The sequence below is a fragment of the Glycine soja genome, chromosome 18 (genome assembly GCF_004193775.1).
Source record: "Glycine soja cultivar W05 chromosome 18, ASM419377v2, whole genome shotgun sequence".
In the NCBI taxonomy this organism is placed as follows: domain Eukaryota; kingdom Viridiplantae; phylum Streptophyta; class Magnoliopsida; order Fabales; family Fabaceae; genus Glycine; species Glycine soja.
Genome location: NC_041019.1, coordinates 8,652,323 through 8,724,411, shown reverse-complemented (window position 1 = coordinate 8,724,411; position 72,089 = coordinate 8,652,323). Strand labels below are relative to the sequence as shown.

Below are 72,089 nucleotides of genomic sequence, written 5' to 3'. Positions count from 1 at the left end.
GTCATGCCTCCAATATCCTTCAATCGAATTAAACCCATATAATAAGACAGAAGATGATGTAGCTTAGTAAGCTTACGAATCTCCTCTGGCATCTTATACTCACTTGTGTCTCTTATATCCAAGGTCTCCTTTTTTGTCTTCTTTTTCATTAGACATTTGCAATTTTATCCGGAGTTGATAGTGTGGTTTTCTGCATATTGGGAAGACTTCGAGGAAAGGATGATGGTATAAAATATTTAATTTCAATGATGTGTTTGACAAAACTTAACATATAAGTTAATTGGAAGCTAAAAAGTTAGTTGGAAACTAATAATGAAAAGAAAGAAGGAATTATGATAAGGTAGTGTTCAGATGCTACATGAAAAGTGTTACAAAAACACTCATAAAAATATGTTCCTTTGGCAAAGAGGTCTAATTTGGGAAAACAAACTTCTAATTCAGCCAAATATGTTAGAAACCAATTTAAAAAAGCCTCGCCAATATAATGTTCTCTCACTGATAATGTGATTCCTTTCACATCTGCAGCCATTAATGCTGGGGTAGCTGGATGCTGCGCTGGTCTTGCTACAAGTTTTCCTGGTATATCCCTTCTTTTAATAATTGATGAACTATCATCCTTTACTTGAAATTTTTATTAACTTGTTGGTCTCTGCACCAATTGAAATTAAGGATAAAGCTCACAGTAATCTTACCTATTTTGACCAAACCTTTTCTCAAACCTATGAATTTTAATTTGTCTTTCATTGTTGAAATCTCTGAATAAACATGATCCTTCATGCCAAACACTTGAGACAATTTTGTCTCCAATTGCTGGCTGGGGAAAGGTTGAGGTTTATTACTATGTTGAATGGTCTAACAAAACAAAACAAAAAGCTGCTTTAGTGACTCAGGCATTTCAATCAATTCTTTTGTATAAGTCTATCTCTATATGTATGTAATTTATTCACTAAAAAGAAAAATATGTATTTAATTTTCTTCTCTTGTACGTTTTTATTGTTATTATGACTCATCCTTTAGGATTCTCCAGGTACACCCCAATCACTTCTACAGAGCTGCATTGCTTATGGGGCACTTTCTTTTATCATTGAAGGGTTAACCAAGCAACGATCTGCACTTGCATGTCCCATGTCCAAGAAAACAAGTGTACGCAACCAGGGTATAATTCCTACATCTCATTGAGAAGGGTATATTGCCTTTTATGCATCATTAATATAAGGTTAAGGTGTATAGCATATGCACCTTTCTTTTGCCTTCTTTGTAGCTTTCTTGTAGTCTTTATGGAAACTTTTAGAAATAATATAAGGGTGAGACACATTGTAACATGGAATGTGCTAAATCATAGCATGTTGATTACACAATGTTCTTTATGTGATTTTTTGTATCGGCAAATGTTAGTTTTGTTAAAAATGTCAGTGTGGAGATTCAAACTTAGGACCTCTCTTCCCTCCTTTCTCCCTTCACCCTTAAGTCCTTCTTTCCTATCCACTAGGTCAATCTTATACTTATATGTTCTTTATCCGTGGTTTCTATTTCAAATATGGCATCTTCAACTTGCCTCATTTGCATGTCAACCAAAAGGCAGCAGTATATGGTGCTAAATTCGAGTTAGAAAGCAATACCCGTTAATTTTAAAAAAAATATATGGTTTTACGTTACCCAAGATTTGCAGCAGATCTTCATAGCAACATATTCTTAATATTATTATTAATGATTTGAGCCTGTTTATTGCACCTCAAAACACATTATCTGTTTTATTCAACTAAAATATACCATTTCTAGTACACAACCAATAAACTTCAATGACTATCTTTTACAGTGTCAGCAAGAAATCGAAAAAACATTTTTTTAATCAGCAAAAGTTATATATATGTAATAAAGAAGGGTACCAGAGGTAAATACAAAAAGTTCATAGAACTTCCCCATCAGCTCATGACAGCGGTTACAATATATTTAGGCGATGATTGCATAAATAAAAAATAACCGTTCAAAGCTCCACAACATACTAGAGTATTGTAATTCACTCATTTCCTCTCCTAGTATAGTATCCCACCACTAACCAGCTATAACATGTCTTTGCTGGATAAAATTATGCAAAACAAAGTCATGTGGAAGTTACCCCACTACCAAAAGCCATATACCATGCAGAGAAGTTTTCTTGATAATAACACAGCGCAAGTTCTCCGCATGTATGTGGCAAAATAGATTAATGAACTCACCTCCATAATTAGCATTTCCACCTGACAGATTCCACAATGCTACACATACCCTTTCCTGCACATTTTTGATCGAATTTCCTGCACTCAGCTACTTGCCACATACATAATGTCCTGCCAAACCATCCATGTACGCAAACTGCTGGATTAGATGACCATTGAACAAATGAAAAATTAAAACCAGAATCCAGATTATGTAACCATGACCAGATAAGGAATTTAACTTCCTCTATCAATTTCTTTCTGTCCACTAACTGTTGTCTAAAAACAACTGTGTTCCTCAATTTCCACACACAAAAGACCACTGCTCCCCATGTTGCTTGCCAAAATTCTGACTCAATTCTAGAACCTCCTAAACCTGCAAATTACATGAAATGAACTTCCAAACTACTTGGCTGTGCAAGAGAAAGAGATTTCCATGAGATGCATTCCAACTAAACATCTTGAATGACATTAGAAGAGATGAAAAGATGTTGAGCAGATTCTTGATGACCCAAACAGAGAGGACACATTTGATCACAATTCCTATCAATGACATTTCTCTTTACCAAGTTATCAAGAGTTGGCATTCTATCTCTGAAAATTCTCCAGATAAGAATTTTAGCTTTAGGCGGAATTTTAATTTTCCATATCTACTCAAAAAGTTGTCAAGTTTCTCCCGCCCCTCCAAGTTGTTGAATAAAGTGATAGGCCGATGAAGTTGAAAACTGCCCTGAGGGGCATTGCTTCCAAAACTATCTGTCTTCTCCTGAAATTTGTAGTTGGACCCCTTCCAGTAATTGATGAAGCTGTTGTATAAGTTCAGTCTCCCATACAAAAGGGTTCCTCCTCCACTTTACCTTCCACCGCCAAGAACCATCCCTCCATGAACCCATCTTACCAATCACTTCCTCCTATTGGTCAGAGATAGTAAAAAGTTGATAGCAATACTCAGAACAACAACAATCAAGGGGGAAACATAGCAGCAAATAGTATTGTTGATAACAGGTCAAAAAGGATCACACAAAAGCCCAAATACCTTCAAGAGTTCGTTTAGAGTGGTTTGACAGCAATATACTGATTTTGGCAGCCTCTATAAGTTGTTCGTGTAGCTGATAGCATTTTTCACGTTTCCTTTAGCTTTATCTTTTCAAATGCAAATATTTCAAAAGCTTGTTATAATCAATTCCAGCTCAGCATGTATGCGAAATCTATATAAGAAGTAACAAATGAAATAAAGAGGCATCAGAAAACTTATCTCAAATTTATTTGTGTTTCCCTCCCTTTTCTTCTTCTTCATCCAGTTGCTTAACAACTGGTCCGACCTGCCCTTTCACCATGCCGGACCACCATACCCGACAAGTGACTACTGATAGACTGGAAGAAGCAGTCCACCGCCTCACCCAAGGTCACGCCTCTTTGACAGACAGCCATCAAACACTTAATATGAAAATTGATTCCGTCCATGCCTCCCTCACTTCCCAGATCGAGTCCCTTTTCGATTGTTTGGCCACCATCACTGTCTCCCCAACCTCCCCCATCTCTCCTACACAACAGCCACCATCCCCAGCATCTCGTCATCATCATATGAAATTGGATGTGCCGAGATTTGACGGTCACGATGCCCTTGGCTGGATATTCAAAATTTCACAATATTTTGATTACCAAGGAATACCTGAGCAGGAGCATCTAACGGTGGCTTCCTTTTATATGGATGACCCTGCATTGTCCTAGTACCAGTGGATGTACCGGAACGGCAAGCTCTCGAGTCGCGATTCACACCTTCTTTCTATGATGATCCTCAAGGAGCATTATTCAAGTTGCAACAGACTGGTACTGTGAGTGTGTACCTCACTGACTTTGAGAGGCTTGCCAATCGTACAATGGGAATCACACCATCTAGTTTGTTGAGTTGCTTCGTCTCCGGTCTGATTTCGGAATTTCGTAGGGAGGTTTAGGCGCTGCGGCGATATCTCTTCCCTAGGCAGTAGAGCTCGCATGTCTTTAGGAGGACAAATTGTTGGACTGCCGTCGCGGTTTCCGCGCACCACCAGTCCCACAATCCACTCCTTATCCCAAGCCAGGGCCAACACTCTCCACTCAAGCCTTTAAAATACCAGTGAAGCGCCTTACCTCAGAAGAACTCGCAGTTCGCCGTGACCAGGGGTTGTGCTACCACTGTGACGACAAGTGGTCCCCGGGCCACAGATGCAAACCTCGCCTCCACCTCTTCATCGCGGATGATGAACCCGATGAGCTTGACTCCCCTTCCTCTCCGACTACGGCACCTTCAACTATCTCCCAAATCAGCCTCAACGCCATGGAAGGTACATTTTCCCCTCAGACTTTTTGCCTCCTCGGCTCAATTCACCATCAACAACTCGTTATTCTCGTGGATGGCGGCAGCACGCACAACTTCATCCAAACGAGGATGGCACGATTCCTTGCTCTTCCTTCCTCACCCACCACATCCCTCCGCGTGATGGTTGGTAATGGCAGCACACTGGATTGTGACACCGTCTCGCACCAGGTTCCATTCTCGATTCAGGGCAACTCCTTTACCCTAGATTTGTTTCACCTTCCCCTTTGCGGTGTAGATATCGTGTTAGGCATGCAATGGTTGAAGCTCCTCGGCCCAATTACAACAGATTATGCAGCGTTGACCATGACTTTTCATTATATGGGCCACAACATTACCCTTCACGCTGATGCCCCTCTCACCCCAGCTTCAGTCATGGCCCACCAACTCAAACGCTTTGCCCAGACCCAAAGCATATCAGCCCTGTTCCACATAGCCCCTGTTATAGCCCAACCAGAGTCGTCTTCTTCATCCACACCACCCCCTTCGTCCATCCCACCTCTAATTACCACTATCCTTGCCTGCTAGCCAGATATATTTTCTGAACCTACTCACCTTCCTCCCCACCGCACCATCCAACACCATATCCACCTCCTACCAAACACCGACCCCGTTAACGTCAAGCCCTATAGATATCCACACTTCCAAAAGACTGAAATCGAAAAATAGATTTCCTCCATGCTCGATTCTGGTTTAATACAACCCAGCCATAGTCCCTTTTCCTCCCGATACTCTTAGTCAAAAAGAAGGATGGTACATGGCGCTGTTGCGTTGATTATAAAGCTCTGAATGCTCTCATGGTTAAAAATCGTTTTCCAATGCCAACCATTGATGAATTGCTCGACGACTTGGGCCATGCTTCTTGGTTCTCGAAACTCGACTTGCAGCAGGGCTTCCATCAAATTCGAATGGCAGAATCCGATATCCACAAAACCGCCTTTCGCACACATCAGGGCCATTATGAGTTTCGGGTCATGCCCTTTGGCCTCTGTAATGCCCCCTCCACGTTTCAGGCAGCTATGAACGACACTCTCCGGCCGTTCTTGTGGAAGTTTGTTGTAGTTTTCTTTGATGGCATTCTTGTTTATAGCCCGGACTTAGCCACGCATGTCACCCATTTGGATACCGTTTTGGCCAGCCTTTCAGCCTGGTAGTTCCTTCTCCGACATTCCAAATGTGAATTTGCCAAGACTCAGCTCAATTATTTGGGCCATGTTATTTCTGCGCAAGGGGTAGCTCTAGACCCTGAGAAGATTCAGGCCATGCTGGATTGGCCCATCCCCACCTCACCAACTATTCTTCGTGGCTTCCTGGGCTTGACCGAATTCTATATGAAGTTCATTAAGGGATATGCCACCATGGCCTCTCCCCTTACATCCCTTCTTCAAAAAGATAACTTCCTCTGGTCACAAGCAGCAGAGCTCGCCTTCTGGACGCTAAAAACCATGATGACACAAGCCCCTGTTCTATCTACGCCGAACTTCTCTATTCCTTTTACAATAGAGACGGGCGCGTCAACATCAGCCATAGGAGCTGTGCTCTTACAACAGGGACATCCCATTGCTTACTATAGTAAGGTCCTCTATCCTCGATTGCAACACTCCTCGGCGTATGTTCGTGAGCTCTATGCCATCACGTCCGCAGTGTGAAAATGGTGCCATTACCTATTGGGCAATTCTTTCATTATACTCACAGATCATAAGAGTCTCAAGGACCTCATGTCGCAAGTCATTCAGACTCTTGAGCAGCAAAATTACCTGGCCAAACTCCTGGGCTACGATTATGAGATTAAATACAAGCCAGGGTCCACGAACGTTGTCGCTGATGTGTTGTCTTGACTTCTAGATGGTGCTTGCTTGTCATTCTCGATACCTCATTTTGACTTTCTGGACAAGCTTCGTAGTACTCTTTTTGTCTTGACTTCCAGATGGTGCTTGCTTGTCATTCTCGATACCTCATTTTGTCATTCTGGACAAGCTTCGTAGTACTCTTTTTGTCTTGACTTCCAGATGGTGCTTGCTTGTCATTCTCGATACCTCATTTTGTCATTCTCGATTTCATCACCGGTTTACCTTCATCTCAGGGCTTCACGGTAATCTTGGTGGTGGTTGACAGGTTCTCGAAGGGGGCTCACTTCGGCGCACTTCCAACTCATTATTCAACATTTAAAGTTGCTTCTCTCTTTCTGGACATGGTCTGCAAACACCATGGTTTTCCCCGGAGTCTGGTCTCCGACAGAGACACCATTTTTCTTAGCACCTTTTGGCGCGAGCTTTTTCGATTAAGTGGGACGAAACTTTGTATGAGTACAGCTTACCATCCTCAATCTGATGGCCAGACGGAGGTCCTTAATCGGACTTTGAAGCAGTACTTCCATTCTTTTGTTCACCATAAACCTTCTCTTTGGTTTCATTTCTTACCTCTTGCTGAATGGTCTTATAATACCACAGTGCATTCAAGCACTGGATTTTCTCCTTTCGAGGTGATTTATGGCAAGCCGCCACCGTCCATATCTCGTTATATTCAGGGTACCTCATCTATTGATGCTGTCGCTACTTTGTTAGTTGATCGCATAGAACTTCATGCCGCTTTGCATCACCTCCTTTGCAAAGACCAAGAAACAATGAAAGCCAGCGCTGACACCCACCGACGAGATGTCCAACTCTCTGTAGGTGACTGGGCTTACGTCCGACTTCGGCCTTATCGATAGAAGTCCGTAGTTTTCACTTTTCATAAGCTCTCCAAACGCTTCTATGGCCCATTCCAAGTGATTCAGTGCATCGGCTCTGTTGCCTACAAGCCCCTGTTGCCTGCCTCCTCTCGGATTCACCCCGTTTTTCATGTCTCACTCCTGAAGCTTCATTAAGGTCCTTTGCCATCCGAACATGCTCGTCTTCTGCCCGACGCCATTGACAACAACCCACTCATCTCTCCACTATCCATTCTGGACTGGAAGTGGGATGAGACTGTTACACCGGCCATTAAAAAGGTGCTCGTTCAATGGGATGGGTTGGCACCTGAAGATACCTCTTGGGAATCCTGGGAGGACCTGTGCAATTCTTACAGCCTTGAGGACAAGGTTGTTTTCGGGGTCGAGGGTGTTGATAGAAATACTCAGAACAACAACAATTAAGGGGGAAACATAGCAACAAATAGTATTGTTGATAACAGGCCAAAAAGGATCACACAAAAGCCCAAATACCTTAAAGAGTTCGTTTAAAGTGATTTGGCAGCAATATACTGATTTTGGCAGCCTCTATAAGTTGTTCGTGTAGCTGATAGCATTTTTCACGTTTCCTTTAGCTTTATCTGTTCAAATGCAAATATTTCAAAAGTTTGTTATAACCAATTCCAGCTCAGCATGTATGCGAAATCTATATAAGAAGTAACAAATGAAATAAAGAGGCATCAAAAACCTTATCTCAAATTTATTTGTGTTTCCCTCCCTTTTCTTCTTCTTCATTCAATTGCTTAACAAAAGTCCAGGGGAAATATTAGCTAAACTTTGTCTATCCACCCAATCATTCAACCAAAACCTTGTTTTAAACCCATCAACAAACCCATTCAACCATTTCACCTCATGTTTTCCTCCACAAACCCTCTTTAAATCCCTCCACCACCATGACTCATGAGTTTGTTCTCCCTCATTTAGAATGGCCCTCCAACCACCATATTTCAAAATTAACACTTCTTTCCAAAACTCCCTCCCCTCACCACGGAATAAATTTCATCTCCATTTCTCAACAAAGCCTCGTTAAATTACCTTATATCATTTACTCCTAGCTCACTCTCACTCTACTCCTTGCAAATATCCCCCCACTTAACCCATGCTATTTTTTTATTCTCATTTCCCCCTCCCCATAAAAGCCTCCTTTGAATCCCCACTAGAATCTTCCTCACTACATTTTGAATCCTAAAGAAAGAAAAGAGGTAAGAGGATAACACAGAATTTACCAAACATGATCTACCCCCAAGAAACATAAACTTGTTCTTCCAAAGTGTCAACTTCTTGGAAAACTTGTCAAAAATGGGTTGCCATAAGTTCAACTTCCTTGGATTAGCCTCAATTGGTATCCCAAGATATACAAATGGCCAAGATAAAATTCTACAATTCAAGAAATCTGCATATCTTTCCACCACCCTATTTTCCACTCCGACAGCCAGAAGCAACTCTTGTAGAAATTCACCTTCAAACAGGAGACCAAACAATAATGTTTGATTCCTCTTTTTAGGCTTCTCAAAATAGATTTTTTTCTTAATTAGTTTATATGAAAGTTCTATTTTTGGGTCTTTATTCTTTGAAATCATTTTTTTTCTAATTTATCTGCTGTTTGATCATTTATAAGGAAACTAGTCAGTTACTTGTGTATTCGAACGGGTAAGCTGAAAAATACAAATAATAATACATGTGTGGACTATACAAATATATTATTATACAATATTGTTATTTATTAAATTTGAAAGCAAGTAAATGTGAAAAAAATTAATATAAGCTAAAAAATTAATTACTAGCACATATAACTGATTTGAAGATCAAGCAAAAAAAAAATAGATATTATATAACAAAATGGAAGTAACAAAGTTATAATGTTAGAAACATTGTTTGTAGCAAAACAAAAGTATTTAATCTTATATGTTATAAAAAAATGTATAAATGATGGTTAAGATAAGCATGATAACATAACATCATGAGATTGTATAATATGGATGAAAATACAATAGTATACTAATTTATTAACTTCATAGTTACAATATTATACAATATTGTAATTTCTTAAATTTAAAAGCAACTGAATGAGCTGGATATAAATCATATTTCGTCTAAGAAATCCTCATCAACAACCATTGACGGATCAACAATTTTTGTCACCAGCTCAAATAAAACTTTTCTAAAGCCATAAACATCATAGGCACAAATTTGATGAACCTGTTCGATAGTAAATAAAATTCATGTCATAATAATAGATTGAAAGAAATATTTCTAAATATTTCAACATCTATTTCTCTGCATTCATATGTTCCTCAAGACAGAAAAAAGGAAAACACAATTAACATAGCACATAAATATAAACCACAACATCAATCACCTAGTATAAATGATTCATGAAAGTACTCAAATTTACACACTTGCACTTTTGAAAGACAGGCACAAACCAACCAAAGTTCTATGAGCTTTTTGTGTGAATGAAACAGTAGAACTTCTCAAGCCAATGGAAATCAGTACATGTTCAACACCCCACATATATCTTGACCAATTAACTACTTCAGGATGAAGAGCATCTCATGATTCTAGATAATTAGAATGACTTTCAACAGACTTTCTGAAAATTTATTTTGCTAGCACAAAACAATCAGGACAAAGTGATAACAACTAAAGAATGTTCCCATTCAACTCTAGATGCCAAAAAGTTGAGGCTGACACTAAAATCTTAAAACATGATGTCGTTTACTGAAAGACACTCAACCAAAAAATTATAAATAAAAAAATTGAAATTTATACGTCTTATTTTGTCTCAAAAAAATATGTTTCATTATCAAAAGAAATACAAATACATACTCTTATTACTTTATTCTTCATTACTAAGCTTACATATCTCTTTTTTTCATAATTAATTATACATTTATATTTATTTTAAATTGTTGTAAAGACAATAGTTTAATTTTATAAGTATTTTGTATTAGCTTGATCATCATTGAATAAAACTGTGTCATAAGATCTAATCATTAAATATGAATTTAGCATTGGCGAAAATGGAGTATACGAGAATGGTGCCTCATGCTATAAAATACAAAAAGACATAAGGTGTCACTTAGGTAACATTTTCTATAATCCTATGTGACAAAAACCATCTATTTTGATAAATACTTTCTTCATGAATCCATTATGATAAATTTTAATTTTTAATCCATTTTAATAATAAAAAAACCATTATAGTCATCATTGGGCGGTTTAACCACTCAAAGAAGGAATAACTGAAGCCTTTAAATAATATTCTGGCGTGCAACCAAGATCATGTTCTAAATCTTACAGATTCCAAGCAAGTCTTCAAAAGACAAATTACCACTTCTAAAGACATTTTATTTCTGAAGTTCTACAGGCAGCAGATTATAGCTACCCAAATTAATTGCCACGCTTCTGTGCCTCTCGATCTTGTCTTTGACTAATCTAGAAGGAAACTTGGCCAGCTGTAAGAGTAGTTCAATTATTTATTACTAACTAGTTGTTATTGCTGCAAGGGGGAACACACTTTAATTATAAATCTCCTAATGGATGATATTTTCCTTAGATTAATTGTTATTGCTGCAAGGGGGGACACACTTTTCCTTTATCTATTTTTTTTCTTCCAATTTTGTAAGAAAGAACAATGCATTAATCCAAGATAGAGATGGTATTTTTTTAAAACCACGTATGTGTATCTTTCATTTGAAACACTATGTGCAATTAAGTTTCTTTTTTTTCAAATATTTAAATAAAGATTTTTTTGCCTTCAAACCTAAACTCATACACCCATATATTTTTTTATACACCCACGTAAATCCAATAAAAACATAAAATACTTTAATTTTTTTAGACTTGCACATTTTCAGATGTTAGCTGTTGAGTCACACTAATCATTTTTCAACATATTCAACATATATGCCATATTCACAATTAAATAATTCTTTAAAAAAAAAAGCCAAATGTTTTACCCTTTAAGGTAAATATTACAATTATAAGTCTCTCTCATCCTTTAACGTTTACTCTCAAGAGTTAAACATTCTCAATGGTATATCTTAGACTTAACAAAATCCACCAAAATTACATACTCTTCAGTGGACTTCTTATCCATTTCATTCCTCAACAATTGAGGAAAAAACAGCCAATTCGCCGAGATAGCCAAGAATGCCACCACGAGTGGCCCTGACACGGCATGGTGCAGCCGCCATCCACGACGGAGAACCACCTTCTTAACAGCCACCTCCGCCACCGTGAAGCACAAAAAAACACGTAACTTCCCACGTGGAAGGTACACGTGTAACATGATAATAGATTAACTCATGCACAAGCCTAGACACAAGGAACGTGGTCAACATGGCAGCTGACGTGGCACATGAGGGACCCACTAAACCCATAATTGTACAGCTTACGTGGTTGTATACTGTAGAACGTAGAAGACAAGAAATCATAAGTAGACATGGCAATGGGACGGGGCGGGTACGGATATTGTCTCCCCAATCCCTTATCCCGACTCCTCAACATATCCCCATACCCGTACCTGATACCCGACGGGTTAAAGTTTATTATCCCATTCCCATACCCATCGGGTACCCGTTGGGTATCGGGTATCCCCAACTCCGTCCCTTATCCAATTCAAATTAGAAAAATATTTTTTTTTGTAAAAAAATTATTAAAAATTTGATTTTACAAAAAATAAATTGATTGTTATACATTTATTTTTAACCACTTATATATCTATAAATTTATCATAGTGCATGTGTCTACAAAAATCATTAAGAAAATAATATTAAATTATGTAAAAATTCTAAAATAAAATTAACTAGTAATAAAAATTTTATGTCTTTTGATTAAATTATGCAAAAATTTTAAAGATTTTAATTGGCGAGGCGGGTTCGGGTTTGGGGTCGGGACAGATCTAATAATCCCATACCCGTACCCGTATCCGACTTTTGATTATCGGGGAAAACCCAAATCTGAACCCATACCCGGTCAACTCGGGTATTACCTGTCAAAGTTGGGACAGATTCGGACGGGTACCCACCAGTATGGATTTTCTTGCCATGTCTAACCATAAGGTTCCATCTATGACCCCAAAAATCATGAAGTGAGGATGAAAGGTAGGGTTCGTTGAAGTGTGGTTCTATCTCCAAGCCAAAAAGGGTTTGAACAGGGGTTGCAATAAGAGCAAAAACAAGCTCTAAGCCAAGGTACAAGTGAAGACAATAGAGGACTAATATGAAATGAGGGTGGAAGTATTCATTGTACTCATAAACACGTGCGATCATTGCAAAAATAAGCAATTTTAAGGGCAATAGCCATTTTGGCTTTTGGGTGTTGGTGGTGTTATTTTTATTGGTTGGTGGATGTTGTTTTGGGGTGATGAGGAGGGAAGCTATGGAGATGAAATGGACAATGTTTGGGGGTGATAGGGCAAGAGGGCCTTTGTTGAAGGAAAAAAGTAGGAGCTTGAAAATGCCAAGTTGAACAAGGAAGTGTATCCAACTAAATTAGGTGAAGAGATGTTCAAGGGAAGGATGATGAAGAGGTAGAGAATAGGGAGAAGGGAGAGAAGTCTCAAGAAGCCCTTTGGTATTCTTGCAACTATGTAAAAACAATAACATAAACCTAAGATGGCTGAAATCCATACTTTGATTAACCTTTCAATTTCACCATACATCTCCTCTCCTTGAAGCTATGAGTTGAGTATGTGAAATGTCAACGGAAATTATGAGTATTGTTATAGGGTGAGTCTCGGACATTTTTTTAATCATCATGTGCTATAGAAGACTTTAGACAGGAATGATATTATATGTAAATAATTCAAGATGTGTTATAAAATATGCAACACAATACACACAATATATATTATATTCGAAAGTAAGCGTTGACTGGTTCAATGATTCTTGTTGTTACTGAATAATACTAATGGCTTATATTTTCCTTTTAATTGTTATATATTGCAGCCAGAGAGAGAGAGAGAGGTGGCTCGACTTTCTTCTATGATTGTCTCCTGCAGGGGACGCCGAAGGGGATGCACTTTTTTTTTTCAATTTTTTTAAGGGAGAAGTGAAGAACAATGCCTTAATTCAACAAAGAAAAGATATTTTCCATTAAAAATAATCTCTTTGAACCCAATATAATTATTATGTACAATAAAAAGAGTTTTCCAAATATTTAACATAACTACTTAATCAAATCTCATTCAAAATCACTAATTAAGGTAGAATTACAATTTCCTATTAGTTTATTCATGTTTTCTATTATAGGAAGATCGAGAAGATATCTAAATTATATATATATATATATATATATATATATATATATATATATATATATATATATATATATTGCTTAAAAAATCAATTTGGTGAATCTTTCCCTTTGATGGCTCAAATCCACTCATCCACCATTTCACGGGTCGCAAAAGAAAGAACTTGAGGGAATCTTGAGTTTTGCAGTTGTCAAAAATTGTCCACCTTTGTAGATGATGGCTGGTTGGCCTTAGGGAGACAAGCGTAACCATAAATTGTTAGTCAATGATTTCCTAAAGTATTCCTTGGCACAAAATGACAAATTCTGTTAGCAAGAAATTAGTATAAATAAAGCAATTGTAAGGCACACATGATATGAAAAAAGCTAAGTTTCCTTTCTTTCTTACCTTGTTTGGAGGTGCTGGCCTCGAATCCAATTTTCTTTCAAGTTTTTCTATCAATTTTGGTGCTATCGTTCCATCCGGTCCACACCATAGGTACCTTCGATAAGCTTGATGAAGTTTTACTCAGACTCACCAATCATCAACTATCCCTCGGCGAATCCATGCACTCACTCACTCAGAAAATTGATGAACTCCTTAATCGTGTCACTCCCATCCTCTCGTCATCTTCTTCTCCAACACCTCCACCATCACCATCGGTACCTGGAAACAATCACCGATTGAAATTAGATGTGCCTAATTTTGATGGCACCGAACCACTTGGTTGGATTTTCAAAATCAACCAATTCTTCGAATACCATGGCACACCAAAGAATGAAAGACTTACCATAACTTCGTTCTACATGGAAGGCAGGGCGCTCGCATGGTTCCAATTCATTCTACATGAGTCTTTCTGTCCCTTGCCCTCTTTTCTTTGAAGAATTGTGCCACCAATTGGAGGAACATCCTGAGTATCAACATCTCTGACAAGCAATCACGGTGGACCCCGACAAGCACTCTGGATTCACTCTTGTTCATAACTTGATCCTCAGGAAGGAACGAATTTGGCTACCAAAGGACCTGCCCCTGATTCCCACATTACTGGTGGAGTATCATACAACACCCACGGGAGGCCACATGGGGATTGTGAAAATGATAGCTTGCTTGACGGAAAACTTTGAATGGTCAGGACTTTGAGAAGATGTCACGAAGTTTGTCTCGCAATGTATTGATTGTTAGCATGCTAAGTACGAGACACAAAGAGCAGCAAGATTACTATGCCCTCTATCAGTTCCCCATCGACCTTGGGAAGACTTATCCTTGGACTTCATCACCGGGCTCCCACCATATCACAACAACAAAGTTAATACTGGTAGTGGCTGATCGATTTTCAAAAGGCGTTCATCTTGGCATGCTTTTAGTGACACACACAGCCCATGCGGTAGCCTCATTGTTCATGGAAATCATGGGCAAGATTCACGGCCTCCCTCGCAGTCTGGTCTCCGACTGCGACCCCCTGTTCGTTAGCAAATTCTGGCCGGAGTTGTTTCGTCGGAGTGGCACACATCTAAGGATGAGCTCCGCTTATCACCTACAAAGTGATGGTCAAATGGAGGTGCTAAACAAGGTCATAAAGCAATGTATGCACACATTTGTTCATCGTCGGCCAAGGGAATGGGGCAAGTTTCTTCTCTGGGTGGAGTGGTCTCATAAGACTTCATGGAATGCGGCAACAGGCACCACTCCATATGAGATCACATTCGGGCGCAAATCCTTTAATTTTCCTGAATATATCGCTGGTTCTTCAGCTTTGGATGAAGTTGACGAAATGTTGACCAACAGAGAAGAAACATTTCAGGTCATTCGCAAGAAGCTTCTCAAAGCACAAGACCGTATGAAGATAACTGTAGATGCTAAATGAAGAGAGGTGATCCACCAACCAGGAGATTGGGTTATGCTTAAATTAAGGCCCCACCGAAAAGTGTCCGCTAAGGGACCACAAGCAATCATGGGCAAGTTGGCTAAGAGATTCTACGGACCATTTCAAGTTCTGGAACGCATAGGACCCGTGGCATACCGCTTGAAATTTCCGGAAGAAGTCCGCATACATCCTATTTTTCACCGCTCCCAGTTGAAAGCATTCAAAGGCTCCCTAGAACATATTTAGGAAGTTCACTTTCCAAATCAATTTGTTCAACACCAACCATTCATTACTCCCTTAGCTAGCCATATTAGATTATCAGCGAGCTTTAGAACAAGGGCCTAGGGAAGTGTTGGTGCAATGGGAAGGGCTATCCTCGGATGACACCTCATGGGAGAATTTGGATCAATTATGTGAGGATTATCACCTTGAGGACAAGGTAATTTTACAAGGGCCGACGAATGATACAAAAGCTGGGGCAGTTAATAGAGAACACAAAACAGAGGTACAAACATAGAAACCAAGGGTACTGATAGCGAGAAAGTAAAGAGGGCCATCACAAAGCCCTCTTACCTCAGAGTATGAGAAGGAAACGTGAGAAAGGAAGCTGACCTGGAATGAAGAATTGCTAGATGATGTGTGACACCCTCTACCCCTCACATATATATTAATAAAGGAATAAAAATTCAAATATTAATTAAAAGTATTTTTAAAACATTTTTAAATACAAGCTTTTCAAATGGGTAAAAGGCTCACATTCACTTTCTTCTACATCATATTCAAACTTGTCCAAATAAATAATAAAGTCATCTCGACTCAAAGAAAGTCATATAAGTCTCATACAATTAATATAGAACTTATATCCTAATGTCACATCCTATCAGAGCGTGGTGTTCCCGTGTCCTCTAGCATGAGGTTCTTCATAGTCATCCACCTATTCATCTGCTCCCCCGAACACAAAGTTCAAGATCATCACAGGATCCAAACACAAACAGCAAATCGGGAGTGAGTTATCACATTGCTAACTACTAGAGAGAAACAACACAACATATAGTAGCCAAATACAATTTACTTAGCATATCTCACATTATTTCATCACTTTGTCATTCATCAATCACACTTTTCATCCATCAATCACACCTTTCAATCATCAATCATTATACACAGGAATCACACACTCCGATCAAGACATAATAACACATCAATTTCATAATAAACAATTAGCAAGCGTATGCGACAGTTATGCTAAGACTCAAGCCTATATGCAATGTGGTACCATGTCAGTGAAAAACCACCCTGGGGCGCTTAGGAGTACATAACAAGACACACCACACAATGGGTTTGTCAGGTCACTCTCACTAAGTAAGATCATAGGGAGACCAGTCAGGGTCACGATGTTTTGCGAGAATGCTCCAACCATATGGGATCAACATAGGCTTAAAGGAGCACTCAAACCCGGTGACCCCCAAGGCCTACACTCCGAAGAGTCCGTCAGGGCCTCTCCCTCCTGATTCAGGTCCAACCCCTAAAATTATTTTAGCACACAGACTCTATCTATGAACTGTACAAAACACACGACTTCTCAATTGTTCTCAAAATAATTTTAACTCGTCGCCCTTTAAGGTTCTTATCATTAACTCGTCGCCCTTAAAGGGACTTAACATTAACTCGTCGCCCAAAAAGGGACTTAGCATCAACTCGTCGCCCTAAAAGGGACTTAACATCAACTCGTCGCCCTAAAAGAGACTTAGGATCGTGTGATTGTAAAATTCATAGTTCACAACTCGATGCACATATATATCTCAATCTTATACATACTCAATTTATCACATACACTTAATCCCAATCACAATGGTATAATCTCAATTTAACATGTTATCCCACCTCATGAATCATATACACTTTACCTATGAACTATGCAATACACACATCTACTCAATTGTTTTCAAAATCATTTTAACTCGTCGGGTTCCCACAGTGGATCCCATCACAATACTCGTCGCCCTTAAAGGGTCTTACAATTGTGTGATTGCACAGTTCATAGTTCACAACTCAATACACACATCTCATCTCAATACACATGCATTTCATCATCCGTCACATGTTTAATTTATCACATACTCACAGTTTGAATCATCATTTCATAACCTCGACATAACAATTTATACAAAAGATTTCATCACAACATGGGGTGTAAAATCCCTGAAATAGTTTCTCACAATTATATCAAAATCAATTAATCAAATTCATGGGTTAAACACAAAGACATCAAGAGCACTCAAGTTTATCAACCAATTCTCATCAGGACATCAATTGGTACATAGAACACAATAATATTATATTTATAATCATAAAGAGAAAATTATAATTCAATAAACATCCCAAAATAAATCCAAATTTAGTTCTCTAAAGATCCCTACACATGTTCATTCTAATCCCCAATTGCGATAAACTCATCCCTTACCTCTAAGCGGATTCACGTGTCTTCCCATAACGATAGCGTCATCTCTAGCGGTTCCCTAAAATTTCTTCAGTTTTTCCTCCGACTGCTCCAGTAGAATACCAAACGTCAGAGAAACGGAGAAGGGATTAAAGCCTCCATTTGGACTATCTTCATGCGATTCAGTTTTCTCCCTCCAAGAACATTATCTCGCAAATCCCAACGGTCAACGCGTGCGCAATTGAATTTCGAACAACATATCCAAAATTCACGACAATCCAACGGTTAACGAAACCGGGATAGTAGTTTTACCAAGATAGCTCTGGGTTTCTGCGGGACAGGAAAGGCTACAATGCGAGGGGTATTTCTCTTAGCTCAGACATGATATCAAAATTCCCAACGGTGAGAATGCTCGGAATTGGGTTTCGAACGTGGTAATAAAATTTCACGACGATCCAACGGTAAACGAGTCCGAGATCGTCGTTTTTATGAGACAGGTTTGGTGGGCTGCGGGAAAAAGAAAGTGTTTTGAGAGGAGAAGGAGAAAAAAACGAAAATGAGGAAAAGAAGAGGCACCGTCATTGTGAAAACTGACCTAGCGTTATTTATAGTTAGGTTTACTCTATTTATTTATTTATTATTTTATACCAGCAACTTTATTTTATTCTCTATCAAACAAATAAATAAAATATCCTTTTTATTTTATCTCAAATCATTATTTTAATTAATAATTATATCTCCTTATTTATTTATTTACAAAATCTCATCATTTTTTTTAAAACTCTATTTATTTATAAATAACAATCATTTTTAATCTAGTTTACGAAAATTGGGATGTTACATGATGGCTGGTTGGCCTTAGAGAGACAAGCATAATCATAAATTGTTAGCCAATGATTTCCTAAAATATTCTTTGACACAAAATGACAAATTCTGTTAGCAAGGAATTAGTATAAATAAAGCAATTGTAAGGCACACATGATATGAAAAAGGCTAAGTTTTCTTTCTTTCTTGCCTTGTCTGGAGGCTGGCCTTGAATCCAGTTTTCTTTCATGTTTTCTCTATCAATATATCTTTAATATAGAATTTTAACTGAGGAGAGTAATTTATCAAAAAATTTAAATTTCTTTAATATAAAATTCATTGTTTGGATGTTTTTTTTTTGAAGAATTTAAATTTTTGGAATTTTAAAACATATTTTTAAACCACTAAAAATGTGGAGTTTTAACTTCTTTCTAAAAGGTGAAAAATTGAAATTCTCTTCTTATATTAGAACTTTCCAAAAAGTTCGTGTATTTCCTTTATAACCTTGATCCTCTTTTCCCCCTAAAAGTCTGAAATCGCATTCTCGAACTTGTGACTCATTTTCTTTCACCCTCAATTTTAATTTTTTTTTTACAAACACAAAATTTTGAAAATAAAAAAATTTTAATTGAGGTATTTGAAATTCTTAGAATTTAAAATTCCTCAGAATTTTAAATTTCCTCATCTAAACACACTCATAGTGTTTTCATTTCAGATTTCTTCTTTTATTCCCAAAACCATAAATGCATATGCTACATGTTGCCATCGTTGTATGTCCAATATGTTTGTTATACCTCAAGTGTACCTTATGCAATCATAATAGTGGTTTCGAAAGTATGGATATCAAACCTAAATGACGAGTTGTATTCCCAATTAGTCAAGTTTATTAAATTAACAATTGAAGTAATTAAAAAGATAATTTAAATATTTTTAGAGTTTTGGATTTATAAGTAAACAAATATACGAATATAAAGAAAGGGTTCATTGATGATAAGAGTGATTAGGGATTATGACTTACTAGTACTAATTTTCCTTCAACCCTAGTTGTAATAAAATGCTTTCTCCAGTTAATTACTCATTCACAAAATCAACTAAAGTCTATGATCAAGGTTAGAAGATGCTTCTTGCCTTAAATCAATACCCCAATGATCATTGGTTCTATCAATTTAAGTCAAAAGAAAATCAATTATAGGAAATATTAATTAAAGATTAACTAATGTATTGGAGATTACTCAAAGAGTTTGATCATGCAATTTGACATAAAACATTCTCTACCTAAATCTACCAATTACATGTTTAGTATTATGCAATTGATTAAGTATTAAAATGATTGGTTTCAAGTAAACAGTAAAAACAAGTGAATTAATTAACATAAAATCAATGAGAAATTTCATTAAAAATGAGGAGAATGGTACAAATGAAAAGTTATCTAATAATCTTCGGACTAGCTCCTCATGATCAAAACAAAACTAGCAATCCTAGATAAAATAAACATAAACATACCAATAAGTAGGAACAATGATCATAATCCATTCTAGCGATGTTGTTTAAGTTCTTCGGCTCTTAAAAGCTTTCAAGGTTGTCTCAAATTCGTAAAAGATAAGAATAAAACTCAAAATAATTGAAAAGTGATTTTTACATAGTCTAGAAACGTATATATAGCTTCCTAAAGATATTTGCTCGAAAACGAGCACTACAATCGTGGTTAGAAGTGATGCTAAAGCCTTGAACCATTATAAATTGACTATGAGCCTCTTGATTTACCATGATCGTGATCAATTTACCATGGCTATTGTTGGATCTTGACGCTGTTTGGGAGGACTCTTATCACTTTATTGTGATCATGCTGATTACCAAGACCATGATCAATGTACCACGATTGTAATCAAGTTATGTAAAGTTCTTAAATCTTCATAAATTTGTATAATTTCCTACTATTTCACTCAATTGAGTGGTTATACTTTTGGAATATAAAACTAGTGTCCAATTGTAAATTCTACCAAGAAAATGCATACAAAATAACACAAAAGTTTGTACAAAATATCACTCACAAAGTGATTTATCAATAACTTATAAAAGTTCGATTTTAGAAACATTGTTGTGTTGTTTTATGAGAGTTAAAATATGTTTGTGAGCAAAAAGAGTTTTGAAGTTTTCAAACATCAAGGATTAAAAGGAAAAAAAAGTGAATAAACAAAAAATTAGGCAAGTTAATTGAATATTTTAGAATTCAATAAAATTTTCAAAAATTTTAAAAGTAAAAAAAAAACCTTACTTTTTTGTCGTGCTATTTCTTTATTTATCATTGGTCCTCTATTAATAAACAATTTAATTTAGTACTTTAATTTTTAAAACGGTGCAATTTGACCTCTTAATAATCTTCTTGTTCTCACTATTTGTTTTTTAAATTTTAATAAACAATTTACTTTGTTCCTTTGTTTGATTCAATCTCATCCCACTATTAATAAACAATGTCAAGTGAATTTGGACCGAAAAGATCAAATTGAATCGATTTGGAATTAAGCGATCAAATTAAAGATTTTATTATTAGGAGGACCAAATTAAATAAAATAAATAATGAATGAGACAAAAAGATAAAATTAAGCCTTGAAAAATTTATCTAACTCCAAATAAGTGATATATAACTTGATTTTAATAATATATATAACTTGATCAATTTGTTTTTGAAAAATATAGAATCAAACCTGAACATAAAAGTTTGGGTACCAAAATTGCTGAAGCACTATGCTAAGAGGATTAAAGTGCTAAGCCAAAATCAAACATGTCTTGTTACAATACGAGTTCACCCCAAGCTTAACATGTACAACCCAAATTTTCACTCCAATTCAAGTACTAGAAGCATAATTGGAAATTGAATTTATTTTTTACTATTGTAATTGAAGGTGAATATATCTTAACTCAAAAACTCTTCCGCAATTGAAAATTCTAAATCTTTAGAATTTTTCAATTAGGGTAATCATTAGGTTCAAGAATATCTAATTAGCGTAATTGTTGATATTTAGGGTAACCAAATGCCAATTTATAAAGACATTAAATTAAAACAAAGACAAACAATCAATTTAAAAGAAATGAACTTGAATTATAGATAAGAATTGAAATTGCGTCAAGTTAACAAAAATTTGAGTACACATTTTAGGAAAAAGGGAAACAAGAGAAAGAGAAGAAGGAAGCTTAAAAAATCAATTTGATGCCTCAAATCCACTCATGCATCCACCATTTCACGAGCCGGAAAAGAAAGAACTTGAGGAAATCTTGAGTTTTCCAGTTGTCAAAAATTGTCTGCCTTTGTAGGAACACTATTTTCAGCTTCTTCGTATTGTGTTGGTGTTAATAACGCTAAAATGGGCGTAATAATTAACACTCAAAAAACCACATGATTGGAATGTCGGAAACATTGGATTTGGAACACCTCTTACAATCTTCCCTCAGTGCTTTCCTAAAATTCATGGTTGTACAAAGTGGGTCAAACTTCAAAGCATCAAAATTAGGAACATTTAAGACAATCTAATTTATGAAAAAAATCCACATTATTGGACTTCAATCGTAATGAAACTTTAAAAATCCACAACATTTACACGAAATATATGCTTACGACCCTATAAAAACACCAAGTTTATTTCTTCTTAAAATGATACAATGAAATTGTTCAAGTATTTATCAACATGGAAATAAAAAACTCAATCCAGTTGAGGTCAACATCTACCAATTCTGAGCACAATAATAGAAAAGATTATAATGGTGAGAATCCTATAATGAAGAATCGTTAACTTTGGTTGGTGTAGGCATATACTTGTCAGACAATTCTATCCCTAACTTGTAAGTGAGATGTTGTAGAGAAAGGAAAATGAAGCAAATACTAGAAGAGAAAATGAGGCAAAAGTAATTATTTTAGGAATTAGATAATGGTTGCATTTTTTATTGAAGAAAAGAAAAAGGCCACGAATGTCATTCTACAAAGTTATAGATGTGAAAAAGACGCACCTTCTATTTCCAAATACGCACATGGGGCACATCTTGGATGATCCAGTGGTCTTCTCCTCCATCAGGAGCAATGCGCTGCACCAATTCAGTTGGCATGAAGTTGATATAGAGATCTTTAAGCTTCTCCAAGTGTTGAATTCCCGAGGGAACTGTTTTGAGTTGGGGGAGGTCTTGTAAAACAATTTCTTCCACAGAACACAGTGCTCCTCTGTCGATAAGGATGCACTTCAATTGATCCAAATGTCCGAGGTGCAGTAGCTTTAGTTTCTGAAACCCTCCACTTTGAAAATTCAAAGTCTCACCTTCATAAGCATTGTCACTTTCTAAAAAGAGGAACAACAACCTTGGCATATTTTTTAGTGATTTCAATGCATCATTAGTTAACCTGGAGCCGCGCAAACGCAGTTGCACAAGATTTGGGAACTGTGAAATCCAATTTGGCAACCTTGTTAACGTCCCAAATAGGTTAAGCTTCCTATGTGTAGACATAGGTGACGTAATGTACAAGTCAATTACTTCACTCTCATCAGATGTATCAATAAGTAGTTTCTCCAAGAGTGGCATCTCATTTATCAAGGAACTCAGAGTCTCTTTGTGTTTTCCCTTAAAATCTATCACTGACAGTACCCATAACTGCTTTAGCTTTCCTACCTCTCTAATGACCACTCCATCATCATCTATAGTCACTGGAGGTATCTCTTGTAGGGATGTCATGCCTCCAATATCCTTCCATTGAATTAAACCCGCATTATAAGACAGAAGCTGACGTAGCTTAGTAAGCTTACGAATCTCCTCTGGCATCTTAGACACACTTGTGTCTCTTATATCCAAGGTCTCCAAATTCTGGAGCTTGCCAATGGATTTTGGTAGACTTGTTATCCATGTATACCGGAAGCTTAAATACTTCAAGTAGCATAAATTCCCCAAATTTTCAGGAACATAACGTAAACCAGAACCTTCAAAATCAAGTACCTTCAGTAGCATGTAATTTGTAGGGAATTTGTTTACCAAGTCTTGAGATAATTTTTCAAACTTTCCTATCATGATAAGAATTGACCGAATGGGTGAGCTTCCTATACTTCCACTAAAATCATCGGTTGCAATTGTCAGGCGTCGAACAATCTTACTTGATATAGATTGATCAGGCCCGTCAATATACTGACAAAATCCTGTATCCTTGACTTTTCTAAGGATCATGTCGTGTATTAAGTCATGAACACGACAACTTTTAACTTTGCCATTAATTCTAAGTGAGGATACTTGCACCAAACTTCTACGTACCAACCCTGATAAATATTGTTGCCCAACTTCTTCCAAAGATTTTCCGGTTTCATGTTTGACAAACCCTTCAGCTATCCACTGTCTAATCAATCTATCAGATTCAACTTTATAGTCCTCCGGATACATTCCGAAATACAATAAACATGATCTGAGATTGATCGGCAAATCATCATAACTTAAACCTAAAATTTTTGTTATACTATTTAACTCAGAATTCCTCTCCAAGTCTAAACTTAGATCTCGACTAAACTGTCCCCATTCAGGTGCACTTTCATCTTTTTGAGACAAAAGACCACCAATGGCCACTATTGCTAGAGGTAAACCTTTACACTTTCTAACAATTTCTAGAGATATATCTTTAAGTTCTTCTGGACAATCTCCATCGGAACTATACTGAAATGCCTTCTTACAGAACAATTTCAAAGATTCTTCTTCAGTTAAAGGTTTTTCTAGCTTATGCACCTCAACAAATGATGATTTCCTACAATATTCTGCAACTTTCTCATCCCTGGTTGTGATTAATATCCTACTTCCATTTTTATTATCAATTACAGCAGATTCAATGTGATCCCAAAATGTTTCATTCCATACGTCATCAAACAAGACAACATACCTCTTGTTGCGCAAGCGGTTTCTGACTTCTTCTGTCAACGACTCGATGGTAGAAACATCCTTGGGAGGGTCCTCCTTTTTTTCTTTGCAAAGTTCATTCAGCATATGCCTCAGCAATCCTTCAGCAGAGAAGGATTGAGAAACTGTGATCAACACATGGCACTCGAAATTGTTACGCACCTGGTCAAAAACTTGCTTGGCAAGAGTGGTTTTTCCCACCCCTGCAATTCCCACCACAGAGATGACAGTGGGTTTTTCTCTTCCCTTTGTCAACCAATTTTTCAATATACCTCTAGGGCCATCAAGCCCCACAACCTCATCTTCCTCGATAAAGAGAGGATCCCTTCTAAGTTTCTGCCATGTGATATCTTGATTTCCTCTAGAACTGGTTTGTCTTTGCTCTAAAGGAAAATGGCTTTGGAAACCATATCTTTCAGCACGAACAAGGGATTTAACATCCTGAATCTTATACGCACTTTGAAGGCGAAGGATTTGAGTTTTGATGAAGGCAACAGCCTCACATAGTAAAGCTGCACATCGAGGATCATCAGGTTGCTTATCCTCACAGGAGATGTTATATTCATCGATGACATCTTCCATGCGAAAAGCTGCTTCTCTCAGCCGCATCACCCTTTCTTTTATTCTATGACGCCTTCCATCATCTTCTTCGGCTTCAGCCACTTTATCAGCATCATTGATGAAATCTTGAAAGCTTTCAAGTTCATCTGTAATGTCTCTAACTTCTTTGGGGAGATCTCTCAGCATTTTGACAGCTTCCAATATTTTTGGAAGCGCATGCTGACCAGCCAAGGACACTGCAGTTTCTGCCATTTTAGTCTTGCTAGCTAGCTCTGTTTTTTTGGTTTGTTGTGAGTCCAAAACTTGATGTTCTTCAACATTATGTATAGCCATGTCCATAGTAAGAGGAGGACAATTGATTAATATTTAATATTCTTTGATTCAGCAAGTTGGATGTATTGTTAATTTATAAAGTAGTTATTTATTCCAATGTATTGAAATATTCCATTATGGTTGAACCAATTAATACGAAAACGCCAAAGTAATATTGGTTTAAGTCATAATATTTTACATTTCCAAGTTGAAGTATCATCCACTTGTCTTAAAAACAAATGCTAGATATGACCAGCACTAGTTTCAGACAAAGCTGAACGTGTATGCCAGCACTGAATTTGTCATTGTTAATGTTAATTATTTGTCACCGTATCCATACCACATTACGCTACCCAATTTTTAAATAAGTGCTAAAACTAATTATTCCATTCAAATGATGTTTGTGGTTTTTATTTTGTAAGCACATATATTTATTTTATTTATCTTATAAATATTATTTTAATTAATTAAATTATTTCAACTTATTTATTTAATCACAAATTTTATTATTTTTCTAAAATTTTATTTATTTTTAAATAAAATCATTTTTAATTCATTTTACAAAAAATTGGATGTTACTGTCTCCATTGCCCACCCATGGCGAGTGATTAATAAGTTTGTCCCATGCATTGATTAATAAGTTTGTCCCATCCTTTTTAATAGGTTTGTCTTATCTTTATATTATTTTTTAAAATTATCCTTATAATTAATACTTCCCTCTCGTCTAATGGTTTATCAATAGATTCTCTTTCTTCTTTTAATGATGGGTATTTTTAGTCTAAAAATAATTAATGAAAGAAATATTATAGATTTAGTTTTATAAAATAGAATAAATATCTTTTTAAAAGTCTTATCAATAAAAACGGGGACAAAATAATTAATTTCAACTAATAGAAAATAGTGTGTAAAAAAAGAATGTTTTAAAGTCTTAAAAGAGCATATATTTATTTTATAAAAAGAAATTCTATTTTCATCCATATCAAATTAATAAATAAAACATCCTTTTTATTTTCTAAGGACATATATTTATTTTATTTACCTTACAGACATTATTTTAATTAATAAAAATATTTCTCATTATTTATTTAATCACAAAATCCTCATTATTTTTCTAAAATTCTATTTATTTTTAAATAAAATCCCTTTAAATTTATTTTACGAAAAATGGGATGTTAGAGTCTCCATTGCATGCCACCCATGGCGAGTGACATGTATGCAAGAGCACAATGTCCAAAACCCAGGTAGAATAATTCCCTGGTCAATCCTCTAAATTAAAGCCCCTGCAAAACTTAAGGTTCGCGCTTGGTAAGTCCTACCCCTCATCCCATGACAACTCGAGCTAAAAATGGGATCTACAAACCGAATTTGAAATATTTTTCTAATTTTCATGCCATGACTACCACTACTATATCTCCCTTACCTAAAGATCCAGCTAGTGCTATTCGTGACCCGAATTGGAAAAATGCAATGTTAGATGAAATTAATGCTCTTGTTGCTAATAAAACATAGGAATTGGTACCTAGGCCACCGGATGTGAATGCAATCAGGTCTATGTGGATTTTTCGCCATAAACGAAAATCTGATGGTTCTTTTGAGCAGTATAAGCCCGTCTTGTAGGTGATGGGAAAACACAGCACCCGGGTGTTGATTGTGATGAGACCTTTAGTCTGGTTGTCAAACCGGCTACTATTCGTATTGTTCTTAGCATTGCTGTTTCTAAATCTTGGCATATTCACCAGTTAGATGCCAAGAATGCTTTCTTACATGGCTATCTCAATGAGACAGTTTATATGCATCAGCCCATGGGTTTCCGTGACAAAGGTCGCCCGGATCATGTGTTTACTAAAGAAATTTCTCTATGGCCTTAAACAGGCTCTGTGGGCCTGGTATCAGCGTTTTACAGATTTTGTTGCCACCATTGGTTTTTCTCACAGTAAATCTGATCACTCATTATTTATTTATAGTCAGGGCTTGGATATGGCATATATTTTGTTATATGTTGATGATATTATTCTTACAGCTTCATCAGATCGATTGAGAAAGCATTTTATGGCTCTCTTGGGTGTCGAGTTTGCTATGAAGGATCTAGGTCCTCTAAGCTTCTTTTTGGGGATTGTTGTGTCCCGCGATGCTAATGGTATGTTCTTATCTCAGAAACAGTACGCCACAAAGATCATTGAGAGAGCTGGTATGGCTAATTGTAGCTCTTGTCCCACTCCTGTTAACACCAAACCAAAACTTAGTGCATCGAAGGATTCACCTTATGAGGATCCTACGAAGTACCGAAGTCTGGCTGGTGCCTTACAATATCTTACCTTTACTAGACCTGACATCTCTTATGCAGTTCAACAAATCTGCCTTCACATGCATGATCCCAGGAACGAGCATAGAGTGCTCTTAAGCGTATTTTGTGTTATTTCCAGGGTACTTTGTCTTATGGTCTACACTTGTATAAATCCTCTTTCAACAAGCTCATTTCTTATACTGATGTTGACTGGGGAGGATGCCCGGATACTAGACGTTCTACTTCCGGCTATTGTGTTTTTCTAGGTGACAACTTGATATCATGGTCGTCCAAAAGACAACCAACTTTGTCACGTTTCAGTGCTAAGGCTGAATATCAAGGAGTAGCTAATGTTTCTGATTCTTGTTGGATTTGAAATTTATTACTTGAACTACATTGTCCTATTCTTAAAGCTAATCTGGTTTATTGTGACAATGTGAGTGTCATTTATTTATTAGGAAATCCGGTACAACATCAGTGTACCAAGCATATTGAGATAGACATTCATTTTGTCAGGGAAAAGGTCGCTAAAGGCGACGTACGAGTTCTACATGTTCCTTCCCGTTATCAGATCACCGATATTTTTACCAAGGGCCTACCTCGTATTTTATTTGAAGGTTTTCGAGCCAGTCTCAACGTTCATGAATCTCCCGTTTCGACTGCGGGGGTGTGTTAGAATATATGATACATATATTCTATATTTATGTATATCTCCTATTTTGATTATGTAATTAATCTTTGCATATTATGTCCAGATTCTTAGCTAATTAGTGTCCTACTTTCTAGGCTAATTATATTCTTATATATTATATATATTCTCACGTTACTAATGAGAAAAGACATGGATTCAAACTCTTTCATTAATTTTTTTGGAATCAAATAAAAAACCAAAAATAGTCTCATATTGTAAAAATTGTTCAGAACGATAAATATAGACTCTAAAATAAATATAGAAAATGATGATCGATGAACAGAACGATAGAACTTGGAATTGGAAACAGACAAAGATTTTGTTGTTTAGATGTTGTGTCAGGCGCAAGGGTGCTACGTGATACGTGTTGTATTGTTGCGTACCCAGAATCATGCCCGTGAAATGAATCGTTCCACCAATTCACCAGGATGGAGATGAAAGGCTCCGTACGTGGGATGCCGGGATGTATGCGATTTATAGGCATTCAGAATCCAGACGATGTCAAATCCAGAGAGGTTGAGCCGCATAGACAAAGTTTGATCTATAGACAATAGGTTTAATTCAAGGGAAGGAGAAGAATAGATTTTTTTTATGAACAGAAGATGAAGAGATAAAAAACGTGAAGAATGGAGTCTGGAGAGTGAGATACGTTAGTTAGGAAATTGGGATGGGTTAAAGGAAAGTTAATAGGGATTTACTTTTTTGGGATAAATAAAATACTTTAAATGACATTAATTGTGATATTGGTTAATTTTTAAAAAGATGATATTGATTGACTAATTTTTAGGGAAGAGAGAGATTCTAAATTATTTTATTTTGATCAGTTAAAATTTGTTAATAGTTAGTAATAAAAAAATTTTAGGGGTCTAAAATTTTTTTTTTTGAGCCTTAGGCTGATGCCTAATTTGCCTTGCATCTTGTACGGTCCTGTGTAAGATGATATTTTCAGTTACTGTTCATGTGAGTTTAAGAGTTTATTTGATTCATGCGAATTAAATAGTATTCAAACTCATTTTTAGCATATTGAGACAAGACTCACTACACTCAAACTAAACTCACAAGTCTATTTTCACTTACTATTCATATGAGTTTAATAGTCTATTTGGTTCATGCAGGTTAAATTAATAGTATTCAAACTCATTTTTAGCATATTGAGACAAGACTCAGTAGACACCCAGACTAAACTTGTGTTAACTTAATCTAGATTGAATCAAACGAGTTTGCTTGGAAGATATATAACAGTTTTCTTGGGTCAATTGGCGATTAGGATTGTCATTTATTCCTCAATTGCGGGACCTTGAAACGAATCCGTGGAATCCTTCTAAAAAACACATGCTAGATATGACCCGCGCTAGTTTCAGACACAACGTGCATGCCAGCACTGAATTTGCCATTGCTAATGTTAATTATTTAATTGTTACCGTATCCATACCATATCACGCTACGCAGTTTTTAAATAAGTATGAAAACTAATTATTCGATTCAAATAATGATGTTTGTCGGTATTAGTTTTACCAACAAAATTAAACAGCCCTGCATGTCAACTTAATTGCCTGTTAGGAATAAATTAATATTTGCTTGTTCTATTGGCTCTGTAGCTTTAGGCTCATACTTCCGTTACCAACTTATTTGCTTAACAATATACATCTGAACTCTGCAACTACAAAGTTTAAACGAATAAAAGAGACAAATATGTTTGTGAATATATCATAAAAAAACAGTTTAATGTTTAAAGTACAACTTGTTAAACAGATACAGTGAAATATCAATTCAAGCGGCCAATCTTTCAAGCTTTCTTTATTTTCCGAGAAAACGGAGGAACATCAAGACGGAATATATAAGACTATCATTTTTAGTATATATACGTCTTATTTTGAGTATATATAACTTTTTTTTTATTTACTACACAATTAAATACAAGATGAACAAACAATGACAATGGTGTACGTTTTTATTGTTATTTAATTTTCTTCTTTTGTACGTTTTTATTGTTATTGTGACTCATCCTTTAGGATTCTCCAGGTACACCCCAATCACTTCTACAGAGCTGCATTGCTTATGGGGCACTTTCTTTTATCATTGAAGGGTTAACCAAGCAACGATCTGCACTTGCATATCCCATGTCCAAGAAAACAAGTGTACGCAACCAGGGTATAATTCCTACATCTCATTGAGAAGGGTATATTGCCTTTTATGCATCATTAATATAAGGTTAAGGTGTATAGCATATGCACCTTTCTTTTGCCTTCTTTGTAGCTTTCTTGTAGTCTTTATGGAAACTTTTAGAAATAATATAAGGGTGAGACACATTGTAACATGGAATGTGCTAAATCATAGCATGTTGATTACACAATGTTCTTTATCTGATTTTTTGTATCGGCAAATGTTAGTTTTGTTAAAAATGTCAGTGTGGAGATTCAAACTTATGACCTCTCTCCCCTCCTTTCTCCCTTTACCCTTAAGTCCTTCTTTCCTATCCACTAGGTCAATCTTATATTTATATGTTCTTTATCCGTGGTTTCTATTTCAAATATGGCATCTTCAGCTTGCTCATTTGCATGTCAACCAAAAGGCAGCAGTATATGGTGCTAAAATGATTTGAGTTAGAAAGCAATACCCGTTAATTTAAAAAAAAAAAAATGGTTTTACGTTACCCAAGATTTGCAGCAGATCTTTATAGCAACATATTCTTAATATTATTATTAATGATTTGAGCCTGTTTATTGCACCTCAAAACACATTATCTGTTTTATTATTATTTCTGATTTATTCAACTAAAATATACCATTTCTAGTATACAACCAATAAACTTCAATGACTATCTTTTACAGTGTCAGCAAGAAATCGAAAAAACATTTTTTTTAATCAGCAAAAGTTATATATATGTAATAAAGAAGGGTACCAGAGGTAAATACAAAAAGTTCATAGAACTTCCCCATCAGCTCATGACAGCGGTTACAATATATTTAGGCGATGATTGCATAAATAAAAAATAACCGTTCAAAGCTCCACAACATACTAGAGTATTGTAATTCACTCATTTCCTCTCCTAGTATAGTATCCCACCACTAACCAGCTATAACATGTCTTTGCTGGATAAAATTATGCAAAACAAAGTCATGTGGAAGTTACCCCACTACCAAAAGCCATATACCATGCAGAGAAGTTTTCTTGATAATAACACAGCGCAAGTTCTCCGCATGTATGTGGCAAAATAGATTAATGAACTCACCTCCATAATTAGCATTTCCACCTGACAGATTCCACAATGCTACACATACCCTTTCCTGCACATTTTTGATCGAATTTCCTGCACTCAGCTACTTGCCACATACATAATGTCCTGCCAAACCATCCATGTACGCAAACTGCTGGATTAGATGACCATTGAACAAATGAAAAATTAAAACCAGAATCCAGATTATGTAACCATGACCAGATAAGGAATTTAACTTCCTCTATCAATTTCTTTCTGTCCACTAACTGTTGTCTAAAAACAACTGTGTTCCTCAATTTCCACACACAAAAGACCACTGCTCCCCATGTTGCTTGCCAAAATTCTGATTCAATTCTAGAACCTCCTAAACCTGCAAATTACCAGAAATGAACTTCCAAACTACTTGGCTGTGCAAGAGAAAGAGATTTCCATGAGATGCATTCCAACCAAACATCTTGAATGACATTAGAAGAGATGAAAAGATGTTGAGCAGATTCTTGATGACCCAAACAGAGAGGACACATTTGATCACAATTCCTATCAATGGCATTTCTCTTTACCAAGTTATCAAGAGTTGGCATTCTATCTCTGAAAATTCTCCACATAAGAATTTTAATTTTCCATATCTACTCAAAAAGTTGTCAAGTTTCTCCCGCCCCTCCAAGTTGTTGAATAAAGTGATAGGCCGATGAAGTTGAAAACTGCCCTGAGGGGCATTGCTTCCAAAACTATCTGTCTTCTCCTGAAATTTGTAGTTGGACCCCTTCCAGTAATTGATGAAGCTGTTGTATAAGTTTAGTCTCCCATACAAAAGGGTTCCTCCTCCACTTCACCTCCCACCGCCAAGAACCATCTCTCCATGAACCCATCTTAACAATCACTTCCTCCTATTGGTCGGAGATAGTAAAAAAGTCTAGGGAAAATATTAGCTAAACTTTGTCTATCCACTCAATCATTCAACCAAAACCTTGTTTTAAACCCATCAACAAAACCCATTCAACCATTTCACCTCATTTTTTCCTCCACAAACTCTCTTTAAATCCCTCCACCACCATGACTCATGAATTTGTTCTCCCTCATTTAGAATGCCCCTCCAACCACCATACTTCAAAATTAACACTTCTTTCCAAAACTCCCTCCCCTCACCATGGAATAAATTTAATCTCCATTTCTCAACAAAGCCTCGTTAAATGACCTTATATCATTTACTCCTAGCCCACTCTCACTCTACTCCTTGCAAATATCCCCCCACTTAACCCATGCTATTTTTTTATTCTCATTTCCCCCTCCCCATAAAAGCCTCCTTTGAATCCCCACTAGAATCTATGAGCTTTTTGTGTGAATGAAACAGTAGAACTTCTCAAGCCAACGAAAATCAGTACATGTTCAACACCCCGCATATATCTTGACCAATTAACTACTTCAGGATGAAGAGCATCTCATGATTCTAGATAATTAGAATGACTTTCAACAGACTTTCTGAAAATTTATTTTGCTAGCAGAAAACAATCAGGACAAAGTGATAACAACTAAAGAATGTTCCCATTCAACTCTAGATGCCAAAAAGTTGAGGCTGACACTAAAATCTTAAAACATGATGTCGTTTACTGAAAGACACTCAACCAAAAAATTATATATACAAAAATTGAAATTTATACGTCTTATTTTGTCTCAAAAAAATATTCTTCATTATCAAAAGAAATACAAATACATACTCTTATTACTTTATTCTTCGTTACTATGCTTACGTATCTTTTTTTTTTCATAATTAATTATATATTTATATTTATTTTAAATTGTTGTAAAGACAAGAGTTTAATTTTATAAGTATTTTATATTAGCTTGATCATCATTAAATTGAGTAAAACTGTGACATAAGATCTAATCGTTAAATATGAATTTAGCATTGACAAAAATGGAGTATACGAGAATTTAGCATTGACAAAAATGCTATAAAATACACAAAAAACATAAGGTGTCATTTTTATAATCCTATGTGACAAAAATCATCTATTTTCATAAATACTTTCTTGATGAATCCATTATGATAATTTTAATTTTTAATCCATTTTAATAATAAAAAAACCATTATAGTCATCATTGGGCTGTTTAACCACTCAAACAAGGAATAACTGAAGCCTTTAAATATTCTGGCGTGCAACCAAGATCATGTTCTAAATCTTACAGATTCCAAGCAAGTCATCAAACGACAAATTACCACTTCCAAAGACAATTTTATTTCTGAAGTTCTACAGGCAGCAGATTAGCTACCCAAATTAATTGCCACGCTTCTGTGCCTCTCGATCTTGCCTTTGACTAATCTAGAAGGAAACTTAGCCAGCTGTAACAGTAGTTCAATCATTTATTACTAACTAGTTGTTATTGCTACAAGGGGGGACACACTTTAATTATAAATCTCCTAATGGATGATATTTTCCTTAGATTAATTGTTATTGCTGCAAGGGGGGACACACTTTTCCTTTTTTTTTTTTTTCCAATTTTGTAAGAAAGAACAATGCATTAATCCAAGATAGAGATGGTATTTTTTTTTAAACCACGTATGTGTGTCTTTCATTTGAAACACTATGTGCAATTAAGTTTCTTTTTTTTTTTTCAAATATTTAAATAAAGATTTTTTTGCCTTCAAACCTAAACTCATACACCCATATATTTTTTTATACACCCACGTAAATCCAATAAAAACATAAAATACTTTAATGTTTTTAGACTTGCACATTTTCAGATGTTAGCTGTTGAGTCACACTCATCATTTTTCAACATATTCAACATATATGCCTTATTCACAATTAAATAATTCTTAAAAAAAAAACGAAATGTTTTACCCTTTAAGGTAAATATTACAATTATAAGTCTCTCTCATCCTTTAACGTTTACTCTCAAGAGTTAAACATTCTTAATGGTATATCTTAGACTTAACAAAATCCACCAAAATTACATACTCTTCACTAGACTTCCTATCCATTTCATTCCTCAACAATTGAGGAAAAAACAGCCAATTTACTGAGATAGCCAAGAATGCCACCACGAGTTGCCCTGACACGGCACGGTGCAGCCGCCATCCACAACGGAGAACCACCTTCTTAACAGCCACCTCGGCCACCGTGCACACACCGTGAAGCACAAAAAAACACGTAACTTCCCACGTGGGAGGTACACATGTAACATGATAATAGATTAACTCATGCACAAGCCCAAACACAAGGAACGTGGCCAACATGGCAGCTGACGTGGCACATGAGGGACCCACTAAACCCGTAATCGTACAGCTTACATGGTTGTATACTATAAAGCGTAGAAGACGAGAAACAATAAGTAGACATGGCAATGGGGTGCGGCGAGTACGGATATTGTCTCCACAATCCCTTATCCCGACTTCCTAACATATCCCCATACCCGTACCCGATACCCGACGGGTTAAAGTTTATTATCCCATCCCCGTACCCATTGGGTACCTGTCGGGTATCGGGTATCCCTGACTCCGTCCCATACCCAATTCAAAATAGAAAAATAATTTTTTTTTGTAAAAAAATATTAAAAATTTGATTTTAGAAAAAATAAATTGATTGTTAAACATTTATTTTTAACCACTTATATATCTATAAATTTATCATAGCGCATGTGTTTATAAAAATCGTTAAGAAAATAATATTAAATTATGTAAAAATTCTAAAATAAAATTAACGACTAATAAAAATTCTATGTCTTTTGATTAAATTATGCAAAAGTTTTAAAGATTTTAAGTGGCGGGAGGGGTTCGGGTTCGGGACGAATCTAGTAATCCCATACCCGTATCCGTACCCAACTTTTGATTATCGGGGAAAACCCGAACTCGAACCCGAACCCAAACCTATACCCGGTCAACTCGGGTATTATCCATCAAAGTTGGGATGGACTCGGACGGGTACCCACCGGTATGAGTTTTCTTGTCATGTCTAACCATAAGGTTCCATCTATGACCCCAAAAATCTTGAAGTGAGGATGAAAGGTAGGGTTCGTTGAAGTGTGGTTCTATCTCTAAGCCAAAAAGGGTTTGAACCGGGGTTGCAATAAGAGCAAAAACAAGCTCTAAGCGCAGGTACAAGTGAAGACAATAGAGGACTAATATGAAATGAGGGTGGAAGTATTCATTGTACTCATAAAAATGTGCGATCATTGCAAAAATAAGCAATTTTAAGGGCAATAGCCATTTTGGCTTTTGGGTGTTGGTGGTGTTATTTTTATTGGTTGGTGGATGTTGTTTTGGGGTGATGGGGAGGGAAGCTATGGAGATGAAATGGACAATGTTTGGGGGTGATAGGGCAAGAGGGCCTTTGTTGAAGGAAAAAAGTAGGAGCTTGAAAATGCCAAGTTGAACAAGGAAGAAGGAAGTGTATCCAACTAAGTTAGGTGAAGAGATGTTCAAGGGAAGGATGATGAAGAGGTAGAGAATAGGGAGAAGGGAGAGAAGTCTCAAGAAGCCCTTTGGTATTCTTGCAGCTATGTAATAACAATAACATAAACCTAAGATGGCTGAAATCCACACTTTGATGAACCTTTCAATTTCACCATACATCTCCTCTCCTTGAATCTATGAGTTGAGTATGTGAAATGTCAACGGAAATTATGAGTATTGTTATAGGGTGAGTCTCGGACATTTTTTTAATCATCATGTGCTATAGAAGACTTTAGAAAGGAATGATATTATATGTAAATAATTGAAGATGTGTTATAAAATATGCAACACAATACACACAATATATATTATATTTGAATGTAAGCGTTGACTAGTTCAATGATTCTTGTTGTTACTGAATAATACTAATGGCTTATATTTTCCTTTTAATTGTTATATATTGCCGCCAGAGAGAGAGAGAGAGAGAGAGAGAGAGAGGTGGCTCGACTTTCTTCTATGATTGTCTCCTACAGGGGACAGGGGACGCCGAAGGGGATGCACTTTTTTTTTCTTTCAATTTTTTTAAGGGAGAAGTGAATAACAATGCCTTAATTCAACAAAGAAAAGATATTTTCCATTAAAAATAATCTCTTTGAACCCAATATAATTATTATGTACAATAAAAAGAGTTTTCCAAATATGTAACATAACTACTTAATCAAATCTCATTCAAAATCACTAATTAAGGTAGAATTACAATTTCCTATTAGTTTATTCATGTTTTCCATTATAGGAAAATCGAGAAGATATCGCTTAAAAAATCAATTTGATGAATCTTGCCCTTTGATGGCTCAAATCCACTCATCCACCATTTCATGGGCCGCAAAAGAAAGAACTTGAGGGAATCTTGAGTTTTCCGTTGTCAAAAATTGTCTGCCTTTGTAGATGATGGCTGGTTGGCCTTAGGGAGACAAGCGTAACCATAAATTGTTAACCAATGATTTCCTAAAATATTCCTTGGCACAAAATGACAAATTCTGTTAGCAAGGAATTAGTATAAATAAAGCAATTGTAAGGCACACATGATATGAAAAAAGCTAAGTTTCCTTTCTTTCTTGCCTTGTCTGGAGGTACTGGCCTCGAATCCAGTTTTCTCTATCAATTTTGGTGCTATCGTTCCATCCAATCCACACCATGGGTACCTTCGATAAGCTTGATGAAGTTTTACTCAGACTCACCAATCATCAACTATCCCTCGGCGAATCCATGCACTCACTCACTCAGAAAATTGATGAACTCCTTAATCGTGTCACTCTCATCCTCTCATCATCTTCTTCTCCAACACCTCCACCATCACCATCGGTACCTGCAAACAATCACCGAATGAAATTAGATGTGCCTCGTTTTGATGGCACCGAACCACTTGGTTGGATTTTCAAAATCAACCAATTCTTCGAATACCATGGCACACCAAAGAATGAAAGACTTACCATAGTTTCATTCTACATGGAAGGCAGGGCGCTCGCGTGGTTCCAATTCATTCTACATGAGCCTTTCTGTCCCTTGCCCTCTTTTCTTTGTAGAACTGCGCCACCAATTGGAGGATCATCCTGAGTATCGACATCTCCGACAAGCAATCACGGCGGACCCCGACAAGCACTCTGGATTCACTCTTGTTCATAACTTGATCCTCAGGAAGGGACGAATTTGGCTACCAAAGGACCTGCCCCTAATTCCCACATTACTGGTGGAGTATCATACAACACCCTTGGGAGGCCACATGGGGATTGCGAAAATGATAACTCGCTTGACGAAAAACTTTGAATGGTCAGGACTTTGAGAAGATGTCACGAAGTTTGTCTCGCAATGTATTGATTGTCAGCATGCTAAGTACGAGACAAAAAGAGCAGCAGGATTACTATGCCCTCTGCCAATTCCCCATCGACCTTGGGAAGACTTATCCTTGGACTTTATCACTGGGCTCCCACCATATCACAACAACACAGTTAATACTAGTAATGGTTGATCGATTTTTAAAAGGCGTTCATCTTGGCATGTTTTTAGCGACACACACAGCCCATGCGGTAGCCTCGTTGTTCATGGAAATCATGGACAAGATTGACGGTCTCCTTTGCAGCCTGGTCTCTGACTGTGACCCCCTATTCGTTAGCAAATTCTGGCAAGAGTTGTTTTGTCGGAGTGGCACACAGCTAAGGATGAGCTCCGCTTATCACCCACAAAGTGATGGTCAAATGGAGGTGCTAAACAGGGTCATAGAGCAATGTCTGCGCACATTTGTTCATCATCAGCCAAGGGAATGGGACAAGTTTCTTCTCTGGGTGGAGTCGTCTCATAACACTTCATGGAATGCGGCAACAGGCACCACTCCATATGAGATCACATTCGGGCGCAAATCCTTTAATTTTCCTGATTATATCGTGGGTTCTTCAGCTCTAGATGCAGTTGACAAAATGTTGACCAACAGAGAAGAAACATTTCAGGCCATTCGCAAGAAGCTTCTCAAAGCACAAGACTATATGAAGATAACTGCAGATGCTAAACAAAGAGAGGTGATCCACCAACCAGGAGATTGGGTTATGCTTAAATTAAGGCCCCACCGAAAAGTCTCCGCTAAGCGACCACAAGCAATCATGGGCAAGTTGGCTAAGAGATTCTACGGACCATTTCAAGTTCTGGAACGCATAGGACCTGTGGCATACCGCTTGAAATTTCCGGAAGAAGTCCGCATACATCCTGTTTTTCATCGCTCCCAGTTGAAAGCATTCAAAGGCTCCCCAGAACATATTCAGGAAGTTCACTTTCCAAAACAATTTGTTCAACACCAACCAGTCATTACTCCCTTAGCTAGCCATATTAGATTATCAGCGAGCTTTAGAACAAGGGCCTTGGGAAGTGTTGGTGCAATGGGAAGGGCTATCCCCGGATGACACCTCGTGGGAGAATTGGGATCAATTATGTGAGGATTATCACCTTGAGGACAAGGTAGTTTTACAAGGGCCGACAAATGATACAAAAGCTGGGGCAGTTAACAGAGAACACAAAACAGAGGTACAAACACAGAAACCAAGGGTACAGATAGCAAGAAAGTAGAGATGGCCATCACAAAGCCCTCTTACCTCATAGACTACACATGAGAAAGAAAAGTGAGAAAGGAAGCTGACCTGGAATGAAGAATTGCTAGATGATGGCTGGTTGGCCTTAGGGAGACAAGCGTAATCATAAATTGTTAGCCAATGATTTCCTAAAATATTCCTTGACACAAAATGACAAATTCTGTTAGCAAGGAATTAGTATAAATAAAGCAATTGTAAGGCACACATGATATGAAAAAAGCTAAGTTTGCTTTCTTTCTTGCCTTGTCTAGAGGCTGGCCTCGAATCCAGTTTTCTTTCATGTTTTCTTTATCAATATATCTTTAATATAGAATTTTAACTAAGGAAAGTAATTTATCAGAAAATTTAAATTTATTGTTTGGATGTTTTTTTTTGAAGAATTTAAATTTTTGGAATTTTAAAACATAATTTTAAACCACTAAAAATGTGGAATTTTAACTTCCTTCTAAAAGGTGAGAAATTGAAATTCTCTTCTTACATTAGAACTTTCCAAAAAGTTCGTGTATTTCTTTTATAACCTTCATCCTCTTTTCCACCTAAAAGTCCGAAATCGTATTCTCGAACTCGTGACTCATTTTCTTTCACCCTCAATTTTAATTTTTTTTATATAAACACAAAATTTTGAAAATAAAAGAATTTCAATTGAGGTATTTGAAATTCTTAAAATTTAAAATTCCTCAGAATTTGAAATTCCCTCATCCAAACACACTCATAGTGTTTTCATTTCAGATTTCTTCTTTTATTCCCAAAACCATAAATGCATATGCTACATGTTGCCATCGTTGTATGTCCAATATGTTTGTCATACCTCAAGTGTACCTTACGCAATCATGATAGTGGTTTCGAAAGTATGGATATCAAACCCAAATGACGAGTTGTATTCTCAATTAGTCAAGTTTATTAAATTAACAGTTGAAGTAATTAAAAAGATAATTTAAATATTTTTACGGTTTTGGATTTATAAGTAAACAAATATACGAATATAAAGAAAGAGTTCATTGATGATAAGAGTGGTTAGGGGTTATGACTTACTAGTACTAATTTTCCTTCAACCCTAGTTGTAATAAAATGCTTTCTCTAGTTAATTATTCATTCACAAAATCAACTAAAGTCTATGATCAAGGTTAGAAGATGCTTCTTGCCTTAAATCAATACCGCAATGATCATTGGTTCTATCAATTTAAGTCAAAAGAAAATCAATTATAGGAAAAATTAATTAAAGATTAACTAATGTATTGGAGATTACCCAAAGAGTTTGATCATGCAATTTGACATAAAACACTCTCTACCTAAATCTACCAATTACATGATTAGTATTATGCAATTGATTAAGTATTAAAATGATTGGTTTCAAATAAACAATAAAAACAAGAGAACTAATTAACATAAAATCAATGAGAAATTTCATTAAAATGAGGAGAATGGTACAAATGAAAAGTTATCTAATAATCTTCGGACTAGGAGGACTAGCTCCTCATGATCAGAACAACACTAGCAATCCTAGATAAAATAAACATAAACATACCAATAGGTAGGAACAATGATCATAATCCATTCTAGCGATGTTGTTTAAGTTCTTTGGCTCTTAAAAGCTTTCAAGATTGTCTCAAATTTGTAAAAGATAAGAATAAAACTAAAAATAATTGAAAAATGATTTTTACATAGTCTAGAAACCTATATATAGCTTCCTAAAGATATTTGTTTGAAAAGGAGGACTACAATCGTGGTTAGAAGTGACGCTGAAGCCTTGAACCATTATAAATTGACTATGAGCCTCTTGATCTACCATGATCGTGGTCAATTTACCATGGCTATTGTTGGATCTTGACGTTGTTTGGGAGGACTCTTATCACTTTATTGTGATCATGCTGATTACCACGACCGTGATCAATGTACCACGATAGTAATCAAGTTATGTAAAGTTCTTAAATCTTCATATATTTGTATAATTTCCTACTCTTTCACTCAATTGAGTGGTTATACTTTTGGAATACAAAACTAGTGTCCAATTATAAATTCTATCAAGAAAATGCATACAAAATAACATAAAAGTTTGTACAAAATATCACTCACAAAGTGATTTATCAATAACTTATATAAGTCCGATTTTAGAAACATTGTTGTGTTGTTTTATGAGAGTTAAAATATGTTTGTGATCAAAAAGTGTTTTGAAGTTTTCAAACATCAAGGATTAAAAGGAAAAAAAAGAGTGAATAAACAAAAAATTATGCAAGTTAATTGAATATTTTAGAATTCAATAAAATTTTCAAAAATTTTAAAAGTAAAAAAAAAGCCTTACTTTTTTGTCGTGCTATTTCTTTATTTAGCATTGGTCCTCTATTAATAAACAATTTAATTTATTACTTTAATTTTCAAAACGGTGCAACTTGACCCCTCAATAAACTTCTTGTTCTCACTGTTTATTTTTTAAATTTTAATAAACAATTTAATTTGTTCCTTTGTTTGATTCAATCTCATCCCACTATTAATAAACAATGTCAAGTGAATTAAGCGATCAAATTAAAGATTTTATTATTAGGAGGAAGAAATTAAATTAAATAAATAATGAATGACACAAAAAGATAAAATTAAGCCTTGAAAAATTTATCTAACTCCAAATAAGTGATATATAACTTGATTTTAATAATATATATTCGACCATTAAATTGTTTTTGAAAAATATGGGATCAAACCTGAACATAAAAGTTTGGGTACCAAAATTGATGAAGCACTGTGCTAAGAGTATTAAAGTGCTAAGCCAAAATCAAACATGTCTTGTTACAATACGAGTTCACCCCAAGCTTAACATGTAAACCCAAATTTTCACTCCAATTCAAGTTCTAGAAGCATAATGAGAAACTGAATTTATTTTTTACTATTGTAATTGAAGGTGAATATATCTTAACTCAAAAACTCTTTTCTGCAATTGAAAATTTTAAATCTTTAGAATTTCTCAATTAGGACAATCATTAGGTTTAAGAATATCTAAATTATCGTAATTGTTGATATTTATTCTTATATATAGAATCTCCAACCTTGTTGTATTTTATCTTAAATTCAATCCTTATTTCAATTTCACACTTGTCGATAGGAATATACGATCAAAGCATTATAAGTGACCAAATGCCAATTTATAAAGGCATTAAATTAAAACAAAGACAAACAATCAATTTAAAAGAAATGAACTTGAATTATAGATAAGAATTCAAATTACATCAAGTTAACAAAAATTTGAGTACACATTTTAGAAAAAAGGGAAACAAGAGAAAGAGAAGAAGGAAGCTTAAAAAATCAATTTGATGCCTCAAATCCACTCATGCATCCACCATTTCACGGGCCGCAAAAGAAAGAACTTGAGGGAATCTTGAGTTTTCCGGTTGTCAAAAATTGTCTGCTTTTGTAGAAACACTATTTTCTTGATGTTAATAACGCTAACATGAGCGCAATAATTAACACTAAAAAAACCACATGATTGGAATGTCAAAAGCATTGAATTTGGAACACCTCTTACAATCTTCCCTCATTGCTTTCCTAAAATTCATGGTTGTACAAAGTAGGTCAAACTTCAAAGCATCAAAATTAGGAACATTTAACACAATCTAATTTATGAAAAAAATCCACATTATTGGGCTTCAATCCTAATGGAACTTAAAAAACCCATAACATTTACACAAAATATATGCTTACGACCCTATAAAAACACCAAGTTAATTTCTTCTTAAAATGATACAATGAAAATTTTCAAGTATTTATCAACATGGAAATAAAAAAACTCAATCCAGTTGAGGTCAACATCTACCAATTCTGAGCACAATAATAGAAAGAATTATAATGGTGAGAATCTTATAATGAAGAAACGTTAACTTTGGTTGGTGCAGGCATATACTTGTCAGACAATTCTATCCCTAACTTGTATGTGAGATGTTGTAGAGAAAGAAAAATGAAGCAAATACTAGAAGAGAAAATGAGGCGAAAGTAATTATTTTAGGAATTAGATAATGGTTGCATTTTTTATTGAAGAAAAGAAAAAGACCACGAATGTCATTCTACAAAGTTATAGATGTGAAAAAGACGCACCTTCTATTTTCAAATTTGGACGCATCTTAGTGATGACTTCTGCCGAATATATGCGAAGGTTCTTTAGCATCCTCACTCCAAATACGTACATGGGGCACATCTTGGATGATCCAGTGGTCTTCTCCTCCATCAGGAGCAATGCGCTGCTCAAATTCAGTTGGCATGTCGTCGATAATGAGATCTTTAAGCTTCTCCAAGTGTTGAATTCCAGAGGGAACTGTTTTGAGTTGGGAAAGGCCAACTAACGAAATTTCTTCCACAGAACACAGTGCTCCTCTGTCGATAAGGATGCACTTCAATTGATCCAAACTGATGAGGGACAGTTGCTTTAGTTTCTGAAACCCTCCACATTGAAAATGCAAAGTTTCACCTTCATAAGCATTGAGAACGAAACAGAGGTACATTAACCTTGGCATATTTTTTAGTGATTTCAATGCACAAGATTTGGGAACTGTGAAATCCAATTTGTAAACCTTGTTAACGTCCCACTTAGGTCAAGCTTCCTAAGTGTAGACATAGGTGACGTAATGTACAAGTCAATTACTTCACTCTCATCAGCTGTACTAATACGTAGTTTCTCCAAGTGTGGCATCTCATTTATTACGGAACACAAAGTCTTTTCGTGTTTTCCACTTAATTGTACCACCCACAGTTCCCTTAACTGCTTTAGCTTTCCTACCTCTCTAATGACCACCACTCCATCATCATCTATAATCACTGGAGGTATCTCTTGTAGGGATGTCATGCCTCCAATATCCTTCCATTGAATTGAAGATATATAGTCACTCAGAAGATGACGTAGGTTTTTAAGCTTACGAATCTCCTCTGGCATCTCAGACACACTTGTGTCTCTTATATCCAAGGTCTCTAAATTCTGGAGCTTGCCAATGGATTTTGGTAGACTTTTTATCCCTGTAAACCGGAAGCTTAAATACTTCAAGTGGCATAAATTCTCCAAATTTTCAGGAACATAACGTAAACCAAAAGCTTCAAAATCTAGTACTTTCAATAGCATGTAATTGGTAGGGATTTTGTTTACTAAGTGTTGAGATACTTCATCTTCTCCTGTGATAATAAAAAATGTCCGAATGGGTGAGCTTCCTATACTTCCACTAAAATCATCGGTTGCAATTGTCAGGCGTCGAACAATCTTACTTGATACAGATTGATCACGCCCGTCAATATACTGACAAAACCCTGTATCCTTGACTTTTCTAAGGATCATGTCGTGTATTAAGTCATGAACACGACACCTATTAACTTTGCCATCAATTTTAAATGAGGATACTTGCACCAAGCTTCTACGGACCAACCCTGATAAATATTGTTGCCCAACTTCTTCCAATGTTTTTCCGGTTTCATGTTTGACAAACCCTTCAGCTATCCACTGTCTAATCAATCTATCAGATTTAATTTCATAGTCCTCCGGATACATTCCGAAATACAACAAACATGATCTGAGATTGATCGGCAAATCATCATAACTTAGACCTAAAATTTTTGTTATACTATTTAACTCAGAATTCCTCTCCAACTGGTCTAAACAAAGATTTTCACTAAACTGTTTCCATTCGGGTGCACTTTCATCTTTTTGAGACAAAAGACCACCAATGGCAACAATTGCTAGAGGTAAACCTTTACACTTTCTAACAATTTCAAGAGACATATCTTTAAGTTCTTCTGGACAATCTCCATCGGAACTATACTGAAATGCCTTCTTAGAAAACAATTTCAATGATTCTTCTTCAGTTAAAGGTTCTTCTAGCTTAAGCACCTCAACAAATGATGATTTCTTACAATATCCAGCAACCTTCACATCCCTGGTTGTGATTAAAATCCTACTTCCATTTTTATTATCAATTACAGCAGATTCAATGTGATCCCAAAATGTTTCATTCCATACGTCATCAAACAAGACAACATACCTCTTGTTGCGCAACGGTTTCTGACTTCTTCGGTCAACGACTCCATGTTAGAAACACCCTTGGGAGGGTCCTCCTTTTTCACTTTGCAAAGCTCATCCAACAAACGCCTCAGTAGTCCTTCTGCAGAGTAGGATTGAGACACTGTGATCAATGCATAGTAGTCGAAATTGTTACGCACCTGGTCATAGACTTGCTTGGCAAGAGTGGTTTTTCCCACCCCAGGAATTCCCACCACAGAGATGACAGTGCGTTTTTCTCTTCCCTTCGTCAACCAATTTTTCAATGTATCTCTAGGGCCATCAAGCCCCACAACATCATTTTCCTCGATAAAGAGAGGATCCATTCGAAGTTTCTGCCAGGTGACATCTTGATTTCCTCTAGAACTTGTTAGTCTTGGTTCTAAAGGAAAATGGCTTTGGAAACCATCTCTTTCAGCACGAACAAGCGATTTAACATCCTGAATCTTGTACGCACTTTGAAGGCGAAGGATTTGAGTTTTGATGAAGGCAACAGCCTCACATAGTAAAGCTGCACATCGAGGATCATCAGGTTGCTTATCCTCACAGGAGATGTTATATTCATCGATGACATCTTCCATGCGAAAAGCTGCTTCTCTCAGCCGCATCACCCTTTCTTTTATTCTATGACGCCTTCCATCATCTTGTTCAGCTTCAGCCACTTTATCAGCATCATTAATGAAATCTTGAAAGCTTTCAAGTTCATCTGTAATGTCTCTAACTTCTTTTGGGAGATCTCTCACCATTTTGATAGCTTCCAATATTTTTGGAAGGGCATGCTTACCAGCCAAGGACACTGCAGTTTCTGCCATTTTAGTCTAGCTAGTTAGCGCTGCTTTTTGGTTTGTTGTGATTGCAAAACTTGATGTTCTTGAACATTATATATAGTCATGTCCGTAGTAAGAGGGGGACAATTGATTAATATTTAATATTATTTTATTCAGCAAGTTGGATGTATTGCTAATTTATAAAGTAGTTATTTATTCCAATTAATACGAAGTCATAATAGTTGGCATGTGGAAGTTAAAGTATCATCCACTTGTCCTATAAACACATGCTAGATATAATAGTTGGATGTCAGCACTGAATTTGCCATCGTTAATGTTAATTGTTTGTCATTGTATCCATACCATATCACGCTATCACATAATTGAAGATTTACAGGAATGAACCATAAAAAATCAAATAAAAAAATTTTACAACACAATTTAATTTAAAACTTTAAGATTCAGATTTATGAATCTTCTTTTCACTTTTATGATATGCTTCTCATTTTAATGTTTAAAGTTTAAACGAACAGAAAAGACAATCTCTGTGAATATACTTCTTATTTTAATGTTTAAAGTACAACTTGTTAACCAGTTACAGTGCAATATCAATTCAAGCGGGCTAACTTTCAAGCTTTGTTTATTTTCCTAGAAAACGGAGGGAACATGCAAGAAGGACGATATAAAACTATCCTTTTTAGTATATATACTTCTTATTTTGGGTATATATAACTTTTTTTAAAATTTTCTACATAATTAAATATAAAATAAAGATTCTTTTTTTAATTTTTTCTCTCTTAAAAAATCACTAAAGATGAACAAATCAGATTCTCTAATAGAAATTATTTGTTGGTAAAACTGATAGATTGCTTTGCATCTATAATATAATAACATAAACAACCTAAGAAATTAGGTCATTTTATACTTTTTTTTACTCTTATTTTTCATTTATTTTCTTCATTTTAGGAGCATTGATCAAATTGACTTGATCATAAACTCAACATTCTAAATAAAACCAATTATTTTGATTCAAATTAGTTCGATTAATTAGTTTTTTTTACTTCAAATTTGAATATCCAATTACAGTTTGTTTGATTCTCTACTATATTCTTTTGCTTTAAAAAATTACAATTTCTTTGATTCTCTAATTTGTCTTTTTTTGCCTTGCATTAACATAAAGTTTAAAATCATAAAAATCAACACTTAGTGAAGATAAAAACTTAAAAGAAAATAGATTGATTTATTTTTTTTAAATTTCAAATATAACCAATATATAATTGGATATGACTGGTTAGGATTTAATTTTAATTTCCTCTAAATTTTGACCAATTGCACAAAAACTTGTAAAATTCATACTCCCTCCCTTCGGTCTCAAAATAGTTTTTTGTACTAACCAAGAAAGTTAATTAATAACATTTAATTCATCAATCTTAATTAAAAATTATTTTTTTCTCAACATATCCTTCATTGAAACTTCATATTAAACATAAAAAATCATTGAAAAAAACCTCAATTAAATGAAGGATATTTTAGAGATAATAACATAATAAAGTAAATTTACTTGAAAATTTCTTATATTTGAAACTAAAAAAATAAATTTTATCTTATAAAGGAAGTATTACTTTTCTCTCATAAAGAAAACCTAATTATGGTTAGCCCTTAAAATTAGTATTACCACACAAAGTTTTGACTGTTGGCCATTTCTAGCATACTTTCTTATTGGTTGAAATTTGTTAAAACTAAAAAAAAATCATGAATAAGGCTGATTTGTAAATACATTCTTTTTCTTAATTCTTTCAATGATGAATATTTTTAGTTTAAAAATAATTAATCTAAAAAACATTGTAAATTGAGCTTTATAAAAAAAATATCATTTTAAAAGTCTTGTAATTAGGAACAAGAAGAGAATAATTAATTTCAACTAATAAAAAACAATATGTAAAAAAGAGTATGTTAAAGTCTTAAAAGAGCACACTGTCAATATTTCTCTTATTATGATTATGATTTTTTTTTCTACATTCGATCAATGGATGGATTGCATGTTAGTCACACACGATGACACACATAGTCACAAACTTTATTATAATATCTTGTATATTTTCATATTGCTATTTTTTATATCCAATAAGTATGTAAAATAATGTTCTCACATATTATTCATATTACCTTTTTTATAACCAGTGGTATGTAAGATGATATTTTCAGTTACTATTCATGTGAGTTTAAGAGTTTATTTGATTTATGCGGGTTAAATAGTATTCAAAGTCATTTTTAGCATATTGAGACAAGACTCACTAGACACTCAAACTAAACTCTGTTAACTCACAAGTCTATTTTCACGTACTATTCATATGAGTTTAATAGTCTATTTGATTCATGCGGGTTAAATTAATAGACACAACGTGCATGCCAGCACTGAATTTGCCATTGCTAATGTTAATTGTTTAATTGTTACCGTATCCATACCATATCACGCTACCCAGTTTTTAAATAAGTATGAAAACTAATTATTCGATTCAAATAATGATGTTTGTCGGTATTAGTTTTACCAACAAAATTAAACGGCCTGCTTGTCAACTTAATTGCCTGTTAGGAATAAATTAATATTTGCTTGTTCTATTGGCTCTGTAGCTTTAGGCTCATGCTTCCGTTACCAGCTTATTTGCTTAACAATATACATCTGAACTCTGCAACTACAAAGTTTAAACGAATAAAAAAGACAAATATGTTTGTGAATATATCATAAAAACGGAGGAACATCAATTCAAGCGGCCAATCCTTAGTGAATATATCTTAGTGCAATATCAATTCAAGCGGCCAATCTTTCAAGCTTTGTTTATTTTCCGAGAAAACGGAGGAACATCAAGACGGACTATATAAGACTATCATTTTTAGTATATATACGTCTTATTTTGAGTATATATAACTTTTTTTTTTATTTACTACACAATTAAATACAAGATGAACAAACAATGACTAATGGTGTACGTTTTTATTGTTATTTAATTTTCTTCTTTTGTACGTTTTTATTGTTATTGTGACTCATCCTTTAGGATTCTCCAGGTACACCCCAATCACTTCTACAGAGCTGCATTGCTTATGGGGCACTTTCTTTTATCATTGAAGGGTTAACCAAGCAACGATCTGCACTTGCATATCCCATGTCCAAGAAAACAAGTGTACGCAACCAGGGTATAATTCCTACATCTCATTGAGAAGGGTATATTGCCTTTTATGCATCATTAATATAAGGTTAAGGTGTATAGCATATGCACCTTTCTTTTGCCTTCTTTGTAGCTTTCTTGTAGTCTTTATGGAAACTTTTAGAAATAATATAAGGGTGAGACACATTGTAACATGGAATGTGCTAAATCATAGCATGTTGATTACACAATGTTCTTTATCTGATTTTTTGTATCGGCAAATGTTAGTTTTGTTAAAAATTGTCAGTGTGGAGATTCAAACTTATGACCTCTCTCCCCTCCTTTCTCCCTTTATCCTTAAGTCCTTCTTTCCTAACCACTAGGCCAATCTTATATTTATATGTTCTTTATCCGTGGTTTCTATTTCAAATATGGCATCTTCAGCTTGCCTCATTTGCATGTCAACCAAAAGGCAGCAGTATATGGTGCTAAAATGATTTGAGTTAGAAAGCAATACCCGTTAATTTAAAAAAAAAATGATTTTACGTTACCCAAGATTTGCAGCAGATCTTTATAGCAACATATTCTTAATATTATTAATGATTTGAGCCTGTTTATTGCACCTCAAAACACATTATCTGTTTTATTATTATTTCTGATTTATTCAACTAAAATATACCATTTCTAGTATACAACCAATAAACTTCAATGACTATCTTTTACAGTGTCAGCAAGAAATCGAAAAAACATTTTTTTTTAATCAGCAAAAGTTATATATATGTAATAAAGAAGGGTACCAGACGTAAATACAAAAAAGTTCATAGAACTTCCCCATCAGCTCATGACAGCGGTTACAATATATTTAGGTGATGATTGCATAAATAAAAAATAACCGTTCAAAGCTCCACAACATACCAGAGTATTGTAATTCACTCATTTCCTCTCATAGTATAGTATCCCACCGCTAACCAGCTATAACATGTCTTTGCTGGATAAAATTATGCAAAACAAAGTCATGTGGAAGTTACCCCACTACCAAAAGCCATATATCATGCAGAGAAGTTTTCTTAATAATAACACATCGCAAGTTCTTCGCATGTATGTGGCAAAATAGATTAATGAACTCACCTCCATAATTAGCATTTCCACCTGACAGATTCCACAATGCTACACATACCCTTTCCTGCACATTTCTGATCGAATTTCCTGCACTCAGCTACTTGCCACATACATAATGTCCTGCCAAACCATCCATGTACGCAAACTGCTGGATTAGATGACCATTGAACAAATGAAAAATTAAAACCAAAATCCAGATTATGTAACCATGACCAGATAAGGAATTTAACTTCCTCTATCAATTTCTTTCTGTCCACCAACTGTTGTCTAAAAACAACTGTGTTCCTCAATTTCCACACACAAAAGACCACTGCTCCCCATGTTGCTTGCCAAAATTCTGACTCAATTCTAGAACCTCCTAAACCTGCAAATTACCTGAAATGAACTTCCAAACTACGTAGTTGAACTTCCAAACTACTTGGCTGTGCAAGAGAAAGAGATTTCCATGAGATGTATTCCAACCAACCATCTTGAATGACATTAGAAGAGATGAAAAGATGTTGAGCAGATTCTTGATGACCCAAACAGAGAGGACACATTTGATCACAATTCCTATCAATGGCATTTCTCTTTACCAAGTTATCAAGAGTTGGCATTCTATCTCTGAAAATTCTCCAGATAAGAATTTTAGCTTTAGGTGGAATTTTAATTTTCCATATCTATTCAAAAAGTTGTCAAGTTTCTCCCGGCCCTCCAAGTTGTTGAATAAAGTGATAGGCCGATGAAGTTGAAAACTGCCCTGAGGGGCATTGCTTCCAAAACTATCTGTCTTCTCCTGAAATTTGTAGTTGGACCCCTTCCAGTAATTGATGAAGCTGTTGTATAAGTTCAGTCTCCCATACAAAAGGGTTCCTCCTCCACTTTACCTTCCACTGCCAAGAACCATCCCTCCATGAACCCATCTTACCAATCACTTCCTCCTATTGGTCGGAGATAGTAAAAAGTCCAGGGAAAATATTAGCTAAACTTTGTCTATCCACCCAATCATTCAACCAAAACCTTGTTTTAGACCCATCAACAAACCCATTCAACCATTTCACCTCATTTTTTCCTCCACAAACCCTCTTTAAATCCCTCCACCACCATGACTCATGAGTTTGTTCTCCCTCATTTAGAATGCCCCTCCAACCACCATACTTCAAAATTAACACTTCTTTCCAAAACTCCCTCCCCTCACTATGGAATAAATTTCATCTCCATTTCTCAACAAAGCCTCGTTAAATGACCTTATATCATTTACTCCTAGCCCACTCTCACTCTACTCCTTGCAAATATCCCACCACTTAACCCATGCTATTTTTTTATTCTCATTTACCCCTCCCCATAAAAGCCTCCTTTGAATCCCCACTAGAATCTTCCTCACTACATTTTGAATCCTAAAGAAAGAAAAGAGGTAAGAGGATAACACAGAATTTACCAAACATGATCTACCCGCAAGAAACATAAACTTGTGCTTCCAAAGTGTCTAACTTCTTGGAAAACTTGTCAAAGATGGGTTGCCATAAGTTCAACTTCCTTGGATTAGCCTCTATTGGTATCCCAAGATAAAATTCTACAATTCAATAAATCTGCATATCTTTCCACCACCCTATTTTCCACTCCGATAGCCCAAAGCAACTCTTGTAGAAATTCACCTTCAAACAGGAGACCAAACAATAATGTTTGATTCCTCTTTTTAGGCTTCTCAAAATAGATTTTTTTTCTTAATTAGTTTATATGAAAGTTCTATTTTTGGGTCTTTATTCTTTGAAATCATTTTTTTTCTAATTTGTCTATTGTTTGATCATTTATAAGGAAACTAGTCAGTAACCCGTGTATTCGCACGGGTAAGCTGAAAAATACAAATAATAATACAGGTGTGGACTATACAGATATATTATTATACAATATTGTTATTTATTAAATTTGAAAGCATGTAAATGTGAAAAAAATTAATATAAGCTAAAAAAATGAATTACCAGCACATATAACTGATTTGAAGATCAAGAAAAAATAAAAATAGATATTATATAACAAAATGGAAGTAACAGAGTTATAATGTTAGAAACATTGTTTGTAGCAAAACAAAAGTATTTAATCTTATGTGTTATAAAAAAATGTATAAATGATGGTTAAGATAAGCATGATAACATAACATCATGAGATTGTATAATATGGATGAAAATACATTTGTATACTAATTTATTAACTTTATAGTTATAATATTATACAATATTATAATTTCTTAAATTTAAAAGCAAGTGAATGAGCTAAAATGGATATAGCTCATATTTCGTCTAAGAAATCCTCATCAACAATCATTGACGGATCAACAATTTTTGTCACCAGCTCAAATAAAACTTTTCTAAAGCAATAAACATGATAGGCACAAATTTGATGAGCCTGTTCGATAGTAAATAAAATTCATGTCATAATAATTGAAAGACAGAAAAAAGGAAAACACAATTAACATAAGCACATAAAATAAACCACAACATCAATCACCTAGTATAAATGATTCATAAAAGTACTCAAATTTACACACTTGCGCTTTTGAAAGACAGGTACAAACCAACCTAAGTTCTATGAGCTTTTTGTCAACGGAATTAAATGTCACAGCACGGAATTAAATGTCACGGCAAATTGTATGGGATTGCACATTAATTTGTAACAATTACTCTCTTAATTAGGATAATTAGCTGTAATTGTATATATGGCAGTTTAGCTATTTTATTGGGCTAAAAATCAGGATAATTAGCTGTAATTGTGTATATGGCAGTTTAGCTATTTATTGGGCTGAAAATCAGCTTGACAGATTGTAATTAAAGTGTATTTATATGAGAAATCTCTATGAGGAGCAGCAGTTTTTGGCCTAACATTTTCTGAGTTTAACATGGTATCAGCCTAGGTTTCGATCCAAGACCCTAGTCTGCACTTCTTTCCTTGTTCTTTCAGCCTCGTCCAAGTTCCAATTCTCTCCAAGTCCTTGTTTTTTTTTCTATTTCTTGGTCATTTCTTTCCCAGTCCAGATTACCATCCCTTGTTCCATGTCTACCGAAAAGTATGATGTTCTCTTGGTTCGCCTTAATGGCAAAAACTACTCAGCTTGGGCATTCCAATTCCAGATCTTTGTCACTGGAAAAGACTTATGGGGTCATGTTGACAGCAGCTCTCCCGTCCCTGACAAAGACACAGCTAAGGTTGAACACGCCAAATGGACAGTCAAAGATGCTCAAGTCATGGCCTGGATCCTAGGCTCTGTCGATCCCAACATTGTTCTGAATCTTCGGCCTTACAAGACAGCAGCCACAATGTGGAATTACTTGAAGAAAGTCTACAGTCAGAACAATGAAGCTCGAAGGTTTCAACTTGAACACGACATCGCTACCTTTAAACAGGATAGTCTCTCCATCTCTGATTTTTACTCTCAATTCATGAATCTTTGGGCTGAATACACTGATATAGTTTATGCGGACTTGCCTTCTGAAGGCCTCAATTCAGTCCAAACAGTTCATGAAACTACTAAACGTGATCAATTTCTTATGAAATTGAGATCTGATTTTGAAGGTATTCGGTCCAACCTCATGCATAGAAATCCTGTACCATCACTGGATGCATGTTTTAATGCTCTGTTGCGTGAAGAACAGCGCCTCCTTACACAGTCCATCATTGAAGATCACAAATCCGCTATTGTTCCAGTGGCATATGTGGCCCGAGGAAAACCAAAAAGCCGTGACATGTGTACTATTCAATGTTTCTGTTGCAAGCAATTTGGACATTATGCTTCTAACTGTCCGAACAAATTCTGCAACTACTGCAAAAAGGATGGACATATTATTAAAGAATGCCCCATAAGGCCACCCAAGCGAAATGTCACAGCTTTTACAGCCTCAGTTGATTCATCTGTTCCTAATAATTCAGTAAATCCAACACCTGTTCAGCAACAAGCTCCTGATCTTGCTCCGACTATGACCCCTGAAATGGTTCAACAAATGATCATTTCAGCATTCTCTGCTTTAGGATTCTCAGGTAAATCCTCTTCCCCTTGGTATTTTGATTCGGGGGCTTCCAACCACATGACCAACAATGCTCAATTTCTTACTAATATCAAAAAATATCTTGGAGACCTCAAGATACACACCGCTGATGGAAATCCTTTGCCTATCACAGCCACTGGTGATATTTCTCCATCTCTAACCAATGTTTTTTGTTTCTCCTGGTCTCACTAGTAATCTCATTTTAGTTGGTCAATTAGTTGACAATGATTGTCAAGTACAATTCTCACAGTCTGGTTGTCTTGTGCAGGATCAACACTCAGGGAAGATAATCGCGAAGGGGCCTAAAGTTGGACGCCTTTTCCCAATCCAATTCTCATTTCCTTCCAGTCTTTGTGACACCCTCTACCCCTCACATATATACTAATAAGGAATAAAAAAAATTAAACTTAATTCAAGTTTTTAAAACATATTTAAATACAAGCCTTTCAAGAAGGTAGCAGGCTCACATTCACCTTTCTAACATTATCATAAAACTTTTCTAAATAAATAATAAATTCACTTCGGCTCAAACAAGGCCGTCTATAAAACCCTATACCCCAATGCCACATCCAATCAGAGCGTTGTGTCCCGACGTCCTTCAGCACATGGTTCCTTAAAGCAATTCACCTAGTCATCTGCTCCCCCGAACACAAAGTTCAAGATCATCACAGGATCCAAACACAAACAACACACGGGAGTGAGTTATTACATTCCTAACTAATAAAGAAACAAGACAACTAGATATACATATCATATAAACCAAATAAAACTTAGTTACACGAAATTCATGTAATTCCACCACTTTGTCATTCAAAGTTCACTTTTCAATCATCAATCACATTACACAAGAATCACACGCTCTGATCAAGACATAATAACACATCAATTTCATAATAAACAATTAGCAAGCGCATGAGACAGTTATGCTAAGACTCAAGCCTATATGCAATGTGGTACCATGTCAGTGAAAAACCACCCTGGGGCGCTTAGGAGTACATAACAAGACACACCACACAATGGGTTTGTCAGGTCACTCTCACTAAGTAAGATCATAGGGAGACCAGTCAGGGTCACGATGTTTTGCAAGAATACTCCAACCATATGGGATCAACATAGGCTTAAAGGAGTACTCAAACCCGGTGACCCCAAGGCCTACACTCCGAAGAGTCCGTCAGGGCCTCTCCCTCCTGATTCAGGTCCAACCCCTAAAACAATTTTGCATGCAGACACTGCTCATGAATTATACAATACCCACGACCTCACGCTCGGGTTTTAAACACGTTCAACACAATTGCACTACGATTTAACACTGGTTCCTAAACAGGAAACCTACACTTTCTCTTTAACACTGGTTCCTAATTAGGAACCTACACTTTCTCTTTAACACTGCGCATCAACGCTTTTCTCAAGATAACACTGGTCGGGTTATTGTACAATTCATAGCTTACAACACAAGTAATGTGACATCAAGTGTTAACTACACACTTATCCACAACCAAAACTCATTCACAATTTCACACCTCATAATGTCACAATCCACCATCACATGTTTACACGTATCTCACAAATTAACACATGTTCAACTTTACACTTATACTCAATCTCAATAACAATATTATAATCTCAAAGCAACATGTTATTTCACAATTTATCACATATTCCATTTATAAACACTGCTAGTGAATTATACAATACCACGACCTCACACTCATGTTTCAACACATTTAACACATTGCGCTACAATTTAACACTGGTTCCTAAATAGGAGACCTACACATTCTCTTTAACACTGCGCATAAACAATTTTGTCAATATCAACACTGGTCGGGTTATTGTATAATTCACAGCTCATAACTCAATACACACATCTCAATACACATGTATCTCAAATCTAAACATATATATATATATATATGAATTCATGTATACTTATATATATGAGAAAGTGTTTACATAATTATTTAATATATATATATATATATATATTATCTATGAATACAACACATAGTCTATTAGAATTCTTTTCTCAATTTCAAATATAATATCAATTTTAAACTATAAAAAAAACTAAACAGCATGAAAAGGGGAAAATACAAACTCAATATCTTCTTACTTAATTTCATCAATTCATACTACGGTTCACACACAATACAAGAGCACATTAATTTCACAAAAATTTCTCATTGGGACATCAAATGATTCATCAAACATATATAATTTATATATAACTCATAGTTATAATTATAAGGATAAAGTAAAAATTGTAGAAACACCCCAAAACTCATTCCAATTGATACTCTAAGGATCCCTGCACATGTTCTCCTTAATCCCCAATTGTGAATAACTCATCCCTTACCTCTAAGCGGGCTCACGTGTCTTCAGCCAGCGATAGCAACATCTCTAGCGGTTCCCGAAAATTCTTTCAATTATTCATCTGACTGCTCCGATAGAATTCCCAAACGTCAGAGAGACGGAGAAGAGATTGAAACCTCCACTTGTACTGTCTTCATACGATTCCTTTTTCTCCCTCCAAGAATATTATCTCTCAAATCCCAACGGTGGAAGCGTGCGGAATTGAATTTCGAACAACATATCCAAATTTCACAATAATCCAACGGTTAACGAAACCGGGATCGTAGTTTTACCAAGACAGCTCTGGGTTTCTGCGGGAAAGAAAAAGGCTACAATGCGAAGGGTGTTTCTCTCAGTTCAGACATGATATCGAAATTACCAACGGTGAGAATTCTCGGAATTGTGTTACGAACATGATACTCAAATTTCATGACGATCCAACGGTGAACGGGTTCGAGATCATCGTTTTTCTGAGACTGGTTTGGTGGGCTGCGGAAAAAAAGAAAGGGTTTTGAGAGGAGAAGGGGAAAAACGAAAATGAGGCCAAAAGGAGGCAGCTGACTTAACATAACTATTTATACCTAGGGTACTCAGCCTATTATTTACTCTATATTTATTTATTTTTTACTAAAAAGTTTTTTAAATTTATTTACGAAAAATAATGGGATGTTACAGTCTTTCTTTGCCTTTAGTTTCTTGTAATTCTGCTATTGTTGATTACCAAGTGTGGCATAAGCGTCTTGGACATCCAAATGCAAATGTACTTCATGACTTGCTCAAATCTAATTATCTTGGAAATAAACACAATTCATCTCTCAATGCTGTTCACTTTGATTGTATTCCTTGTAAACTTGGTAAAAGTAAAATTCTGCCTTTTCCAACACATCAGTCTAATGTAACACAACCTTTTGAAATCATCCACAGTGATGTTTGGGGGGTGGCACCGGTTATATCTCATGCTCATTATAAATATTTCATAACTTTTATTGATGATTATAGTCGCTTCACTTGGGTCTATTTTATGCGATCAAAAGATGAAGTCTTTTCCACTTTCATATTTTTCCATGCCTTTGTTCAGACCCAATTTTCGTCAAAAATAAAAATCTTTCGCTCTGATAATGGGGGAGAATACATGTCACACTCATTTCAGGACTTCTTGCAATCCAATGGCATTGTATCCCAAAGAGAAAATCGCCATTTGCTTGATGTTGTCCGCACCCTTTTGCTGGAGTCTCATGTGCCATCACGTTTTTGGTGTGAAGCCCTCTCCACTGCAGTTCATCTTATCAACCGATTGTCATCTCCATCAATAGGTAATGAATCCCCTTTCAATCGGTTATATGGTCATCCACCCAATTACTCAAATCTTCGTATCTTTGGTTGTGTGTGTTATGTCCATCTTCCTCCAAGAGAACGCACCAAGCTCACTACACAATCTGTTGAATGTGCCTTTCTTGGATATTCTCCTCATCAAAAGGGTTTTCTATGTTATGATCCTACCATTCGTAGGATTCGAGTATCTAGAAATGTCATTTTCCAAGAAAATGTATACTTTTTTGCATCACATCCTGACCTTACCTCTCCTCCAATTTCTGTTTTGCCATTGTTTTCAAACTCTCATGCAGGAGAACCATCTCCTAAACCTCTCTTGACCTACAGCAGACGTAGCACTGCAAACCAAAATCAACAGACAGAACCTCAAGGGCCCGTTCGAGATAATTCCTTGGCTGCTGATCCAGTAGAAGAACCAGAACCAGCTCCTCCAAGACACAGCTCACGCATTATTAAGCCCCCAGACAGGTATATCCATTCCATGACAGCCTCATTATCCTCTATTCCTATCCCTTCCTCTTATAGCCAGGCCATGAAGAATGCTTGTTGGCAGAAAGCTATTGAAACTGAACTTCTAGCATTGGAAGAAAATCAAACATGGGATATAGTCCCGTGTCCCACATCTGTTAAGCCTTTAAGTAGCAAGTTTGTATTTTCTATAAAGCTGCGTTCGAATGGATCCATAGATCGTTACAAAGCTCGTTTAGTTGTGCTTGGCAATAAGCAACAATATGGACTGGACTATGATGAGACTTTTGCACCAGTCGCCAAGATGACAACTGTGCGCACTATTCTTGCTTTTGCTGCCTCACAATCTTGGTCACTACATCAAATGGATGTCAAAAACGCATTCCTTCACGGTGACCTTAAGGAGGAAGTTTACATCAAGCTTCCTAATGGTATGCCTACCCCTTCACCTAATATTGTTTGCAAACTGAAACGCTCTTTATATGGATTAAAACAAGCACCAAGAGTATGGTTTGAAAAGTTTTGCTCGACACTACTTGTTTTTGAATTCACTCAAAGTCAGTATGATCCCTCTCTTTTCCTACAAAGGACTCCTAAAGGCATCGTGGTGCTTCTTGTTTATGTGGATGACATTGTGGTCACTGGTTCAAATCAAGATGTTGTTTCTAGAATAAAAAATCAGTTGCATTCAACCTTTCAGATGAAAGACTTAGGCCATCTCACTTATTTCTTGGGTTTAGAGGTGCATTATCATCACCAAGGCATTTCTCTATGTCAGCACAAGTATATTCAAGACTTGGTTCAACTAGCTGGACTCCCAAATGCCACCCCTGTTGACACTCCCATGGAAGTTAATGTTAAATATCGGAGAGATGAAGGTGAACTTCTTGATGATCCCACTCACTATCGCAAGCTCGTGGGAAGTCTCATCTATCTAACTATCACTCGTCCAGATATTTCTTTTGTTGTCCACACTGTGAGTAAGTTCATGCAATCTCCGAGGCATTTGCATCTTTCAGCAGTAAAACGGATCATTAGATACCTCCTTGGCACCCCAAAGCATGGTCTGTTTTTTCCTGCTGATTCCTCCATACAACTCCAAGCATACAGTGATGCTGATTGGGCTGGTTGTCCAGACACAAGAAAATCCACTACTGGCTGGTGTATGTTCCTAGGGAATGCTCCTATTTCATGGAAATGTAAGAAACAAGATTCAGTCTCAAAGTCCTCCACTGAAGCAAAATATCGCGCGATGTCTGCCGCTTGTTCCGAAATAATATGGCTGCGTGGTCTCCTCACAGAGCTTGGATTCTCTCAAGCACAACCAACTCCGCTGCATGCTGACAACACCAGTGCCATACAGATTGCAGCGAATCCAGTTTACCATGAACGGACTAAACATATTGAGGTTGACTGTCACTCTATTCGCGATGCCTATGATCGAAGAGTCATCAGTCTACCACACATCTCAACTTCCATTCAAATAGCTGACATTTTCACTAAAACATTAACACATCAGCGACACAATTTTCTACTTAGCAAATTGATGCTAGTCGATTTCCGGGCATCAATTTGAGGGGGGATGTCAACGGAATTAAATGTCACAGCACGGAATTAAATGTCATAACAAATTGTATGGGATTGCACATTTATTTATAACAATTACTCTCTTAATTAGGATAATTAGCTGTAATTGTATATATGGCAGTTTAGCTATTTTATTGGGCTGAAAATCAGGATAATTAGCTGTAATTGTGTATATCGCAGTTTAGCTATTTATTGGGCTGAAAATCAGCTTGACAGATTGTAATTAAAGTGTATTTATATGAGAAATCTATATGAGGAGCAACAGTTTTTGGCCTAACCTTTTCTGAGTTTAACACTTTTTGTGTGAATGAAACAGTAGAACTTCTCACGCCAACGAAAATCAGTACATGTTCAACACCCCACGTATATCTTGACCAATTAACTACTTCAGGATGAAGAGCATCTCATGATTCTAGATAATTAGAATGACTTTCAACAGACTTTCTGAAAATTTATTTTGCTAGCACAAAAAAATCAGGACAAAGTGATAACAACTAAAGAATGTTCCTATTCAACTCTAGATGCCAAAAAGTTGAGGTTGACACTAAAATCTTAAAACATGATGTCGTTTACTGAAAGACACTAAACCAAAAAATTATATATAAAAAATTGAAATTTATACGTCTTATTTTGTCTCAAAAAAATATTCTTCATTATCAAAAGAAATACAAATACATACTCTTATTACTTTATTCTTTGTTACTAAACTTACATATCTTTTTTTTTTCATAATTAATTATACATTTATACTTATTTTAAATTGTTGTAAAGACAAGAGTTTAATTTTATAAGTATTTTGTATTAGCTTGATCATCATTAAATTGAATAAAACTGTGTCATAAGATCTAATCATTAAATATGAATTTAGCATTGGCGAAAATGGAGTATAGGAGGATGGTGCCTCGTGCTATAAAATACACAAAAAATATAAGGTGTCACTTAGGGTAACATTTTCTAAAATCCTATGTGACAAAAATCATCTATTTTAATAAATACTTTCTTGATGAATCCATTATGATAATTTTAATTTTTAATCCATTTTAATAAAAAAAAACCATTATAGTCATCATTGGGCTGTTTAACCACTCAAAGAAGGAATAACTGAAGCCTTTAAATATTCTGGCATGCAACCAAGATCATGTTCTAAATCTTACAGATTCCAAGCAAGTCTTCAAACGACAAATTAGCACTTCTAAAGACAATTTTATTTCTGAAGTTCTACAGGCAGCAAATTATAGCTACCCAAATTAATTGCCATGCTTTTGTGCCTCTCGATCTTGCCTTTGACTAATCTAGAAGGAAACTTAGCTAGCTGTAACAGTCAGTGGCGGACCTGCATTGGTATGAGGGTGTGCACTTGCACCCCCTCATTTATTAAAATTCACTAAATTTGTAAATAAAAACTTATATTTTTATATTTTATTTTTTTTATATTTAATTTATATAATTGAACCCACTGATTTTATTTTTTATAATTTGCACTCACTGACTTAGGGTCTTGGATCCGTCACTGATAACAGTAGTTCAATCATTTATTACTAACTAGTTGTTATTGCTACAAGGGGGGACACACTTTAATCATAAATCTCCTAATGGATGATATTTTCCTTTGATTAATTGTTATTGCTGCAAGGGGGGACACACTTTTCCTTTATCTATTTTTTTCTTCCACTTTTGTAAGGAAGAACAATGCCTTAATCCAAGATAGAGATGGTATTTTTTTAAAACCACGTATGTGTATCTTTCATTTGAAACACTATGTGCAATTAAGTTTCTTTTTTTTCAAAAATTTAAATAAAGATTTTTTTGCCTTCAAACCTAAACTCATACACCCATATATTTTTTTATACACCCACGTAAATCCAATAAAAACATAAAATATTTTAATGTTTTTAGACTTACACATTTTCATATGTTAGCTGTTGAGTCACACTCATCATTTTTCAACCTATTCAACATATATGCCTTATTCACAATTAAATAATTCTTTTACAAAAAAAAAAAAGAAATGTTTTACCCTTTAAGGTAAATATTATAATTATAAGTCTCTCTCATCCTTTAACGTTTACTCTCAAGAGTTAAACATTCTTAATGGTATATCTTAGACTTAACAAACACTACTACAAAATAGTCTTTCTACATCGGTTATCATACGTCATTGTAGCCGGTGACGTTGAAACACCCGCGACTTTCTACATCGGTTGACCGACCGTTTTAGAATTTTGACCATTTTGCATCGGTTGTGGTGTCAAACCGATGTAGAATTCTACCCCTAAACCCGTCTTAGAATGTCAGATTTCTACATCGGTTGTCACCCTTAAATGTCGTAGAATGTTACTCATGATAAAGCATTCTACATCGGTTTTTCTAATAACCGATGTAGAATATCTAGCAATCCTACATCGGTTGTACTAGTAACCATGTAGAATTATTAATTTTTTTTTTTGCTTTTTGTTCATGAATGGCAATAACAATATGCAAATATAATTGAAACTAATGTCTCGTGTGGACTTACTTTATAATCCTACATCGGTTGTACTAGTAACCGATGTAGAGCTATTAATTTTTATTTATTTATTTGCTTTTTGTTCATGAATGACAATAACAATATGCAAATATAATTGAACCTAATGTCTCGTGTGAGACTTACTTCATAAACCCTGGTCAAAATTCAATAATGAAAATAGCAAATGAATAATCACATCATTAAGTTCACATATTAAGGCATTTTCCCACTGCTTTCTATTGGTCACCTTAAATATGACAAGGCAAGAGTGACTTACCTTAGCACATCCATCAAACGTGACATACTTCTCTCTCGAGATGTTGAATACTTCTTTGGTGGCCTTCTCATTACCAAGAACTTGGATAAAAACTTTTGCCAAATCCTGTCATAATTGAAGAATATTTTAGCCAAAATCACAATATTCAATAAATGTACTTACTATTCCATTCATAGGAAATCATTTATTAATCTTGAAAAGCTTCCAAGAAGGAAAGCAAATAAAACTTCCTGCTGATTAAGAAGTAACAGTAAGAAAGAAGAAAGGTAGCTTTGAATCAAAATATTTCTGCCTCTAAATACTCAAATTACAAGATGGAACATAGTAGGCATGAATATGATCCAGCTAAAGAAGGGTAACATTGCAAATTTCATACCTTAACATGACCAAGTTGGTTATCTGTAGTCCTGAGTTGGGGATAGGAATTGGGTGTCCAGCAAAATTACATATTATTCACTGGACTTCCTATCCATTTCATTCCTCAACAATCGAGGAAAAAACAGCCAATTCGCCGAGATAGCCAAGAATGCCACCACGAGTGGCCTTGACATGGCACGGTGCAGTCGCCATCCACGACGGAGAACCACCTTCTTAACAGCTACATCCGCCACCGTGCACACACCGTGAAGCACAAAAAAAAACACGTAACTTCCCACGTGGGAGGTACACGTGTAACATGATAATAGATTAACTCATGCACAAGCCCAGACACAAGGAACATGGCCAACATGGCAGCTAATGTGGCACACGTGGGACCCACTAAACCTGTGATCTTACAGCTTACGGGGTTGTATACTGTAGAGCGTAGAAGACGAGAAACCATAAGGTTCCATCTATGACCCCAAAAATCTTGAAGTGAGGATGAAAGTTAGGGTTCATTGAAGTGTGGTTCTATCTCTAAGCCAAAAAGGGTTTGAACCGGGGTTGCAATAAGAGCAAAAACAAGCTCTAAGCCCAGGTACAAGTGAAGATAATAGAGGACTAATATGAAATGAGGGTGGAAGTATTCATTGTACTCATAAACACGTTCGATCATGGCAAAAATAAGCAATTTTAAGGGCAATAGCCATTTTGGCTTTTGGGTGTTGGTGGTGTTATTTTTTTGGTTGGTTTTGGGCTGATGGGGAGGGAAGCTATGGAGATGAAATGGACAATGTTTGGGGGTGATAGTGCAAGAGGGCCTTTGTTGAAGGAAAAAAGTAGGAGCTTGAAAATGCCAAGTTGAACAAGGAAGAAGGAAGTGTATCCAACTAAGTTAGGTGAAGAGATGTTCAAGGGAAGGATGATGAAGAGGTAGAGAATAGCGAGAAGGGAGAGAAGTCTCAAGAAGCCCTTTGGTATTCTTGCAGCTATGTAATAACAATAACATAAACCTAAGATGGCTGAAATCCATACTTTGATGAACCTTTCAATTTCACCATACATCTCCTCTCCTTGAATCTATGAGTTGAGTATGTGAAATGTCAACGAAAATTATGAGTATTGTTATAGGGTGAGTTTCGGACATTTTTTTAATTGTCATGTGCTATAGAAGACTTTAGACAGGAATGATATTATATGTAAATAATTGAAGATGTGTTATAAAATATGTAACACAATACACACAATATATATTATATTCGAAAGTAAGCCTTGACTGGTTCAATGATTCTTGTTGTTACTGAATAATACTAATGGCTTATATTTTTCTTTTAATTGTTATATATAGCCGCCAGAGAGAGAGAGAGAGGTGGCTCGACTTTCTTCTATGATTGTCTCCTGCAGGGGACGCCGAAGGGGATGCACTTTTCTTTTTTCCAATTTTTTTAAGGGAGAAGTGAAGAACAATGCATTAATTCAACAAAGAAAAGATATTTTCCATTAAAAATAATCTCTTTGAACCCAATATAATTATTATGTACAATAAAAAGAGTTTTCCAAATACTTAACATAACTACTTAATCAAATCTCATTCAAAATCACTAATTAAGGTAGAATTACAATTTCCTATTAGTTTATTCATGTTTTCCATTATAGGAAGATCGAGAAGATATCTAAATTATATATATATCGCTTAAAAAATCAATTTGATGAATCTTGCCCTTTGATGCCTCAAATCCACTCATCCACCATTTCACGGGCCGCAAAAGAAAAAACTTGAGGGAATCTTAAGTTTTCCAGTTGTCAAAAATTGTTTGCCTTTGTAGGAACACTATTTTCAGCTTCTTTGTATTGTGTTGGTGTTAATAACGCTAAAATGGGCGTAATAATTAACACTCAAAAAACCACATGATTGAAACGTGGGAAACATTGAAATTGGAACACCTCTTACAATCTTCCCTCAGTGCTTTCCTAAAATTCATGGTTATACAAAGTGGGTCAAACTTCAAAGCATAAAAATTAGGAACATTTAACACAATCTAGTTTATGAAAAAAATCCACATTGTTGGGCATCAACCGTAATTGAACTTAAAAAACCCACAACATTTACACGAAATATATGCTTATGACCCTATAAAAATACCAAGTTAATTTCTTCTTAAAATGATACAATGAAATTGTTCAAGTATTTATCAACATGGAAATAAAAAAACTCAATCCAGTTATAGATGTGAAAAAGTCGCACCTTCTATTTTTAAATTTGGACGCATCTTAGTGATGACTTCTGCCGAATATATGCAAAGGTTCTTCAGCATCCTCACTCCAAATACGTACATGGGGCACATCTTGGATGATCCAGTGGTCTTCTCCTCCATCAGGAGCAATGCGCTGCTCAAATTCAGTTGGCATGTCCTCGATATAGAGATCTTTAAGCTTCTCCAAGTGTTGAATTCCAGAGGGTACTGTTTTGAGTTAGGAGAGGTTTTGTAAAAGAATTTTTTCCACAGAACACAGTGCTCCTCTGTCGATAAGGATTCACTTCAATTGATCCAAAGATCCGAGGTACAGTTGCTTTAGTTTCTGAAACCCTCCACATTGAAAATGCAAAGTTTCACCTTCATAAGCATTGCTACTTAAATCGAGGAACAACAACCTTGGCATATTGTTTAGTGATTTCAATACATCATTAGTCAACCTGGAGTTGTACAGATGCAGTTGCACAAGATTTGGGAACTGCGAAATCCAATTTGGCAACCTTGTTAACTTCCCAAATAGGACAAGCTTCCTAAGTGTAGACATAGGTGACGTAATGTACAAGTCAATTACTTCACTCACATCAGCTGTTTCAATAAGTAGTTTCTCCAAGAGTGGCTTCTCATTTATTAAGGAACACAAAGTCTTTTCGTGTTTTCCCATAAAATCTTCCACCGTCAGTTCCCTTAACTGCTTTAGCTTTGCGACCTCTCTAATGACCACTCCATCATCATCTATAAACACTCGAGGTATCTCTTGTAGGGATGTCATGCCTCCAATATCCTTCCATTGAATTGAACACATAGCATAAAACAGAAGATGACGTAGCTTAGTAAGCTTAGGAATCTCCTCTGGCATCTTAGACACACTTGTGTCTCTTATATCCAAGGTCTTTAAATTCTGGAGGTTGCCAATGGATTTTGGTAGACTTACTATCCGTGTATACCGGAAGCTTAAATACTTCAAGTGGCATAAATTCCCCAAATTTTCAGGAATATAACGTAAACCAGAACCTTCAAAATCAAGTACCTTCAATAGCATGTAATTTGTAGGGATTTTGTTTACTAAGTGTTCAGATACTTCTTCATCTTCTCCGGTGCAAATAAGAATTGACCGAATGGGTGAGCTACCTATACTTCCACTAAAATCATTGGTTGCGATTGTCAGGCGTCGAACAATCTTACTTGATACAGATTGCTCACGCTCGTCAATATACTGACAAAATCCTGTATCCTTGACTTTTCCAAGTATCATGTCGTGTATTAGGTCATGAACACGACACCTTTTAACTTTGCCATCAATTCTAAATGAGGATACTTGCACCAAACTTCTACGGACCAACCCTGATAAATATTGTTGCCCAACTTCTTCCAATGTTTTTTCGGTTTCATGTTTGACAAACCCTTCAGCTATCCACTGTCTAATCAATCTATCAGATTTAATTTCATAGTCCTCCGGATACATTCCGAAATACAATAAACATGATCTGAGATTGATCGGCAAATCATCATAACTTAAACCTAAAATTTTTGTTATACTATTTAACTCAAAATTCCTCTCCAAGTGTAAACTTAGATCTCTACTAAACTCTCCCCATTCAGGTACACTTTCTAACAATTTGAAGAGATATATCTTTAAGTTCTTCTGGACAATCTCCATCGAAACTATACTGAAATGCCTTAGAAAACAATTTCAATGATTCTTCTTCAGTTAATGGCTCTTCTAGCTTAAGCACCTCAACAAAAGAAGATTTCTTACAATATCCCGCAACCTTCTCATCCCTGGTTGTGATTAAAATCCTACTTCCATTTTTATTATCAATTACAGCAGATTCAATGTGATCCCAAAATTTTCCATTCCATACGTCATCAAACAAGACAACATACCTCTTGTTGCGCAAGCGGTTTCTGACTTCTTCGGTCAACGACTCCATTTTAGAAACATCCTTGGGAGGGTTCTCCTTTTTCAGTTTGCAAAGCTCATCCAACAAACGCCTCAGCAGTCCTTCTGCAGAGTAGGATTGAGACACTGTGATCAATGCATGACACTCGAAATTGTTACGCACCTGGTCATAAACTTGCTTGGCAAGAGTGGTTTTTCCCACCCCAGGAATTCCCACCACAGAGATGACAGTGCGTTTTTCTCTTCCCTTCGTCAACCAATTTTTCAATGTATCTCTAGGACCATCAAGCCCCACAACATCATCTTCCTCGATAAAGAGAGGATCCATTCGAAGTTTCTGCCAGGTGACATCTTGATTTCCTCTAGAACTTGTTAGTCTTGGTTCTAAAGGAATATGGGTTTGGAAACCATCTCTTTCAGCATGAACAAGCGATTTAACATCCTGAATCTTGTACGCACTTTGAATGCGAAGGATTTGAGTTTTGATGAAGTCAACAGCCTCACATAATAAAGCTGCACATCGAGGATCACCAGGTTGCTTATCCTCACAGGAGATGTTATATTCATCGATGACATCTTCCATGCAAAAAGCTGCTTCTCTCAGCCGCATCACCCTTTCTTTTATTCTATGACGCCTTCCATCATCTTGTTCAGCTTCAGCCACTTTATCAGCATCATTAATCAAATCTTGAAAGCTTTCAAGTTCATCTGTAATGTCTCTAACTTCTTTTGGGAGATCTCTCACCATTTTGATAGCTTCCAATATTTTTGGAAGGGCATGCTTACCAGCCAAGGACACTGCAGTTTCTGCCATTTTAGTCTAGCTAGTTAGCTCTGCTTTTTGGTTTGTTGTGAGTGCAGCTAGTTTCTGCCATTTTAGTCTAGCTAGTTAGCTCTGCTTTTTGGTTTGTTGTGAGTGCAACTAGTTTCTGCCATTTTAGTCTAGCTAGTTAGCTCTGCCATTTTAGTCTAGCCAGTTTCTGCACTTAAAGTATCATCCACTTGTCCTATAAACACATGCTAGATATGACCAGCGCTAGTTTCAGACGCAGCTGAACGTGCATGTCAGCACTGAATTTGCCATTGTTAATGTTTATTGTTTGTCACTGTATCCATACCATATCACGCTACCACATAATTGGAGATTTACACAAATGAACCATAAAAAATCAAATAAAAAAACTTGATAACACACTTTAATTCAAAACTTTAAGACTCGAGTTTATGAATTTTCTTTTCACTTATATGATGCAACTTTCCACTTCTACTCTTGATTTCACATCACACTTATACTCTCCAACATTATGAAAAATAATATCTTAGAGAAAACTAATTATTTGTTTCAATGATGTTAGTCGGTATTAGCTAGTTTTACCAATAAAATTAAACGGCCATTGTTGAGACAATGGCAAGTGTACCAAATCCCTCTTAAGTAGTAAACCTCGGAAGTTCGAGTATCATTTCCACAGGGATTTTATTGCACTTTATTAAATACTTCTCAATTTGTAAGTAAGAGTAAAATAAGAAAAACAGGAATAAGTGCAGGAATAGAGTGCTATTACTAAATCAAGTAGTTTAAAAAGAAAGACAATTAATAAAGATGCCAAAACCGGACAAACCCAATTGGCCTACGATGCATGTAAATATGATATTCATTACCAATGCACTGGTATTAATTCTACCCACATCTGTTAATTACTTGCCCCTGATGCCTCACGTTGACAAGCCTATTTTAACTACCTATCTCCCAAATGCCTTTGCGAAGATTCAATAATTAAAATGCATTAAGGTTAAGTTCTAGATGTTGCTTAAATGCATGGGCAGTGGGTTATCATTCTATGTCTAGCAATGCTAACCCAATGATTCTTTTCTTAAGATGTTCTGTTAGGTGTTACCCTTTCCCAAGTGTATAACCCCTAAAACTGATGCATGCATTAATTCTTAACCCTTATTAGGAAATACCCTCTCCCGAGCGAATAAAACCCAAAAGAAATTTAAGAACAAATGCAAGATAACAAGAAAAGAATTAGAACAGAAAAACCTGGAATAAATTCCCTTTGTATTGATAATTCTTGAAGCACATCGTACATCGTTGGTTTTTTAGGCCTGACAGGCCTTGCTAGGGGATTAGCCACTCATGGCCATTGAGGGCTTACGACTGGGGGTGAAGGAAAGAATAGGGGTAATAAAGACAACGAATATATAGAGAGAGAAGAGAGCTCAGGCTTGGAGTGCTGAGAACAGTGCTCTGAGACGAGGTGATGATTCCTTTGGACTGGTTCTCTATTTATAGTTGCTGAAGTGGGCTTCTGGGCCTTTGTAGTCGTTCTTAGCGCGTTCGGATCGCGCGCCCAGCGCGCCCTGCAGGCTTAACTTGTGCTTCTGTTGGATCGCGCGCTGGGCGCGTAGCCAGGCTTAGCGTGCGTAACGGTTTCTGCTCCTTCGTGCTTAACGTCACGCTTAGCGCCTGCATTTGGTTGCTCGCTTAGCGCCTGATGCGCGCTTAGCGCCACTGTCGGGCTGGGCCTGCTTCAGAAATCCTTCTTTCTCTTCATTTCTGTTGCCCTTTTTGCTTAATGTAACCTCATTTTTCGTATCTGCAACCAGAAATTCAATTTAATTAATTTTCCAACTTTTAATTACAAATAACTGCTAAATAATTAATTTTAAGCCAAAATTTCACTATTTAACTACTATTAATTCACAATTATTTAGCAATTATCAAAATCCCCCAAATTAAACTTTGCTTGTCCCCAAGCAAACCAAGAATAAAAATAAATTTTCAAACAAGTTCTGAGTGTTCCAACACTATTAATGGCCTTAGTTCCTCCTTTTTTCAGTGGTCCTTTCCGTATCTGTCAACATCTCAAAATGAAAGCATAAAACACAACAGTGGAATTAGTCAGTCCTCTGGAATCTTGATCAAATCTGGCTTGCCTTACTTTCCTCACAAGGCTGGTGTTTCCCTCTGCTCACAAGTGTCTGGTTCAGTGTTTGCAATTTTACTAACAACCTGCAAGTAAGACTCCAAAGTTTTGCATTTCATCTTAAGTATAGTTATCTTTAGTTATCTTCAGGTTGATCACTAAGGACTTTATTGGCTTGTATTGGGGCTTGGCTTACAACAAAAATCATGGTATTTCTTGAAAATTCAACTTAGGATTAAGAGAGCAAAAATTTCTAATACTTCTGAGGCATTCTTCTTAACCCTTTTATTTCCCCACAACACTTTTCTTTTGACACCTCTCTTGCTCTTTTGTTTCTGCCCTTTATTACACTTATGAATATTATTTATTTATTTTTTTTTATTTTTTTATTTTTAATTGGGCTTCCACTTTGTGAGAGGTGTCTTACTATATGCTGTACTATTGTCTTAGCTACCTATTTTCCAAAATCCCCCAAATTAAGACCTTTATAACCCATTTTTGCTCTCTTATCATCCTAAAGGGTAGGACTATCATTTTATTGGCTCAAGGGTTAATTCAAAATAATATATAGGCTCAATCATGGGTGCAAGGGGAAAAAGATGATGTCAGGTTGGCTTTTTGGCTAAGTAGCTAGATATAACAAACATGGCTTTGATCATATCCACCTTAAGTAACTATTCTAACAATCCAAGACTGATGCAAAACCAGGAAATTAAAAGCAGGCATTTTCTCTCACAATTAAGTTCACACTCTCATCGGAATAAAAGCAAGTATACGGCGTACCAGTTATGACTTTGTTCCATCAGACTAACCTTCCCTCCTTGTGCTACTCATGTTCCATTTTCTGACCTGACTCGTGCTTCCAGAACCAGTGTTTCCAAGGACTAGTGGCATCTCAAGTGTTTGAACCTTCCAGAACAAGCTCAAAAATTATGACTGCTCAAGTTTACCATGCAATTATTACTCAGAACACACATACTGAAATACTAATATTATTACTACTTCTTCTTTTAAATACCCAAACAGACCACATAAACAAAACATAAGAAAGAAGAAGACACCAAACATAAAAGAAAACAACAAAAAGGAAACATCAAAACATAAAAGAAAACATCAACTGCCTCCGCCCAAGTCTGCCCATGGGCCCCAGTCAAGGGTGGCTAAGTTAGCAATGAGGTCTTCATCGACCGCAGGATCCTCAGCGGCTCCAGAAGGCTCTTCCCCCCTGTCAGTGGAGGGCTGGTCTCCTGGCCAGGCAACCTGGGGACCCTGAGGCCCAGCCCCGCGCTTGGCGCGCCTACCTGCTGACGGAGGCACGCACTTAGCGCAACTGGCACGTGCTTAGTGCGTTCGCTGAAGCTGATGAGCGCGCTTAGCGCGATAGTGCTGGCTAAGCGCGTGCTTCGTGGTGGCTCCTGTGTCTTGCAGCGTCTTAGCGCGCTCCTCGTGTTGTTCCTCACATTGTTTGTTCCCACTAAGCCTATGTGCAAGGCTTAGCGTGATGATACCTGCAAATCCTACAGCACAACCAGATTCACATCTTACCTCGTTTCTCCTGTTAATCAACGTGAAAATCACAAGGGAATTTGTAGGTGAGAAGAGGGTGCAGAGAGGAAGTGTGGAAAGTGTAAAAGCGTAGAGAAAAGAAAAGAAATGAAGTTCTGGACTTAAAAAGCCCCCCTGGAGGCAACTGAGGAGTTGGGGAGTTTCGAAAACTCCCCAGAATTTATGACGTGCGCGCTTAGCGCGCATGTGGCCGCTAAGTGCACCAAGGAAAACGTCCTTTGGTTGCCCCTCAGATTTAAAATTCAAAATTTAAAACTAACCTGGGCGCTTAGCGCGAGGTCGTGCGCTAAGCGCGTGGCTTCGTGCAGCCCACTTCACTTCTGCTATTGGTACCCCTCCTTTTTCTGACCTCTTCCTTCATT

General features: G+C 36.0%; 3 protein-coding genes and 4 pseudogenes across 3 annotated transcripts in view; 1 reads left to right on the top strand and 6 right to left on the bottom strand.

Moving 5' to 3' along the window:
• Positions 1-1,381, top strand: part of LOC114396872 (mitochondrial import inner membrane translocase subunit TIM22-3-like) — a 1,576-nt gene extending 195 nt beyond the window's left edge. Inside the window, exons 2-4 of the mRNA XM_028359050.1 lie at positions 153-225; positions 526-579; positions 1,028-1,381. Coding sequence (XP_028214851.1) covers positions 153-225; positions 526-579; positions 1,028-1,179 — 279 coding nt within the window. The 3' untranslated portion in view covers positions 1,180-1,381. The remainder of the gene's footprint in view (positions 1-152; positions 226-525; positions 580-1,027) is intronic.
• Positions 1,382-11,312: 9,931 nt separating this feature from the next.
• On the bottom strand, positions 11,313-12,947 carry LOC114396871 (annotated as a pseudogene).
• An 8,758-nt stretch (positions 12,948-21,705) lies between these two features.
• Positions 21,706-25,411, bottom strand: LOC114394891 (disease resistance protein RPM1-like). The gene is made up of 2 exons (XM_028356574.1): positions 22,631-25,411; positions 21,706-22,085 (listed from the first exon to the last, which is right to left on the bottom strand). Exon 1 carries the CDS (start codon positions 25,352-25,354, stop codon positions 22,634-22,636), a length of 2,721 nt encoding a protein of 906 aa, XP_028212375.1. The 5' UTR covers positions 25,355-25,411; the 3' UTR covers positions 21,706-22,085; positions 22,631-22,633.
• An 8,444-nt stretch (positions 25,412-33,855) lies between these two features.
• Positions 33,856-36,457, bottom strand: LOC114394896 (probable long-chain-alcohol O-fatty-acyltransferase 1). The gene is made up of 2 exons (XM_028356576.1): positions 35,561-36,457; positions 33,856-34,930 (listed from the first exon to the last, which is right to left on the bottom strand). The coding sequence occupies exons 1-2, from the start codon at positions 36,177-36,179 to the stop codon at positions 34,521-34,523; spliced, it is 1,029 nt and encodes a 342-aa protein (XP_028212377.1). The 5' UTR covers positions 36,180-36,457; the 3' UTR covers positions 33,856-34,520.
• Positions 36,458-42,303: 5,846 nt separating this feature from the next.
• On the bottom strand, positions 42,304-45,996 carry LOC114394890 (annotated as a pseudogene).
• On the bottom strand, positions 42,304-68,077 carry LOC114394894 (annotated as a pseudogene).
• LOC114396869 lies at positions 63,169-64,144 on the bottom strand (annotated as a pseudogene).
• Positions 68,078-72,089: the final 4,012 nt, after the last annotated feature.

Bases quoted from the DNA above. Each gene is read 5' to 3' on its own strand.
- LOC114394896 (XM_028356576.1), bottom strand. From the start codon at position 36,179: ATGTATGGTGAAATTGAAAGGTTCATCAAAGTGTGGATTTCAGCCATC. The intron at 34,931-35,560 runs GACATGACAAGA...TACTTATTGTTT, and splicing joins TAGATGGAACCTTATGGTTA to CTCGTCTTCTACGCTTTATA.
- LOC114394891 (XM_028356574.1), bottom strand. From the start codon at position 25,354: ATGGCAGAAACTGCAGTGTCCTTGGCTGGTCAGCATGCGCTTCCAAAA.